General features: G+C 32.9%; 5 protein-coding genes across 9 annotated transcripts; 1 reads left to right on the forward strand and 4 right to left on the reverse strand.

The window, feature by feature from the left end:
• Nucleotides 1-10496: 10496 nt before the first annotated feature.
• LOC100778642 (calmodulin) lies at nucleotides 10497-11299 on the reverse strand. Its single transcript, XM_003521585.5, has one exon. The coding sequence runs from the start codon at nucleotides 11297-11299 to the stop codon at nucleotides 10613-10615; it is 687 nt and encodes a 228-aa protein (XP_003521633.1). The 3' UTR covers nucleotides 10497-10612.
• Nucleotides 10497-22942, reverse strand: LOC100783833 (brefeldin A-inhibited guanine nucleotide-exchange protein 2). Its single transcript, XM_003521595.5, has 11 exons — nucleotides 21436-22942; nucleotides 18906-19223; nucleotides 18338-18683; nucleotides 17831-18253; nucleotides 17447-17736; nucleotides 16775-17048; nucleotides 15752-16251; nucleotides 14872-15193; nucleotides 14386-14767; nucleotides 13528-14204; nucleotides 10497-13163 (listed from the first exon to the last, which is right to left on the reverse strand). The coding sequence occupies exons 1-11, from the start codon at nucleotides 22638-22640 to the stop codon at nucleotides 12552-12554; spliced, it is 5349 nt and encodes a 1782-aa protein (XP_003521643.1). The 5' UTR covers nucleotides 22641-22942; the 3' UTR covers nucleotides 10497-12551.
• Nucleotides 22943-25558: 2616 nt separating this feature from the next.
• On the reverse strand, nucleotides 25559-31435 carry LBD12 (LBD domain-containing transcription factor). The gene is made up of 2 exons (XM_003521896.5): nucleotides 30653-31435; nucleotides 25559-26638 (listed from the first exon to the last, which is right to left on the reverse strand). Exons 1-2 carry the CDS (start codon nucleotides 31010-31012, stop codon nucleotides 26243-26245), a joined length of 756 nt encoding a protein of 251 aa, XP_003521944.1. The 5' UTR covers nucleotides 31013-31435; the 3' UTR covers nucleotides 25559-26242.
• Nucleotides 31436-47632: 16197 nt separating this feature from the next.
• LBD13 (LBD domain-containing transcription factor) lies at nucleotides 47633-52524 on the forward strand. The gene is made up of 2 exons (XM_003521897.5): nucleotides 47633-48041; nucleotides 52037-52524. Exons 1-2 carry the CDS (start codon nucleotides 47730-47732, stop codon nucleotides 52361-52363), a joined length of 639 nt encoding a protein of 212 aa, XP_003521945.2. The 5' UTR covers nucleotides 47633-47729; the 3' UTR covers nucleotides 52364-52524.
• Nucleotides 52525-53311: 787 nt separating this feature from the next.
• LOC102667707 (uncharacterized) lies at nucleotides 53312-60131 on the reverse strand. Of its 5 annotated transcripts, none has more exons than XM_041014343.1 (3): nucleotides 57446-60131; nucleotides 55938-56004; nucleotides 53312-53938 (listed from the first exon to the last, which is right to left on the reverse strand). In XM_041014343.1, the coding sequence occupies exon 1, from the start codon at nucleotides 60014-60016 to the stop codon at nucleotides 58121-58123; it is 1896 nt and encodes a 631-aa protein (XP_040870277.1). In that variant the 5' UTR covers nucleotides 60017-60131; the 3' UTR covers nucleotides 53312-53938; nucleotides 55938-56004; nucleotides 57446-58120. The 5 variants fall into 5 exon arrangements, with proteins under 5 accessions (XP_040870277.1, XP_040870274.1, XP_040870273.1 ...); XM_041014340.1 differs by having other exon boundaries at nucleotides 53312-54919; XM_041014339.1 differs by having other exon boundaries at nucleotides 53312-56004.
• Between the last annotated feature and the right edge of the window lie 817 nt (nucleotides 60132-60948).

Below are 60948 nucleotides of genomic sequence, written 5' to 3' on the forward strand. Positions count from 1 at the left end.
AGAGGCACAAGTTCAATCCCTACTTGGACCAATAATTTTAAATTAAATTGTAAATTATATTTTTGAAAGAAAAAAAATCCTATGGGCCACATATGGATTTATGAGTCATACGGAAGTTGGTGTTGCTAGTTTCCCTGAGTTGATCTGTATGTTTAATTTCAACATACAGCTTGATCTGTATAAACCTTGATCCGTATGGTATACAAATTTTTGAAATTTGTAAAAATTATTTAAAGTTTTAATTCTTTTTAATTATAAATATGTTTGTATGTAAATTTGTAAATAAAAATTATTTGTTTATATGTGTATTTGAAATAATTCGTATGTAGATTGATAAAGGGTTTTTGGTTTTTAATATATATGGTTATGAATTGTAGTATTTATAAAATGGTATGCAGTAAAAGATTACGTTGAGTTTTGTATGATATTATATGTATAGTGCGGTTAGGTGTTGTATGTTTGTCATGTGGAAATTTTTAATTTATTATTAAGATGGACGAAGATCAATGGATATATGATAGTATAATGTATGATATTATATGTATAGTGCGGTTAGGTGTTGTATGTTTGTCATGTGGAAATTTTTAATTTATTGTTAAGATGGACGAAGATCAATGGATGTATGACAGTATAATGTCTGAAGAAGTTGATATGAATGATGAAAATAAATAAGAATGTAGTGTGAATGAACAACATGTTGATTGTTCGGATGGGTTCAATACTTCTCAGGTAATAATCTTTATTATTGTTATTAAATTGATAAAATGAATGTCCCTTTGAAGACTAAAATTGTGTGGGTTGCATTGTAGGTGTTTGCTACCCGAGATGATATTTTGCAATGTGCCCAATCAGTTGCTCATGAAAACGGATTTGTGACGGTGATTATGAAGTCAGACACAAACACTGGTATTAGAGGAAAGACTTCATTTGTGTTAATTGGTTGTAAGAGGAGTGGTCAATATAGGTCTAGGAAGAAAGATTTTGTTAGAAGAGATACTGGGAGTAGGAAATGTGGGTGTCCCTTCAAGCTTCATGGAAAATCAGTGGTTGGAGGGTAAGGTTGGATGGTGAAGTTAATGTGTGGGAGTCATAATCATGAATTGGCCAAGTCATTAGTTGGACATCCATATTCTAGGCAATTGACTATGGATGAAAAGACAATTATTGTTAATATGACAAAGTCAATGGTCAAACCAAGAAACATTCTGCTAACGTTGAAGGAGCACAATGTCAATAGTTGTACAACAATCAAACAAATATACAATGCAAGAAGTGCATATTGTTCTTCCATTAGAGGAAGTGATACTGAAATGCAACATCTAATGAAGCTTCTCGAACGGGATCAATATATTCATTGGCATAGATTAAAGGATGAAGATGTGGTACGTGATATCTTTTGGTGTCACCCTGATGCAGTGAAGTTATACAATGCATGTAATTTGATGTTTTTGATAGATAATACCTACAAAATAAACAGGTACAGACTCCCACTACTTGACTTTGTTGGTGTGACACCAACGGGGATGACATTCTTTGCTGGTTTTGCATATCTGGAGGGTGAACGTGTTAATAATGTGGTATAGGCTTTAGAACAGTTTGAGGTTTTTTTCTAAGACGTGATGTCTTTCCTGGAGTTATTGTGATTGACAGAGACTTAACATTGATGAATGCAGTAAAAATCGTATTCCCTGAGTGTACAAAAACTTGTTGTGTAGGTTTCACATCAACAAGAATGTCAAGGCAAAATACAAATCCCTAATTGGTCAAAAAAATGTTTGGTAGTATGTGATGGATGCCTGGGGAAGTTTGGTTGATTGTCTTTCGGAACATCAGTTCGATAATTGCCTTAAGAAGTTTGAAATTGTTTATTCACCCTAGCCAATGTTTGTTGATTATGTTAACGAAACATGGATAATTCTCCACAAGGAAAAATTTGTTACAGCCTGGACGAATAAGGTGATGCACTTAGGAAACACAACAACAAACAGGTATGAAAATGTTCAAGTTTTTCTATTAGGGTTGATGAATTAATGGATTTTAATAATTGTATTTGTTTTTTGTGCATTTCAAATGTAGGATTGAATTTGCTCATTGGGCTTTAAAAAAAGTATTACATAACAGCCTTGGAGACTTATGTAGTGTTTGGGATGCCATGAACAGCATGATCACGCTGTAACACACTAAAATTAAAGCATCCTTTGAAACAAGTACACATGTGGTTGGACATGTTTTTAAAGTTACCTTATACAAGAGGTTTCTTGGCATGGTTTCAAGGTATCCTTTAAATCAGATTACTGTTGAGTATGAGCGTGTACATTATGCTGGCAAGAATCCTTCTCGTTGTGATTGTGTCATGAGAACTACGCACGATCTTCCTTATGCATGTGAGCTATCTAAATATGTTCTTGGTAGCATCCCACTAGATTCAATCCATATGTTTTGGAGGAGACTAAGTTTTTCAGACCAAGCGTTATTTGAGCCCCAAGTGACCATAAAGGAAGAGATGGAAATCATATCTAAGCGATTTAAGGAACTTGATGTTTGTGGTAAAGTAACTCTAAAGAGTAAACTTCAGGAAATTGCATATCCTAATCAAAACTCTATGTGCCCTCCTCCAGAAAAGGTCAACACTAAAGGTGCATAGAAGAAACCCATGAACAAAAACCAAAGATCAACAAAGTGTGATCCATCTTACTGGAAGTATGTTGATGCTTTATATTTTGTGCAAAATAGTAATTCTTCAGTGAAGTGTAGTACATCATCTTCTGACCAACCCATTCCAAGAAGGATCATGCTGATGTTCGATCAATTACATTCATTTATACACAATTTCATTGACAACATTGTGGATGTCAAAGCTGATAGTAACTGTGGATATCATGCGATTGCTACTTTATTAGGTATGGGTGAAGATTCTTAGTCCTTGGTGCGCAACCATTTGGTTAAAGAACTTGGCAAATGGTCAGATGACTATATCAAGCTCTTTGGTGGCACAAACAGATTCGAGGAATTAAGGAGGTCCCTACTTGTTGATGGGTTATCCATGTTATGTAATTTATGTTTTGTTTTTTAAGAATTAATTTTAAATAAATGTGATATGTATATTTGTTTGATTCAGGTTACTATGGATAAGTGGATGGATATAACTGAGATGGGATGTATCATTGCATCAAGGTATAATGTAATCCTTGTATCGTTGTCGCTACAACAAAGCATGACGTTCTTTCCTCTTAGAAGTTAACCACCAACAAATTCTTTTGTGCATCGCATAATATATATCGGTCATGGCTATGACAATCATTTTGTTTAGGTAGATTCAAGATAGTCCTATTTTTAAATTTATGCAATCATTTGTATTATAATAACGTAAAATTGTTTGTGCATGTACAATAGGTTTATTTAAAACACTATTGTCCTTTACTGCCTCTAGCATTGTTATGGTCTAGGAATTGTCGTCCTCAAGCAAAGCAGTGGACAACTTCATATATTAGTAGAATGCATCAGTACAGAAACTTGATGATGTTGAAAAGAGACTATGTTGACATAACTGTCTAGCCTCTAATGACTTTGTAATGTCCTACATTAATATATAATTGTTAGGCTGCATATTCACGTAATTGTCAATAGCTTTGTTACGTTAAACTTAATTGTTTAAGGTGTAGAACTTAAGAATTTACTGTGACGTCATTATTAGGGTTACCTAATACATTTAACGGTTACATAATTAAAAATAATTTGTTAACGTTAACCCTAATATTTAGAGGCATAAACATAGACTAAAAATTATAAACCAAAATAAGTTAACATTTACAAAATGTTTGGGAAAACCAAAATGTTGTCAAATACAAGAAAATTATAAACATAGTCTAAATATTAAAATATAAAATGCATGACGTCTATGGCTGATCTGTGCGCCGCCTTTGTCGCGACCTAACATAAACATTGCCCTCTGCTGTGACACCTCTAGCGATCCTTAAGCAGTCTTCCATGACCTCGTGTACTTATGTGCCTGCAGTGACTATCCGTAGGTGAGCAAACGCTCCAACCTTTCTGCGATTACTTGGCAAGCCTCCTATGACATTGAAAACAACCGATAAAGTATTACATTATTTCAAAATTAAACTAAATGACATTTAATAGAACATTAATGCAACATTATTTACCGCTGCATGTCTAGGCTACTCCACATCAAAAAGGACATGTGCCGATGCTGCTACTGGTGCCACTAGAACCTTAGGGATATGTGGCTCCACATATGTGTCATCCTACATCACAGGTGGATGTCTAGCCAGATTAGCAGGCTGTGTTGGTGTCATGAATGAATGAGAAATCATGAAGAACCACTGCATGTAATCTGATGCATATTGTCCTGGCATAACACAAATCTGCCCCACTACTGCAAGATAGTAAAAAAAAATGCATCCACTTGTCGTCAAAATCTTCAAATGATAACATTGAACCCGTAGTCTGTGGAGGAAAGGTCTAAACATATCCAAATTGTTGCACCACCTTCTCTGGTCGGTGTCTGACGACAACGGGACCCCATCGTATATGACCTGACAAGCATGAAATCAGATCAAAATCTCGCACTACACGATGGTCACCGTAAGGCATCTAGCAAACATTAGCAATCGTCAGTCCATCTAGACGTTTTCGGTACGTCGATGCTGGTAATGACTTTGAAGAAGCCTTTGTAGCAATCTACCGACAAACACGTGCTGACATCTCATCATAGTCTGGATTAGTCAAAGACTCAGCAACAAAGGGAAAATGATCATATATCCAACACTAGAAAGATTAGATCAAAATAAAACAAATATCAAATTAACTTATTAAAAACATATTAATAACATTTTAAAAACAATTAAATTACAATAATTGACAATAATTACCTATAATAGGGTGATGTAACCAGCAAGCTGTCGATTGTCGCTCTTACAAGCATCATTCAAATTATCATACATATGAACTAGGGCGGCAGCTCCCCATGCATAGCTTCCAAGATGACTCAAGTCTCAGAAAACGTCTAAAAAAACAACATGAACATGTGTTGCACTCTTGTTAGAAAAAAGAATGCATCCTAACAAATGCAACAAATAGGCACGAACTGCAACAGTCCAATGTCCGACCTCCCATTTACTCTGATAAATATCTCGTAGTCACGATATGTGTATGTATGCCCCATGACATTGTGCTGTCTCAACTCTAGCTTCCTCTCCAAAGACTTCAAGTAACTCCACCAACATTAAGACCGCTTTGTCGACATGCAGAGTCTCAAAGCTTTGGAATGCGCCTATAATAGAAAGATGAAGCAGAGAGGTCACATCATCTAGGGTGATGGTCACCTCTCCAACAGGAGGATGGAAACTGCTAGTTTTCTTATGCCACCTCTCCACAAAAGCGAATATAAGTTCCCGATCACAAGTGTCCACTGAACATGCGATCAAAGAACTTAATCCTGTGACAGCGACTAGCCCTTGACTTTCAGGAGCAGGCCTCCCAAATTTCTGAACCTTCCTTCCGTGGAAGAATAGCTTCAATTCAGGACGTTCCTGCAAAAAAAATTAAATGATTCGACAACGTATAAAAATAATAATTTAAATTATGACAAATTTAAATAATAACAAATACTTAGCAAAAAATTTAATTCAAAATTTTAAATAGCTCTCCATTCCATACGTTGACTGCAACATGGTCGCCATAGCCAGTCAACACGATGGGTCATGCGGCCCACCTAGAAATCCCTCAGCATCATCAACAGCTTCTTCAGCATGTGCATGTAAGTCTTCAGTCATGTCAGGAGCATCCTCTTCGAAGGGTCGGCAAGTGTACCGATCCGCACAAATAGTATATAAAACGGTAAGACTGAGTATCGTATCCACAGGAAATTTGTTTCACCTAGACTATGTATATTCAGTATGTAAACACCTTTTAACTTTGAAATGAAGTAAATATTGACTGGTGAAATAAATTTTCTGCAATATTAAACTACTTAGACTAAAGTAAAATACTCAAAGACATAAAATGTGACAAATATCAAGATAAAAGTGTTGGGGAGTTTCCTACTGAATTTCTCTTGTCGTATAAAAGGGTTTTTCTCTATTTAACGTTATCCTAGTGTTCTTACAACAAGAAAATACTCAAACCATGATTCCTCACATGAATGAGCCTAACTCTCTTAGATTTTGTTCTTGATTCCTCAACAAACTCGTTCTAAAAGAGTTGCACTAAGCATGCAATGTAAAATATACTAGATTACTGCATTTTATTCCTAGACACACAGATTTCTAGCTTGCTCTATCAAGTTCTAAGGTTTTAAAGAATTTTCCAACACTAAAAAGCCTAACTAAACACAGAAATGGGTGATCAAGCCACATGCATGTAAAATAAATGTAGATAGGAGCAAAGAACACCAAAAAAGAACATTAAATAGATAGTTAGAACATTACATCAAGAGATTCAGTAGTTTACTCCCCAACAAAGAAGTTCTAGCCTTCCATTACAAGCAAAGCTTCAAAATCACAAGGAAAGAAAATATTTTTGGTGAAAGAAAATGGAAAAAGATGAAGGAGAATGTCTTCTCCAGCCTCTCAGCCCTTCTTCTCTCTATTTTTCACGTGGTAGATAGCTTGCTAGACTGTGGTTGAGGTGGGTGACCTAGAATGTGGTTGTGGTGATGCCCTTTTGGTTTTCCGTCAATCTCAATGTTTTAAAGGCTCTTGGACTTCTCAGCACACGAAGGCTCGCTCAGCGAGCATGTCTCGCTAAGCGAGAGTAAGTGAAAATCCGCTAAGCGAGCTTGGGCGCGCTAAGCGCGAGAAGAGACAATGTCCTCGCTGGGCGGGCTGGCTGCGCGCTGAGCGTGTAGATCTCTGACTTATCCTTTTCTAGGGTTTCCCATCCGCTAAGTGAGCTGGTTGCCTCGCTAAGTGAATGAAGCTCGCTTAGTCAATCTGCCTCGCTAAGCGAGTTCATCAGCAGCTTTTTGCACCTTCTCTTCTTTGGCCTACAAACTGAGTTGAATTCAACATTAGGTCACAAGAAATGGAGTTTTTACTCTACAAAATCACACAAGAAAGAAAATATATACAATTTCCACAAAAAGAACCATAAATTGGAGGCACATTGTTATTTTCTTGCAAACTTTCAATTCAATAATAACTCATGAATAACATCTAACACATCCTTAGCAATAGGGGCAGTTTCTCGTTGCCTACGTACGGATGTTGTAGGTCTTTGCCGCTGGGGAACATCATCTGAATGATGATGATCCTCTCTTCCCAGGGCTCTACCTATAATCCTGCTTAAGGCACGACCTAACTCTCTAGTTCTAACCATAATCTGCAAATTGACACACATGCATTTTTTGGTTGAATTCAATATTTACTATTAAAATAAACATAAACAACTACAAAATTTATAACTACATATAATATATGACTATTTTTCATTGAATAATATACGACTATTTTTCATTGAAATAAAATAACACCATTTATAATTATTTCATAACACCATATATGACTACATAATTAAAACACAAAATTCATAAATAAAATAACAACTACATAATTAAATAATATATGACTATTTTTCATTGAAATAAAATAAACATAAACAACTACAAAATTCATATATTTACTATTAAAATTTATAACTATTTGATAACACCATGCAATCATACATATTATTTTTGAAAACATAAACAATACATATTTTTAAAACAAAACTAACAAATAAACTACCTATATAAAAACATTTTTCAAAACATAAATACCTATTTTTAATTTTTTTTATTTGAATTAAAAAAGGTCATACGGATCAAGTTGATCCGTATGCGTTATACGAATCATATAACAGTTACGGATCATGTTGATCCGTACAAACGCACAAAAGGAAAAATGAAAACGCAACCATTAACGGAAACACGAAGCTTACCTCGATGGTGGAATAGTAAAACGGAGCTGCAGGTCCTCAATGCCGACAACGAACCACCCAATGTGCGGCAAACGAACCTCTAAGGAAAGGAAATGGCGCTAGGAGGAGAAGAAGCTCGAACGGCAGTGCAAAAACAACCAAACGGCACAGGGAAGAGGGAGGTACGAAATGCGTGAACAGTGCTAGGTATACAGGTTTTAAATTTTAAGTGAAGGACATTTTCGCCCATTCACTTAAAATATTGGGTGCACCAGCAATAATGCTGGATGCACCTAGCAACATCCAACAGAAAAGGAGCAATTTGATCCCTAAAACTTGACCCTCTTTTATTACAGAAAGGATGATCTAGAATATCGAAAGGTAGTGTTAATATTACAGCAAGTAAAACGACAAAAAGAAAAACAGTCTGAAAAGTAAATCTAACAACTAAAACTTAGATAAAGCTTCCTGCACCCTATAAAAATCAAGCAACACTCCCTTTTACATTTCAGTTGGACTTTCTGAAATATAAATGGGGTGTTACTTGATTTTATAGGTGTATATTGGCAGAAACACCCCTAAAACTCTTACATTTTGAAAGCCTTTTCCAAATTGGCCCATGGCCTGTCACTCATTCCTTTTGGTCCACTAAATATGATCCGTTATTGCAAATGATGTGTTGAGTTGTAGGCCCAATAAAATTAACTCATCAAGAACGAAATAGCTACATCCATATATTGTTCATATATTGAAGAGTAACATTGATCAACATTTTTAAAACGAATTTATCAATTTGAGTAGTGGATAGGTTTAATTGACGTGTTGTAATTAAAAGTTTAAGTAAAGTTAGGAACAACTCAAGCTCGACTTCACTCAATAAGAATTGATTTGACTTAAAATTTGATTTGAATTTAATACGACTTTTTTTTTAAACTCGAACTCTATTTAATTCAAGTTTACGAACCACTCAGTTCACTAGCTCAATTCTATTTAAATTATAATTATTTTTATTTATTTATTTCATTTAAAATAATAAAAAATATGAAACTAATTTAAAATTTAATTTAATAATATAAAATATATTATTCAATATATATTGAGTCAAACTATACATAACTCAAATAAGTTCAACTCACTTATAATACAAAGCTCAGTTTTTAACATGAATTATGAATGTATAAATAATTTTGATTTATACGAAAGGGATATCAAATAATTTTGTATTAATGTAAATTTTTATATATATGAAATGAACTTTGAATCTATATATAGGTTTTGAGAAAATGTTATTCAATTGAAAGTTATTAAATGGCATAATAATAGGTAAAAATTATACAGGATACTTTGATCTCACCCTTAACAAAAAAAATACTAACGAGTGAATTCTTCACTTTAAATACCCTAAAATAACGTGATCTATTCATGCTTGCCTAAGCTACAGTACATATAATCTATAAAAGATGATAAGTTTCACCATGAAAAGATTTTTTTTTCCATCAAGAATAAGACCGAAGCTTAAATGATTGGCACAGAGCAGGTGAAAAGAAAATGTGAAACAGAATGCACAATATTTGGACAATATGCATTCACAGATCACATTTCACAAAAGAGAAATAAAGACAGCCCATGATAAAAACTCATGCTCATTTCAATGTCGTGGAGCTATTGAAAGCTCCACAAAAGTTCCACGTTTCCTTGGCATATTGTGAAAAGTGTGGTAACCAATATGACTCGTATGTGCTCTATCAAGGCACAAGGATAGCCTAACAAATTGACATATTCTCTTTTTGAGGAATAGACAAAAGAGTCAAGAGAACAGTGCCCATAACTCTCTTTCTTTGTTAAGATCAAATCATCAGAGTGGGAGAGACAGTCTGATACTACATAAGACAAATTCATCAAATGGCTTCCACTTGATCACAAAAAAAATCCCAAGAAAAAGAGTGCACATGAAACCATGATATGAAATCAGAGACACGTGTTCATTCCTGCTTACTTGTGATGCCACCCTATCATTTTCCTTGCTCAAAAGGGCATTATCTATCTCACCACAGAATGTTTGTTTGAAAAGTCATCTCCTAAACAGTTAATATACAATAATTCTCCTCTAAACTATTCAATCAACTTAATCAGAAGGAAATTGTGTCGCTTAATCTCTCATCTCTTTTTTGACACTCCTATGGAGTACTCGTAAGTGAAGTAAAAGAAAAAAAAAAAAAAAGAAGAAAAAGAAACTAATGCTTGCATCCCTCGAGTTTAACATAATTATACACCATAACATAATACAATGCATCTTTCCCTTAATGTACACATTTTCTATTCTTTTATATTATCGTATGAAATAAGGAGTTCAAAAGGAGGGGGTGAATATCATGCATAACTAAATCTTAAGACATGTTTTTTTTTTATTAATTTAGAATATCCCCTAACTAAAACTAGAGAGACTTGATAATTCATTTTCCTTAAAGTATTGAAATTTATTTTAGGTGTTAGTTTTTTTTTCAATAGATGTTTTTACATATACATAGACTTGATAATCAAACCTTTAATCACAATTATCACATACTTAAATACCATCATTATCCGTCAAATATCACACTGTGCTATCTTAAGATATTGTTTGTGTACAGAAAAAAGAAAGAAAAAACAAAAGAAATTAATAATATTGAAATACAGCAAAAACCCATTTCAAGCTCTAATTAGCAAATCCACTTTGCATCATGGATCGAAATTCTTCAAAATCCACAAACCCATCTCCATTCTTATCAACCCCTTTTATCATACGCTTGCACTCTCTAAGACTACAATTATCACACCCTAGATTGATCAGAACTCTCTGCAGTTCCTTGGCTGAAATCAGGCCATTCTTGTCAGTGTCAAAGATAAGAAAAGCATCCATGAGGTAACCACCATCATGCTCCATGCCACTTCCAAATTTCTCTTCTTTTTCTTCTTCCATACCATTCATGACAATCATGAACTCATCCAAGTCCACAAACCCATCTCTATTGAAGTCCAACACTTTCACCATGCCTTCAGCTTCCTTGACAGCAGTGCACTTGTTGTATCCAAGGCTTGAGAGCAATTCACTGAGCTCATTGATTGAGATCTTCCCATCCCCATTAGTGTCAATAAGCTTGAAAACTTGATGAAACTGAGTGGAGAGCTTCATGTGAAGGAAAGAAGAGGTTGACAGGTCAGAACTTGAAGAGAATAATTTTATGTTGGATTGTCTTCTCTTGCAGCATGCACCCATCATCTCCTTGATTCTTGGTTTGTTGAGGAAGAATTTGGTCTTCCTATGAAGAAAGGTGAAGCAAGTAGCGAAAGGTTCCAACATAATTAAGGGAGATTGAGAATAAGAACTTTGTTGAGCACGCATGTAGCTTTATCTATGACATACCATTTACCAAGAGGTCTCAATTGAGAAAAGTGTCTGAGTTGTTATAAATTCTCTGGTACCTTGATTTATACAGATAAAAAAAAATCTATGCCATGCACTTTTGTCACCTTGTAAATTGTAATAATTCTCCAAGTTTTGTTCCGATGTGATCTCAACTCTCGAGGCACTTTGCAAATGGGTGAACCCTTTCTGAGGCAAAACCCTGGCTCTTCGTATTATTCTCTTCTCTTTCTTCTTTGTGTCAGCTGATTATGAAATTCAGTTGGTTAAATCATACACAAACAAATAGATAAGGATGTATTTGAAGAGACTGATTCATTTTGGATTTGATTAAGGTCTTAATTGGTGGCTGGTGTAGAAAAGTCATAAAATATCTCCTATACTATGTGCTACCAATTAACTTTCGCTTTCACAGGCCTACAATTATTGTTATCTATATCTTGTGATCTCCGCAGGACTGCATCGATGAAATTGACAAGGCAATTCTCTTTGGTGACTGTGTATTTGGATTTTGTGTGAACAAAAGACAATCCTCCTTTCTGAGGAACTCGTGTTCCATTACCAATCCTTGTAAAGGCCTTTTTATATAATATCCTACCTTGTAACAAGATTGGATAGCATGACACATTAATAATTTTATACTAGCATTTACTTCACGTATTGGACACTTAACTACGTCAAATTTTAATTTCTTTAATTACTTTTTTATCCCTGTAGTTGTAATTAACTTGTACATAAAATTAATTTTAAATTAGTTTAACTTATGGAAGAAACTTATTTCATATTTCCTTATTTTCTACTCCTATAAAGTTTATCCAAACATAAACTAGTAGACCCTAAGTAAGACTAACCCTTTACAACCAGAAAAATAAATACCACAGAACAAGAAAATCCCGATAGACTAATCTTTACAGGACATAATGCTGCAAAACTAATTCTTTTAAAAAGAAAATTGAGTAATAGATAAAAATACAACATTGAGCCTCATGGTTATACATATCAATTCTGACCGGAAAAGCTAGCTTCTAAAATACAAAACTTAGGAAGGTGTAGCTATAAGACAAAATCACTACCAACTTTTCATACACTCCGTCATAGTATATTATTGACAAGTAATCCAAGGCAAAGGAGAGAGGAGAAAATTATGAACAAAAAGATTTAAGCAAAAAAAAAAAAAAAAAAAAAAAAATCCTACATCTCAAAATGCAGGGTTAATCTTTTACCCAAATTATCAACATGACTGTAGCAAAACAGGACCAACTGATAAACTAAGCATATCGCTGAGAGCAACCTGGAGATCCTTTGACCCATGTTCACAACGTACCAAGCTGGAGATGAGAGGGAAGAAATGAGACAGGTTCTTCTCAAAAGAAGTATCTCCCAAACTACAAATAGCCTGAATAGTAGCCACAATGAGAGGCGATCGTGCTGCCAATTCTCTCCTCTTCCCAGTGCCTAAGGGAATTGACCAATGTTGCTGTCTACCATGAGAAGATTCAGATTTTTGTCCAAAACCTGCAACTTCAATATAAAACTCCAAAACCTCCTGACAAAGCCGAATGAGATGCAATTCAACCTCATCCGCCTCGTAACTAGGAGGCTTGTCAATGACAAGGTTTTGTAAAAATGTAAGGCAGGTCTGGTACGATTCATTCTCAAGGCGTAACAGTGGAGGGTCTTGCATTTGGGTCACAGAACCAAATTCTTGAAGCTTTGATCGTAATATAGTATTGCCGTTAATCTGGTGCGCGTGTACTGCTACATCGTGCAAAGCATCAAACAGGACTAGCGTGGCTTTTGCTGAAAGGTGAGTTCGATACATGTTATAGATCTCCATCACCGCCTGCAAATTTCAGGAAGAGAGTTTAACATCACTTTTCAACATCACGTGCACCTATTTTGACTGGGAAGCATAAGAGTGAACACCAATGCAAGAATACACGTTGAAATGAGGTGCTGAATAGGAAAAGCACGTCTGCTCCCATCAAGGGCATATTTTTACTATTATCCACCATTTGAGTAGTGCTAAAATAATAAGAATCTAACATAACAATAATAATAAAGGATCTTAATCAAGCAGAGTGTTTAACTTTCCGAATAAACTAAATGCCACAGGCGACAGGCCACAGCTACATTTCTGGGTTCCTTCATAATTTCTTTCTATAGGACATTCTAACATATTTTGGAGGAACAGAATATAAAATTACCTGAATCAATAAAAGCTGAACAGCAGCTCGGCATTTTGCATCAGTTAAATGAGCATAAAGACGACGAATCCTCATGGTTTCTAAATTATCTGGGGAGCCAGACTCGGCAGGATCTCTATCATCTTCAGCTGTTGAAGCATGCTCGTAATTTCTAGTGAAGTTCTCACTTTCAACAAACAAAAATTTAGGAAGTGTTGCATTTGCTGCTTCTTTTACTGAGAAAACCACTTCCAACCACTTTTCATCAGAAAACAGCTCCCCAGCATTACTCATCAAACGAATAAAGGCAGCAATACCAATGCCAGCAAGGCTTTGATGAGGACGCTTTATAAAGCTAACCAGGAGCATCAGCACCTTTCTTAAAAGTGGATTGACAGTGTCATAAAAGTTAACAAAAAGATCTACAACCAACTGGAGAGCCAATGTGCATGTCTCGTAAAGCCAAGCATCTTGATCAAGCTCACCATCAGCCTCTACTTCATTGACCGGTGAACTACTCCCTGAAGGATCAATAGAATGTCGAACATAATCGAATATAGGAAATAGGATAGACTCAAATACTCTTTCCCATAAAGGTAGTGAAAAGAGATGCCCATGGTTACGTAAGGTTTCAAACAGGACTTCCAACGCACTCTTCCTAATCTCAGGTCTTGGGTCGAAGCTAAGCTCAGATAAACCTGCAGAAAGTTGACAAATAAGTACATGTACATTTGCAACACACTAAGCTTCTTAAGACATGGAGCAAGATGGTAGCAAAAGAAACACTAATCATTTGAAAAAGTTAAGAAACATAAATTCACAACTTTTTCCTGAATATTCAATATTCATGTCTAGATAAAGTTTATATAATCTCTTCACCTGCCAATAAAGGAAACCAGAAATAGAGATGATCATCCTTGTCAGTCACCTCTCCATTATCTTTTTTCCCCTCCTTTCTTGTTTGAGGTGAAGATGAAGAAATCTTTCCAGTAACTTCCTTATCCTTATTTCTTGATGATGAGCCAAGGTCTCCTGCAGCTAGTTTTGTAGCACAGAACCGAAGAAAAGCAATGGCATTTAGGCTAATCTCTTTATTGAATCTACTATTGGTGAATGCAATTAGGCAATTCACACAGTCTGTGAAGGTTGTGGTTTCAGTCTCAGTGATGTATGGAAAGTAATCTCGAATAATCTTCTCCATAATTTCAAAAGCCAAGAGTACAATGTTTTTGTGGTCATCATAAGCTGCTGCTGTGAATACCTGAAATCAGGTCTATGAGCAATAAGTAGAGGAGGAGAAAAAAATCCACAAACATTAGCATTAATTGAAGCTCTCTATAGACAATAGGAGTTTATCAGCTCTACCATGAACATACTCTTCCATCCTGATTTGACATTGTTGACACGAGACAGAACCATTTGAGAGACACATCTGATAATTAGTTCTCTAATTTCAACAGCACTACTCTTTCGCATAACAATAACAAAAGGCTTCATAAATTCATTTTGAAAATTATAATTGGCCAGCTCTTCCCGCTCCAGAAATTTCATTGACAACTGACGCAAGGAATCCATTGCAAAAATTGCAATTGAAAGGTTTGCCAAACAGCCAATAGTTACAAAGAAATCAGAGAGAACATGCCAGATGCTTGACCACACAAGCCTGATGCGGTTCATATTATAGTGCCTGTTACATAATAATCGTGTCAGACAATAGGTAGCAGCATATAAACATCAATCAATGATGCAACATAATCATATGCTTGATGCTCTGCCCAAACATTTGTTTTACAAATGAATTACACTTCCCCACCTTGATCCTTGGGCACACTTGTAATGTTCTTCTCTTCAATAAAATTAAGCACTTTATCCCTTGTCTTACCATTTGAACCAAAACTGGGGAGTTAAAAGAAACAGGTGACCTCTTCACATGCCAACATCATGATATTTTACCGGAGTTGAACAGAAAAAAGAGTTCAATTCAACAATTTCCTCAGACTACAAAGAAGTGAGCACGAGAGTTGGGAATTTAGAAAGGGCAAGGGCAATCAACCAAAAAGGAGAAAAACAGTGTGTCAAAATGTTCAATTTATAAACAAGGTAAATATTGTCAAGTGCTATTAAGTGTGTGTCTTTTGTAATAATCCCCAACCAATGAACCCCAAGAACCATGAGGAAAAAGAAAAAGTCAGAGGGAAGGCAAAAAGAGGTAGCTTGTTTGAAGTAGTAGGTGAGTAATACATACGCAATCTCAACCATCTTTGTAAGGCTGAAAACACGTGGATCAGATGGAGACCTCAATTCCTCCATGGAGACCTTGCATAGAGCCTTAACAAAATCTATTATGGCCTCACTGTTCAACTTCTGACTCCGAGTGAATATGCGATTCATTTCAGAGCTTCCAACTTGTTCCAACATATTTAAATTAGAGACTAGATTGTTCACCTGCTCTGATGTGACACCAGAACCATTACTGCCAATTCCAGCACTATCATATGAACCCCGCATCAAAGTAGCAGCTGCATACTGCATCCTCCCAGGTCCCTTCTTCAAAACCGGAAGAATGGTTGATTTTGCTGGCTTTGTTTTTTCTAAATCATTCTGAGGAAAGGAAAAGAATGTGGCATCTGGTGGAGCCCCCTCCCCAAGAAGATGTAGATGCTCAAACCGGGAAACACAAGTCAAGATACGTTCCCAAGCTTCTTGTAAGTAATTTCCATCCTCATCAGCAATAACAACTATTGCCTAGTAATAAACAGATGACACGTTCAGTCATATAATATAATCAACAAAAACTGAATATTGAGTTCAGGTACCAGGAACACATTACCCAATACTTAAAATAGATCCAACAAATAATTACTATCATATGCCTTCAGATATTGTTCCAAGAATCATTTTCAGCAAATGTAGCAAAACTCCACAAAAACACGACATTAATTTTGTAATTATCATATTTGTAGAAGAAGGGAAGTCCAAACTAATTTTGTTTATATTTGTATGCATGTAGCAATGAAAGCACTTGTAGAGAGTATAGCTTTGGATAGGATAAAAACATCCATTAAAGGAAAAAAGTATATGTGAACTTGAAATGATAAAGCATGCCATGGGAATGCAATAATACACAAAAAATGAAGCATTTTGAAAGGAGGCATTAACACTATGAGTAGGAAGTAACATAACACAGAATAAGAATTGCTAATTGATAATCACTTCAGCTTATATGCTGTTCATAAGCCAGGTAGAAGAGAAGTTAAATTATACTAACCTTAATTGCATCAACATTTTTCTGCTTAATATCTGCTGGTGAATGTAGTGAGGTAAACTTTGCTAATGAAGTCACAAAAGCATCTCTATGAGTCTTCATCGACATTACAGAAGTAACGTGAATAGCATAGCGGAAGCCTTCAAGACACAGGGATATTACAACCTCATCATCACTTTGATCAAGAGGAACACTGAAGGCTGCCAACATCGGTGCCCAACACACCTCAATCATGAATCTCAGGATTACAACATCTGTTGCTGCATAATAGATTGACCTGCAAATGGCAAGCAAATGAATATCAAGAAAATAAAAAATCTAGGAACTATTTTTCTTTATTTTTTAACAAATCACTTAAAAACTGCAAACGGACATGGATATTAAAGAAATCTAGGAACTATTTTTCTATAATTGGCATTAAAATATTAAAGAAAAAGAAAGGGGGGGGGGGACTAGTGTGAAATTTTTAGATCAGCACACATCACACTTCAAACGGGACATGGATCATGTACAAAGCAGATAAATAATAGTAGATATGGTAGGATCTATAAACAGGATGAAGTCAACAGAAGATTCTTCTTGCCAAAAACAACATCAGGTAAAATGTTTTGCTCAACCTGAGAAAAGAATTTGGAAAGGAAATTATCACTTCTAGAGAATGGAAAAAATACATACTCCGTTTTGCGAGCTTTTTCTTTGAACTGTTCTTGCATATGACGGATAAGATCATCACTGGTCTCCATATTCTCTTCCCCACGTTTACGGATCACAATATTCAATATACTATCCAAGCCTAAAAGTCTATTAGGGTTCACAGTCTGTTTTTGTTGAGGAGCCGCATCATTTTCTTTCATTTTGATCTCATTTCTAGATATTCTCTCAAACAAGGACCTCAAGTATTCCTCTGGCAAATCTTTTCCATCATCAATGCCACGATTGTTTCTTATGAAATCATCAGCAGACATCTGCATAACTCAACAACCAAAAAGAAAATAAGCCATCATGTCTGACATAATTATTTGTACATCAATTTACAGAACTATAGGATTGTGAGCACACCTTATTCTTCACCATAGGATTGTGAGCATCTGTATTGAGCATTATAACAGAATAGGCAAGGACATATGCTGTGTCAGCACTAGAAAAGGCCTTTGGATTACATTTGCAATAACGTTCAGCAAACTTTTCCATGATCCTATCAATTTTCTGCGCCTCACCAGGCAGTCTGAATCCTTGAAGAAAGACCCTGATTGCCTCATCAAACTCCATCCCTTGAAAGTTAAAAGAATCCACATAGGCATGCATTACCTTCAAGGATAACTCTTCCCTTTCTCCCAGATAATCACCAATCAAAGTCTTGTTCAACCCAGATGCATCTTTAAGAAAAGCAGCTATTTCCTCTGGTGAATCACCCACCTTGTTGGCATTGATGAGAAACTCAATTCCTTTCTTAGGCTTCCTATTAAAAAGTGATATACCTTCCTGCCATACACTAGCATTAGATTCATTGGTAAAAAGCTAGAGCAAAGATATACTTTATTCTCAAAACCTTGTTCATTTGTTTACCTGGAGTTCCAGTTTATAAGCCCGGCGTTGCTCAATAGTTGAAACATCAGATGCATCATTGGAGACTTCCAATTGGGAGTCAGATCCATCAACAGGGTCTTCTCCATTCCCATTTACCATGGTAAAACCTCCACTTTCAGGGCTATTATCTGTTGCTTCAACTTTCTTAGCTGAATGAGGCTCAGCAATGCGCAATTGTTTGTTCATCCAGTCTCCCATTGATTTTAGAACGGAAACCAAGCTTTTCATGGCCTCAAGTTTTAGTGTTGCTTCTTGAGGTGGCAAAAGTGTGGTCGTTACACCAGGAGGGACACCTTGAGCAGTTTTAAGAAGTCCATTGACCATCCTAGGAGGAATATAACAATTAGAAATAACTATAAAGAGTATATTAAGTGACGATCAAGATAACCTCAGCCACACTAGCATGAATGGTGTATGAAAAACACTCCAACAAAATGAAGATGCTATTAAACTTGAGATCCATATTCTAAACATGAAATTGCACATATTATTTATACAGTAAATCAAATAAAATATCTATAAACAATTAAATAAAATAATAGCACACCTCTCAAATATATTTGATGAATTGACATCACAGTCATAGTTGATAAATATGTCAACCAATATCTGTGAATCAACACAAAGCTTATCCAGAAATCGAAGCACTATAATCTTCTGCTGAAAATTAGGTTGAGAAACATTCTCTAGGACCCTGAGAACAATCATAGGGAAAAAAACTCCAATTTCTGCCTTCAATCCAGCTCTAAATCTTGACACCAGACTGATGAAAATGGAGCATGACAGCTGAAACACAATCAAAAGAGTTGAAGCACTGTTCTTCAACAAGGATAAACATAAGTACTGCTTGATGGCGCCTAAAAACCTGCTCATCCACAACCAAATTTAACCATCAGGACTATTTTTGTCATCTGGAAAAATTATGAAGTAAAAAAAAAATATAGTGTCAAGTGGTGTATAGAACAAAGAAAATGTTAATTTGCATTAATGATGAGGGACAAAAGGTCATATGTTAAATTCAAGAGATAAACACAAAATAAATAAATAAAATTAAAGTAATAGTCCATACAAAAAAAATATAATAGCAGAAGATGAGGCACATTCAATTCATAAACAGCGGGTTAACATAATTTAATCAATTTACTCTTCTTGCTCCTGCTGAATCAGTTATGGAGGACAGAAGCCAGAAGGGGTATTCAAACTTGTGACTGGCACAACTAAAAATGTTAAACTAAATTATTAAAAATAATACAAGATCAAAATTAATATTTTGTGCATCCAATTATTTATTTAATTTTAGAGGTAGCTTCAAATAGGAATACCTTGCTAAGGCATAGGACTTTCATGACCATGTTAGCCTAGGAATAATTCTTAAGATGCCAGAAATTCAAAAAATAAGTCATGCATAGCATAATTTATTGTGAAGGGAAACAAAGTTGTGTAACTTTGTTGTTATAATTTGCAAGAAACTGTTAGGTACAGAAGAAACAAAAATAACCAGAAGCTAGTATGCAGAGTAGGTATTTCAAGTGGATCCTAAATTTCTAATAGAAAATGCTCTTCCTACTTTATATGTTAAATAACCACAAATACCCAGGAAAGACAAACAAATCATGATTAACAGATATATTAACTGCTTATCTACAGTAGATGGGAGCGGGGGGGATTACATTGTCAGTGACAGTGCATGCTAATTGCATCTACCTTAAAGTTCTGAAAATTCCAGATTGCAGGTTCCCAAAGGCACAATGGGCAGGGAAAGGAACAACAAAATAAAAACAATTTCATCTATATCCAGGAATAGCATAAAATTGATAAGTCAAGATTAGAACAAGCTTTTACTACAAGAATGACATTGGTATTCACTCCCATCAAGATTGAAAAACTCCAAGAGTGAATACTGGAAGGAATTCTTCTTTAATCCTAATATAATGGAAAAAGAAAGCCAAAAATTGAACAAATATTTTCAACATGGAAAAGGGACCTTGAGTATTGTAGTTGCATTGGGATTCAGGTATCAGATTATAACCTCTAAAGTAAGGAGGGGAAGATGCAGAAAAGATCAAGATGTCAACAGCATCAAAGAGCACACTGCACATACAACGACCAAATTATTTTAAATTTTAAAATGGGCAATGGCCACTGCCCTTATAATGACTATATCAATCAGCTTTATTTTATAAGTTGGGTATCCACCAAACATAATATTTTTCAGACCTAAATTAGCTCTCAGAGGTGATGTTCCAGTCTAGTAGAAACCATATAATATCCTGCTCAAAGGAATTGCTGAGACTAGACTGGTTGTAAAGATAAAAATATTCTAGGACTTGTGATGCTAATCTAACAATCCCCAACAAGAAATTCCCAGACACATCATTATGACATTGACATGTTTCTCTTTAGATTATCTAATAGATAACTTTATGTGTGTGTGCGTAATTCAATTTATTATTATTTCTGCATCTGTTAACACCAACATAGTTAAATTCATTCTTACTCTGGCAAAAATGGTTTTTATAGGAAGATTTACTTTACAAAATCTGCCACTAGATGGAAAGTAACTTCCAGCATATCAAGCCTGAAATGTTTTACATTGATCCAAGATTTCTTTTTACTCTGTCACCTTGTATTAATATTAAGGCATAAACTGATTCCAAAGAAAGTGACATATTCATGATGCCTAGGTATATCTCAATGATCAGATTGGCTAAAATCATTATCTACAAGGACAGGATGTAACATGTAAGTAAGCTAATTCTTACATCAGAACTGCTTAATAGTATGAATTGATTATGTATGAAATACGTACACAAAATCACTACCGCATGTATCTTGATATACCTTACTTAAATCTACTTTGGGTGAGTATAAGTATTGTTATAGTGCATGTTTGGAAAGCCGGTGAGCAGCCTCCAAAATTACGTTCATGTGTAAAACTAAACATGTTTAACTTAGAAACTAACATCTTCTTGTCATCTAACAGCAAAACTAAAATAACACAAATCTTCTCCCTAACTGGCAACAATACTAAAGTGTAAACTTCAACCTAAAGAGGAAGATAAGTAAAAATGTGATACCTCACACTAGTCCTGAACACAGCACCAGCATTCTCCAGCAAAATCTTCAGTAACTCCAGAGCCACAATCTTCCCCTTCATCAGCTGCGGGTCCCCCAAGGCTTCCTTCGGCGGCGTCTTCATTGAAAGCTTACAGAGCGCCCTAAACACCAAGAAAGCATCCCTCCTCAACTTGTTCCCAATCTGAACCTCGAAATCATCGTCCCTCTCCACCACTTCCCCATCCACAAGCTCCCCCTTCCTTCCTTCCAACGCCGTCTTATACATACTAATCTCCCAATACTTCGCATCCAACATGTCCTTATCAGTGGAATCCAACAAATCAGTAGGGTTCGTAGTCTCAACCGTGGTAGTCTCAAACGCACCGTCGTGTCCACCTAATAAACTAACCTTCCCACTCGGCGTCGTAGGGTTCAAAACGCCGTCAATGTCCTGCATTATCTTCGTTATGAAACCCTGCACGTACTGCGTCATCGAAATGTCCACGTCGGATTTCTCCACTGGCTCCATCAATTCCGCCACCACAATTGGCTGAATCGGAACGGTGGAGGAATCGGCTTCCATTCTCCGGAACACGATCACCAAAATCTGAATCAACGACGCCTTCGCCGTTGTTTGATTCACAATGTTTTTGCTGACCAAATATATGTCGTAGCACGTTCGCACTATTAGGAGCAACGAATCGCCGTGGATTCGCAGAGAAATCGACGTCACAGCGGAGAGTAAGGTTTTGAGGACGAGCAATTCCATCGCATCGTCGCCGAAATCGTGGCATTTGCAAACCGATTCGATTAGGCTGGAGAGGAGCTTGGCCTCCGGCGCCGCGGCGCCGGAGGCCGGGTCCGCCTCGCCGCGGAGGTAGCCGTGCGCGATGAGCTTCTGGATGGCGTCGACGGCGGGATCGGCGATCTTGAGGACGCCGGAGACGGCGGCATTGATGAGCGGCGCGAGGATGGACTCCGACTCCGCGAGCGAGAATTCCACCGGACCGCCATCCTGGAGCGGGCCGGGGACGGCGGTTTCCGGTTCGGTATCCGAAGGAGATCCCGGCGGCGGCGGCGCTTGCTGGTGGCTGAGGCTCTCGATCACCGATTTGCACTCGTGCGCGAGCTTCGCGTGCTTCCGCCACGACGCGTTCTTGACGATCTTCTCGAGCGCGGGAACCACGACCTGACTCAGCCGGGAATCGGCTTCCGAAGAAGCCATTCCCGAGTTCGGAGCGAGTTGCGACTCGGCGACGCCACGGAGAGTGAGATCTTCGGGGGGAAATTAAATGCAGCCGCGTCTACGCTAGTATCGTGGTGCCATGTGCTGCGAGAGCGTGTTGACTCGGTGAATGTTTCGCTGAGTTGAGAAAGGGAAGAGAACGAGTTAGTGAGCAAGGTTTTGAGACCGAGAAGGATCTGAATTGCAGAGAAGGTTGCTGGAGTTTTGAGTTTTCTGAGATCGCGTTTTCGGGTTTTGGCACGTTGCTCTCACTTTGAACGTGAATTGACGCAAGAGCCCCTGCATTAGTTGTGCAGTCACAACGTTGCTGGATGTAATAACGTAGGGTAGTTACGGGTTTTTAAAGTGTTGCCGATCGCCGGAGAAGTGGACAAGCTTTTTAATTATTGTTCTTCTTTTCTTTTTTTCATAAGGATAATATTTTATATTAGACTTTCATATTCATTACTTAAAAAAAAATCATTACACTCTCTGTCTAAAAAGATTTATTATTATCAATCAATTGAAAATATAATTTTTAAGAACATGATTATAAAAAGTAATTAATTTTTCTCTAGAAAAATTAAAATAATAATTATTTTGAGAAATTTTTTTTCTTACATTATAATTATTACATACGAAGGAAGTAATAAATTTATTGGTTAATGGTATTTTAATTTCTAATGTATTTTTAATAGGATTTTCAATATTTAATTATTAATTATTTAATTGACATTGATTAATATCTAAATAAGTTATTTTGACAGTTGTATTTATTTTGTGGGGTACAGATTAAACATGAAAGTTTTGGTTCTTATTGGTGATGATTGTCTCAATCCATTGTGTTAAAACTTGAGGGTCACAACATGGCACTTTTATTTTATTTTGTCATTAAAGCAGACATTTGTGGGCTACTCTATCATTTTTCATAATTATTTCCTTCATGGTACGTAGAGACTGAAGAATATCAATAAAAAAAATGTTTAAGTGGTCCACACCACACTTTGTGGGAATAATCACTATATAGTGTGTAAAAAAAAAACAGTCACTATATAGTCATTAAACTAAAATTGGGTTTATCTATATTGTTTTATGACTTCTGACTATTTGACAGTGGACATTATGGAAGGGTTTGACTTTTAGCCAAAACTAATTTGATACTTTGATCAAACTAAAATTTTGAAAAAGAATATTACTAATATATTTTATAACAAAGTCTTTCAAGATATTATTATTAAATTCAAATCAGTTTTTATGATTAAAAAATTGGATTACCATCAAACACATACATCAATTAATGTCATTTTATTTAATTATTTTAATTTAACTAGTGATTTATAGAAAGATCAACAAACAGAGTCAATCCAGTTTGGGCCTAGAAAACCCAATCTAACCTAAACAGCGGGTAGGAATTTGCAGACACAAATCCATCCAAGTATACTTTCGATTAGTTCAGGTTGCAGGTTAGGCAATTATGGGCCCAAGTGGGCAAAAATATATTTACATGGTACAAATCAAATTTTCAACCTTTTTTTTTAAAAAAAAATATATGCTTTTCAATCCAATTATTCCAGGGGTGTTGCTAGGTGCATCCAGCATTTTTTAAAAATGTTAAAACTGCCCTTGTGCTTTCTTCACATTTGTGATAGGTGTGCGTGAGGGTGGTTCATAAATCGTACGAATCAAGTTGATTCATAAGGTTAATATGGATCAAGTTGATCTGTATGTTGATATTAAGCGCATACGGATCAACTTGATTCATAAAAGACTTACGGATCAAGGATATTTCAGTCTTTTTCTCTTAAGTTCTGGATGCCCCTAGTAACACCCTTATTCCAGCTTCTATACCTTTTTACATAGCTTTGTTTGGCCCATTTCAAATTTTGTTTATCCGAATCCAAATAAGGGATAAAACGGTAAAAACAAATTTAAGTTTAAGCAATATAACTATTGTATAGTTGAAAGAAAAACAAATTCAGAACATTAGAAAATTAAATGCAAATATAATATCATCATGCATTTACTATAACATCAAAGTTAGTAAGTTTTAGTTTTACATAGCCAGATCTAAAAGTGTCCTTATTGGGCTAAAAAGTAAAGACAATACTTTCATAGTTTCAGCACTTTGCAATGAGATATAACAAGCTACAAAGAGTTATTGGAATGTAGAAGCTAAGGACAGCAAGTCTTCCACATCATATGGCTTGAGTTCCATATCCATCAAGACATGCACAATTCCTGCAAGTCCAAAAGTAGCATCCCAGTTCAACAAAACATATGTAAAGGGTATTACCATAAGGAATCTCAATGCTAAATTTAAAATAAATAAAAAAACTAAATAAAGCTTAATTTGAATCTGAAGTTTATTAATCTATTATGTTATCAAATTATGACTTATTATGCTTATAAAATTTTATTTTAATTTTTTATATTGTGATTTATATTATATTTCTTTTTTATATGTTTTTATGCATATATATTACTCCTTTCATTCTATTATAATTGTTAGCTTAGGTTATTTTAAAGTTACACAAACCAAGAAAAATAAATAAATAGATAAAAAAATAACAATTTTATAAAATTAACCTTATTATCATTAATTATTTTTTTATAGTCCATATCATTAATTATAAGAAATATAAGTGGAAACATATAATTAATAATATATATTAAAAACTAAAAATAACAATAATATTTTTTTACATAACGATCATTACAGGATGAAAGGTTTAGGTAAGACTGTAGGATCTTATTATCCCAGTTATAATTTTCAAGTTATGATTTTTAATCTCTCTTTCGATCTCAGGTAGGATCTCGATTTTAACAAATATCATTTATGAACGCATAGCGTGCCGCTAAAAAAACATTGAGTTTTGTTTGCTTTTATTTTAGATGTGTGATGAATGGCTTGACTTGGTCATTGGCTTAAAGAATCTTTGAAAATTCATTAAAGAATTAGACAATTTTTTTCTTTGTTTACTGTAGTGATGAATCGTTAAAAAAAAAAAGAAATAGATTAAAATTATAGTTTTGTTAAAAAAAAATGAAAAAAAAATAAATAAAAACATAATGCACCCTAAATCAAAATGCATTATAGCATTTCTTTTACCAATAAAAACGTCTTATAGCATTTCTCAGAATTTTCTATAAATAAATTAAAAAAAAAGCATTTCTCTGAATTAATATATAATTATATACCTTGGGTGCCGTGAATCATCCAAGCAATCGAGTGCCTTGTACGTAGCATTTCCCTTTAACCTTTTAATTATCACAATTTGTGATTTGAAAATAAATGAATCTCACATACCTGAGATGATAAATTAACTTCCTTTCTCATTTAATCATATTGCAATTTCGCCACGCTCAAATTGGTCAAAATAATTAGTCGAATTCATAAACCAAGTATTAGATCACTAGCATTTAAAACACAATGAATAAAGTAATTAAAGAGGAAAGAGAAAGAAAAAAAAAAGAAAGATATAAAGAACCATTATATTAATTACTTTCTCATATGAAACATTGAAATTTTAATGTCTCTTGAATTCCTAGTATTCCACAAATCAACCGAAGACAAAGATTAGTTGATTGATTAGGTCAAAGATTCATTTGGAAATCGGGTGAGAGTAGGAGGGATTAGAGCATGCAACAACTGGGGCAGATCCATGTCTATGCAAAAGCTCACGAGCCAATGCTTGAAGATCACCACCACTAGCACTAGTAGCCGATGGGCCACTAGGCCCACTACCCACATATTGACGTGACTCTATGGGCCTTGGCTGCACGGCCCATGAAGGACTTTGTGCCATTGGATCAAAAAGTGAAGAGAGGTCATATGTGGCTGGAACTGTAGATGGGAGCTCAGCTATTGAGATCACTGGAGGTGCCATGGTGGTTGCTTGTGGAGAAGAAGGTGGTGGTGGTGGTGGTGGTGGTTGGGGTAACTCTAGGGTTGCAAGGTGGCCTTGTAAGTAGGAGAGTTCTGCTTGTAAACTCACCACCTGTCCAACAAAGAATTGAAGCAAGAAAATTCATGAGCAAGATAAGTAAGAATGCATTGTTAAAAAAGGTATTAAAAACTTCTTTTTTTTTATCTTATGTGCTAGGTGCATAAATTAGAGCATCTATCATGTCATGCCTAATTGTTTCAATGAGTTATTTGTCTAAGATTTGTAATTCCTACAATATCAAATAGCTTTAAGAACTTTAAACAAAAATTTACTCAAATATTAAAGTTATTAAAGTAAGTACTTAACTTGAGTCATATGAAATTTTGGATTTAAAAAATTTGTTTTTCTTTTGCAATAATCAATTAAACAACAATTATTTTTATAAACAACACATTATCAAGTTATCAGCTGCAATAAAAAAATTGTTAAACAATATTATTTAACTTGAAACAACTCATTTAAGCACTCATGTTAATGTTAGAGATATTCTAAACATAAATGGAAAACAACACCTACTTAAATATTTTTAATTACCTAAAAATAAGTATTAAAATAATTTTATATTTTAATATAACAAATTTTTCTTTGAAAAATTTTATTTTTAATTTCTTAACTTGCATATTTCATATGTCTGTTCGAGAAAGACAAATTCATTTGCTTGACTGATGATAATGAGAAAGTTAATTTTTTGCAGTGATAATTAATATATAAAAGAGTTGATATAACAACTTTAAATCCTTGAATCTTTAGTCTTATTTTTGTTCTTATGATACATATATAGAACTAATGAGGTAATTTATATGGGGCGTTTAGGGATTGGTAGAATTATAGTTTAAGAGGCGTTTGCTTAATATGAAGAGAGAAATCCAAGATGAATAATTACTAAAGTTATGTTTAACAAATTATTTTAGTTAATTTTTTTTATTAATTGAAAAATCCATTTGGCTAGCTGTTTGGTAAGTAAGATTGTTTTAGTAATTTCTAGTATTTTTTTTAAACGCTAATTTTTAGTTTTAAATTTTTTATATTTTTTTTTATTTTTATCTTTGATATATTTATTTATTTAATTTGTTATATTTTTTAAATAAATCATAATTTTATTATTTTTTTTTGTCAGTTTATATTTTTTCGTTACTTCAACATTTAATTTTATCAAATATTTTTAATTTAATAAAATAATTTTTCAACTTTCAGTTACTACCTAATTTTTCAACTTTCAACTAATTTTTTAATTTTTAGCTAATTTTTCAATTAATTTTATCAAAGATATACAACGCTATAAAATGGGAAGGTGGATATAATTAAGTAAAACTTAGGGCAGGGGTGTGTTCTCTGCACATTCCCGCGATCATATTTTTAATAGGACCTTGAACAGCAAAAAAAAATGTTGAGTTTGATGAAAGTGAATGAACTTAATAAGAATGACAAGTATGAAAGCGTGACATCAAAACAACTTCTCGAGGTTATAAAACAAGAGTTTAATTTGTAGGAGTTGTCATTTGGGGGAAATAAACAAATTTATATGATTAGATCACTTGAAGGAGAAAAAAAATGTTAGTTTGAAAATGATACAAATCTTCAACATATATTTTGAAAATGACCTTTGTTTAAAAATCAGAATTTCTGACAATGACCCATTATGAGGGCATAGGGATTAGCTAATTAGCATTTGTATAATTAAAAAAAAAATATCTTACTAATATCTAAGATAGGAAGATGAATTGACTATTAGTTAAACAATCACATGGCACTATATAACTATATATAAAAGTTGTACATAGCCATGTGTGTTCATAACAATTCTTTTAAAACTGTTTATGATCTTTTGTCTTATTGGAACTTATATATACTCAAATAATTTTGAACAATAGGTATGTGAATTGTGAACGTATAGGAATGGCAAGGAAAGCTAAGGAGCAAATGCATATATATAATCACCATTGATGTTACCTTATAGCTTATTCATTGTTTCGATCTTCATATAAAGCAATATACAAGGGGGGGAAAACACAAGACCTAAGTTTATTAAGTAATATATAAACTATTAAAAAAGAAAGTCCACAATTTAAGGAAGATTGCTGGCTTGATTTGATGGTGTAGTCTCTTTCCCACAGATCACCTCTAATTTTTTTTTTCAAAAATAAAATAAAAGAAGAAGTGTGGGATTGCACAGTGATTTTTCTTTACTAATGAATCAGTCTCGTTAGGTTTTTTAATATTAAGAAGATAGGGACAGAAAAACGTATCATGGTGATTTTTCTAAGAAGGATAATAATAGGGACAGAGAAACGTACCCGCACCTATGAAATGCTAGCCAAAACCCAAGAAACTAACCGACCAATTCCCCTAAAACCAGCGAAAACGAAGAAGTTAATGGTTGAAGAATTTGAAGCCATGGATTTTTATTAGACTCTATAGTATACCCATTTGTGTGTAACCGCCGACCACATCATTTGTTAATCAATTAAGCGTTGTGGATTTCAGCAAAAAGGCATAGAAATTGCCCCCTATGTAACTATGTTCCATGGCTCCTTGCATACCCTACCTTGTTTCCTCTTTCCCCAAAGGCCCCAACCCCAACTTTTGTTCCTCTTTCAGAGGGCACGATGCACTCCTAGAATGTATGTAAAGGCATGGTTGTTGTAGAATAAATATGTTTAATAGACAGTTAATATGTTATTAAGAGAGAAAGTGAAAAAAAAAATGAAAGATTAATAAGATTTGTGATTTGATAGAAAAAGAAAAATTAAAAAAAAAATAAGAAATGTTAAAGTGTTTAAAATAAAAGATAATTTGTATATCATTAATCTTTATTGAATGAAGATAATGCCCCCTTTAAAAAATTTAGGTTTAATTAAAAAATTATATATACTTCGTATTCATAATTAAAATGAATGGATTTTATATAACCTCCTTGTGTGTGTTGGAAAAAGATTGATTTCAAAAATCAAAATAATCATTTTTTAAGAAAATAAGCTGAATGAAATACTTATTTTCATCATAAACTCTAACTATATAAATGGGTCAGTAATTGAAAAATTAAAATAATAATATAGATTTTTTTACACTTTATTTAATCATGAATTATTATATAAACAAAAATTATTGAATTTATAATAATTATTTTAAAAATTATATATAAGATAATTTCTAAGAGTTTAATTTTTATATATTGTTGTGTAAAACAATTATTCTTACAATCAATAGAAATCATGTTGGTTGACATTCAATATGTTTATATTATAACCAGTTTATGTATAAGAACTCTTTACACTCCCATACTGTATACACTATTATAAACAATTTATGCTATATCAAATTAAGTTAGATAAAAATTATGGAGGTCTAAATTAGACTGGGTGTGCAAATATTATAAATGTTTTAATATTGTGTTCAATATTCTTACCAATCAAAAAATATATATAATTATTATTATTGCTGCTGCTGTAAATAGAATTTTATGGTGGAAGTTTGGGGTAGTTTCCAAAAGATTTTAAACTTGTTGCCGCTGTTGTAAACAGAGAAGTTTTTCACATTTTTTTTATTGGTACCACTGTAGGAGTTACAAAGTGAGTAGCCCCTCGTCAATGCTTGGCTAAAAAACAAAACAAAAGCGGGGGTTACACTAATAAACATATACTATATGTGTTTTCTTTTTTCAGTTAATGGCAAGTACAATGTATATAAGTTAAATTTAATATTTAATATATATAAAAGTAGAAACCCATCCACCATCTACAATCTACGACCTTCTAATTCTAAATACCTAGAAATCATATTCTCAAGTCAAGAAAAGAAGAAAAAGGTGGAGTCTAAAACAGCTGACTACATTCTTAGATTCAGCTGGCTAAAGCTACTATAGCTGGCAAAAGCTTAGGGAGAAGATACTCACACAATATACGACACCCAAAGAAGCAAACAAATAATATTAATTAACAAATATGCAAAGAACACCCTTCATCCTTATCTCTATTGAAGAAACATGTATATGATCATTAACTAGCTATTAATAAATAATAATCGATCAACCCATCAATTAATTTAATGAATTATTATCAATATTACCTGTTGCTGAAGAGCAAAGATATGAGCAACACAACCATACACGGGATCTCTAAGCCTTGCTTGAGCTTCATAGCAAATTGTGACCACCGCATCAAGCCTCTTATACACCGGAATGTTGAGGAGCAACTTGGAAACGTTACTGGCACCAAAAACCTTGTGCACAGCGGCAAAGTGCGTGGCACCTTGCTCCGAATCAAAGTACGGAGCAAAGATGCAACCGGGCACGCACTTTCGCCTCAAAAATTTGCATGCACCACAAGGACTACCACCACCATTGTTACCGCCACTACCACCGGCACCGTTATTGTTTCCACCACTACTGCTTCCACCACTTATGCTACAACTAGAGTTTATACTCATCTTTAAAAGGGTTATACTTCTATAGCGTTTTTTTTTTCTTTGGTTTGTGGTTAGTGTAAGATCATGAGTTTCCAAGGTGTTGAGAGGGAAGTGATTAGGTTAAATCACCATGGAAGAAGGAGAAGGAGGAAAAGAAGAAGAGAAGGAATGAAGGCTGGTGTGTGTGTTTGTATTGTAGGAATTTAGGGTTTGGTGGGTGTTAGTATTTTTAATGATGAATTTAAAAAAGGATATATAGAAGAAGTCTTTAAAGCCACGCGAGGGAGCAAAGGGTTAACCCCCACATATTTAGTTGTTTGCGTGAAGCAAACATGCGATAAGCCCCTCTTACTATTATCCTCAACACAAACTTCTCTTTCCTTTTGTTTTTTCCTTTTTTGCCTTCCTTGATCATCTCGTGAATTTATCCAACAAAACAAAACTCATCTGCTATTCATTCTTTTTTTTCTCTCTCTAAACAACACACACTATAAATATATTTATCATCAATAACAAGTCATTGATCCGAATAACATTGGATTCGATCTTTTTAAACAAAATTTCAAGTTCGAATAATTTGGATAAAAAAAGATGATTGAAAGGAGAGATCTCAATAAAAATAATCAACTAAATTTTTGACCAAGATTAATCATTAATAAAACTAGTGGATATTTCTTACCATTGTATGATTATCAAAAAATTTACTCATGATCATGTGATGCTTGTATGGGAAGGAAGGAAGGTTTTGATGTGGAGTTAAGAAGGGTGATGTAAATGTTGAAAGAGGTTTTTGTTGTTGCAGATCCTAAAAGGAATTGGATAAAATAAGAAAAAGAAAAAGAAAAAAAAAACTGTGAAAACGTGTCGAGGAGAGGGTCTATATTTGCCTCTGCGTGTTTTGAGCTGCGTGGAGGACAAAAGACGCCAACTTATCTATCTCTACTTTCTTTTCTTGCTTACTTGCTTTCTTTCAATCACCAAGGTTGAAAATGACACACCCTTTTGTCTTCCTCTTGGTTACAAAATGCCAAAACGCTTTGGCCTATGACTCTGAAATGAAAGAGTTATGAACACTTGTGGCAAAGAAAATGACGTGAATCCCTCAGGGGTCTCTTAAATTGGGTATTTAAATTTGTGTTTTTTACTATATTGGGTGTCGGTAAGGAAAGGAAAGAGTGGCTTTTGAACAATGTGTGTATGTGTGTGTTTGAGAAGAAACGCACACTAGCTATATTGTATTTATGTGACCTTGCTATACAGCTCAAGTACACTCAGATACTAGAGGCGTTTTGGGTATATGGTAATATAAAATTCAAATTCAGTATGTTTTAATTTGATTAGTTTGCATGGTTTTCAGTTAATTGACATAATTATATTAAGTCAAATAAAATTGAGTTTATTTTTCGTTTCTCATTACCACATGCACACCTTAAATATGAACATTTTTTAATATAAAAATTCAAACCTTGATTTGTCAAGATGTTGTGAGAGATTAGCTCTTACTCAATTCATTGCCGTGATTTTTAGTTGAGTTGGAAATTTTACAAAATAATAATAATTTTTTAGTTTTTAAAATTTAATTTTAGTTTTTAGTTTCATCATAAATTTAATTTGAAATTTTTCCAACCTAACTATTAAGATTAATTCAAGAATTTTTTGTGTAGTAATAATAATGATAACAATAATAATGAAGATATTCATGTTGGTGGTGCCATAATGGAGGTTGACGATCCTGTTGATAACGATGATAATAACGATGATGGTGAGAAGAATAGTATAGTGGTGATAACAAGAAATAAAAAAGACTAGAATATTGTTTTTTTATAATAAAAGCTAATTTTTTGTTTTTTTATTATGAAAATTGTTTTAAAATTGAATAAAAAAATATTTCAACCCCATATTTGTCAAACAAGTTTGGGTTTGAAAGTTGCATGTGAAAATAAAAAATTTGCAACCACCTTAAATAGGGCCAAAATTTGGATATGATTGAATTAATTTTAAAACGTAAAGTAGTATATTTTAAAAAAAATAATTCTGACATGCTCTTCTTTTCTATAAATTTTTAAATTTTATGTTACTATTATTCCGTGATGACTCTTCATTAAAAAAATAAACAACAATTAAAATTATTCTAAATATTATTATTGTAAGCATATTAAAGAAGTTATATAAAATAATTTACATATATATTTAGAAGCAATTAATAATCACACGCACAAAAAAAAATATTAGATGAGAAAGTCAAAATATATAGAAGAAAACAGACAAAAGAAGAGTTTGAATAGAAATGAATTGATCAACTAAATTAATTTATCGTATAATCAAATTTATCATATCAATATCAACCGAATCTCATGATGACTTTTACTCAACGTACTTTCCACTCATTTAACTTATAGTAAACAATTGATATATACGGTAATACGGGTATAATTATGCGTAAGGTTGGCTTTCCATATTTCTTATTCGTAATATTTTACCTAAATTATTCATTCACTATTCTTATTTAATTTTAATTAAGTTAACTCTAATATCTTGTCATTCTTTTTCATTTATTTTTTGATAGATTAATTTAGCTAATTTGTCATTTTTTTAAAAAATTTAAATAAGTTAACCACGATTCAATTTTTTATTCTATTAATAAAAGAAGGTAATTTCATTGTTGAAATTAATGCTCTAAAACAACTTACATTATTATTATTATAAAACTAACATCTATAAAAAGTATTTTAATTATATGAATGACTTGAGTTTGATAGAAGTAATTTTTCCATTGAATAATTAATTTTCACTAAAAGAAGGTAAAAATCAATAAGATAAAAATGAGAATAATTAATTTACAATATAACATTTTTAAAGAAAAAAATAAAATTGTAGGAAATGTAAATTAAAATATATACATAATAATTAAAGCATAATATATATATATATATATATATATATATAATTGTTACCTTTATATAAAAAATGTTATGGATAATAATAACAGAGACGAAGAAACAAAAGGAATCACACACGATTTTTGGAATCGTCATTTCAAGGCAATTGGGGTGTAAGAAAAATAATTAAACTCATGGAGGACCCACTTAGATGTGATGGCGCCACGTGTGATGGATGATTGTGAACGTAACGGCTGAGTAAAAGTTCAAACTTCAAAGTTCAGCGCTTTCTCCTCTCAAACGGGACGGGACCCATTCGCCGTTTCTCTACAAAGGAAAGAAAAGTAATAAAAACGAAAATAGTCCATATATTAATAATTCGGTGGTATTTGTTAATTGTAGCCATTTTTTTATGAAAATATTGAAAGAACCAAACTAAAATTAAAAGAAAGATACTAGTAATAAACAACAGCGTTGGTTGAGAGAGAGAGAGAAAAAAAAAAAAAAGAACAACTAATTCTCAACATAACGGATATATCTATAATTGGTTGAGGGGTTAAAAGAAAATATATTTGATTATAAGTTTTTTTTTTAACAAAAACTAACAATTAGCATTTCTTAATAAAATAAATTGATTCCCAGCTCTTACTTACTTCATTTTGTTAAACGTAATCTAGAAACAAGTCATTTTTCAGTATTCTTTTAATGTTTTTTTTAACTGTTCTTATAGAATTCTACTCAAATTAACTTTTTTTTTAAAGGAAAAATACATATTTTATTTGTATATTCATTTAAATTTAAATTTGAATGTTTTAGTGTTTTTATTAATCAAATTAAATTGAACTTCATCTTTTTTCATGTAGATTTTTTCATACTTTATTTTTATTTGAAACTTTATCTAAGAAAAGCTACATTTGTAATATTTATTTTTATTCTTTTATATCTTCAACATTTCTTAAATAATCATGACCAAATTAATTTAAAATGAATATTTTTCTAATTACGTATTACAAGTTTAGCTTTGAGTTTATGTGACCCAAACTCATGCTGAAAAAGACTGTTCAATAAACAATGATGAATTGTGGCACTTGTGCCAACTTACATTTGTTGTTGGAAAGATCTACAGACTCTCATGAGATGTAGACACTCAATTAAAGATAGAAAGAAACGAGATATATGAGTTTTTAATTTTTGTGTCTGAATCACATCTATATTTTTTAGGTTAAAATATAACTTTTATCTTTTTTATTTTCTTAAATCTGCATTTTTAGTTTTTTTATTTTTTAATTAAAATATTTTATCTTTCACTTTTAAAAAATTTATAATTTATCATTAATTTTTTAATTAAGACATTTTATTTTTTATTTTTAAAAAATAAACAATTTTAGATTTTATGTTTAATTTTAAACATTAATTTATGTATTTTATAAATATTGATCGACAACTATTTGTTTATTACACACATAATAACTGTTTTTCAAAAGTTATTTAATTGCTAACAAGTTTAATTTATTATAAAAATAGGAATAAAATGTCTTAATTAGAAAATAGAAAAAAATAAAATTGTAAATTTTTTAAAAGTGAAAAATAAAATGATTTAATTAAAAAGTAAGGAGACTGAAATTATTATTTTTTTAAAAGGAAAACAAAAATTATATTTTAATTTATTTTTTATGAAAAATAATTTTATTTGAGTTAGATAAAATTATTAATAACAACAACAAAGACGAGATATATGAGATGGGTATGTTAAATATGAATAAAGATACATAAAAGCAACAAATGAAGAATGTGAATTTTGTGTTTAAACCATTTGTATCAAAAAATTATAACTCTTGTTGTAGGCATTGTGGAGCTTGAGCCATGTTGAGAAATGGTGTAGATTTTCACTTTTAAGAAAGTGTCAGCATTATTAAATGCAATTGGGTCGTATAGCCTTCAAAATTTCATGAAAGAAGATTTGTCAACGCTAAAACTCACATCAAAATATTCCTTTGGTGTCAGAAAAATAAAAGAAATGAACAAATGTCCGTAACAGTATTGACCGCGCCGTCCGGTGTGCCACTACTGTGGAGACTGAAGAAGAAGCAATGCCAGAGGCTTTAATTAATCTCGCGCATGAAATCAATGTAACTATTGTGAAAGATATGGCTATATGGGTTTGATCTTGGATCCACTAACTAGACCAATTTCATTTCAACTAAAACTTTGGACATTGAATTGAATTCACTAATTCAACAAATTTGAAAGGGAGGAAAAATTTTGCACTACAGTTCTTTCTTTTTTTGCTGGAAGGAAGATATTTTGACAGTAAAAAATGATAAGATTAATATCGGAGACATAAAGATTATTAAAATAGATTTTGTTTCTCCAACAATTTCTTTTATATGCACCACTAGAGAAAATTACAGGATTCAGACTATTATTTAAAAAAGAGCAAGTAAATAGTTTTGTCAAGTGATTAAAATTAAGATACTATTAATACAAGTAATTACTACTTAACTATTGTCCATTTGATTATTAACTTACTACAATGTAATTAAACTAAAGTTTAATGATATTTTTGGTCCATTAAGTTTACTTATTTTGTTTTGGTACATTAAGTTTAAAATATTTAATTTTGGTTATTGAAAATTTTCATTTTGATATTTTTTCTCATTTTACTTTAAGAACATTAAACTTTATTGGAGTTTTAAATTTGAAAGCAATTGGTTTAAAATAGTGGCATCTAAAAATCGTTGCTATCTTATTTTGTATTATAAACCACTAATAATATCATCTCCTTCCATCTATATCTTAGCAAAATCTCAATGTTAAAAACTTACCCAAGGTTGTGATTGTTATGTTTCTCCTTTTCCTTCGATTGCTTTACATTACCAAAAAAAAAAGATCTCAACAATGGTTCTTGACAGGTGTGGCTGTCGTAGCGATTGAGGAAGAAGGGTAGAAGAGGTCTCTTTGCACCCAAACCATCATTGAAAAGGGCTTTAGATTTTGTTTTTGTGGGTGAGGAACATGAAAATGGTTACTAAGGAGAGAGAGGAAGTTAGGGATCTCAAGACCAACAAAGAAATCAACAACAGATGGCAAATGTAGATCCAATGAAGCACTTGGTGTTGAAGCTTCAAATCTAGATCTAAAGAAGGCTTGCCCAAGGTCACTGCGCAACTCAAATGTGATCTACCTGCTTCCTGACCTTAGAGCACTCGAAGTTTGAACAAGTTTGTCTTGTCCACCATCGAGCAAACTCGCTTCACCATCATAATTAAGTACGACAACTCATTCTCCACTCACTTCTATTCCGACGACCCCATCTTCACCACGCCAAGAAAATAATAATCGAAGATTGTGTGATGTTGAGAGAGAAAAACAAGTCAACAAAGTCTACGCTAAGTCTGGTAGAATTTGAGTCGAAAAATGGAAGAGTGTTTATGTTGTTGTTCATTTGACATTTTTTCTTGTTCTGTCACACATGTTTTTATGATTTTGTTTGTCCTAACTCCATGCATCAACAACACACAAGTAACTTCTCTCTGATGGTGTTTAATGAAAATGATGGTGATTTTGGGTTTTGAGGGTGATAAAGATAATGGTGATTAGTGTTTGCAGGAGGGGAAAGGAATGATAAACATTAGGAATTAGAGTGGTTTATTTTTTTAAAATAAAATAAAAATAGTGGTAATTTTTAATTGTTACTATTTTAAATTAATTATTTTCAAATTTAAAACAATAACGGAGTTTAACGTTCTTACCAAAAATGAAAAAAAAATACAAAAATAAAAAATTTCAAAACATAAAGAATTGAAATTGAACATTTTAAATTTAATGTACCAAAATGAGATAAATATAAAACTTAATGGATCAAAAATAACATTAAGCATTAAATTAAACAAGAGAAAATTGATTTTGAGAAGAGATATTCAATGACAATTTAAAAGGAATAAAGGCGAAGATCAAAGAATGAAAGAAAATATATCAATATCAAAATAATTTTCAGGACTAAGATTCAGACAATGACAATTAATATAATAGTCTAATTCTTGACCTCGCGAACCATTCAAATTTTTAATTAATACGAAATTTACAAAATTATTTTTCACGGTTTGACATCAAATAATTATTGTAGTTAAAATCTTATACTATCATGTTACTACCCACATGGCCACACGCATATGCTTGTCGAATGAAAAACTTCTTTTGGTCATCATCAAGTACAGTTTAATGTTTTTCTTCTATTCCTATGTGTCTTTTTTCAGTTTTTCCACCTGCCTGCTCTCCACTTTTCTTTCTTTCTTTTCTATGATAATTAAGAAACTACATTTCTTCTTGTCCATTCCAGCAATTAACAAATTATGCACAGCTTTATCCGGACATATAATCAATCCTTCAAAGTACATTGCCCCCTATTAATCTATCAATTTATTAACTTCAGTAAAGCTTAAACATTTAAACACAAACTAATCAATATTAAATATCGATCTGAAAAGTCATTGTCAATATATATATGTATCCAACCAAGCAAAATTGACAAGGATTTGCAAATAATAATTATAAATTAATGAATGAATAAATGAACCTACTTGTGCACTGTAGCACATGCATGATACAAGATCCACAATTTAATTCTTTGAATTGACCATAAACTTGTCTAGGAAATGTCCTCTGATTAGGCCTGCCTAAGCTTCTGCTTACAGCAAAAGTGCACCCATGAAGGTTGATATTCTATTCTAATTAAGGACCCCACTAGTTCCCCCACTCGTGCGGTCAACACCTGGGGATGATTAAATAATTAATACAATCAATTTAATTATGACTAATTACAGAATTTCAGTTTGAATATTTGTGTTTTGAACCACAGGATGTCACCTGAACAAGCGGCAAATTATCGCTTAAGTACAATTATTTATCTAAGAAACCGTAGGCTAAGAAAAATAAAAGGTGATATTAAAAGACTTGAAATTAAAAGGGGTCAAAGAAAGAGCCTGGACCAGATCAATCATGACATCAAAGAATCACTACTTTTTAAATTTATCACTTTCGTAATTCATTATAGTCAAAGTATCTATGCATCTAGTGGCTATAGGCCCCTTATGATCCTATCACCCCCTCTTGTGATCGCTAGTAGTTATGCTTCTATTGCATGCAAGAGCCATTTTCCCCTCATGGGGTATCTTATTCTTGTCTATGAAGTTTCTGTGTTTGTTATTTTTACATAAACTTATTAAGTGGAGATCAAACAATCATATATGTATGCACATGGCACCTTTCCCATAACGGCGAATACTTTTTAAAGATGCAAGAAAGTGGCAATACCGGTTTGACCAAAAGTACCACTCGTGAACTAGTGAAGAAGGCAGTTTTCAAATTAACGGGGAAAGAATTTGACTCTTCTTTTATGCACACAGGATTTTCTTGAGCCTAGCTAAAGTAATCAGCATGCTTAAAGATCATTAGGTTTATGAACCTTTTACAAAGAATTAAAGTAAGTGATATTCTACCACAATTACATTAGTTTTAATTTTTATGTGTAATTTTTAAAATAAAATATCTTTGGTAAAAATGAAGTTAAAGTGATTTCTAAGTTGATTTTAAAACACTTTCTCATTCATTTTTTTTTTAAAAAATTATGAATTTAAATTTTAGTTTTGAAAAAGTACACCCTCTTTATATTTAATGGTGATTCTTTTCTTACCACCACAATCACCAACACTATTCTTGTCATCACCACCAATATCATCGACACCATCATCATCATCATCATGACCACCATTATCATCACTCCACTATTTCCATTGCAACTATCACCAACATTGATGTCAAACCATTATTATTGTCCGAATTACTGTCATTACCAACTCTGTCACTACTATACCACCAACAACAATACTAGTGTCATTACTATTATTACCATCACTGATATCATTATCATCATCATCGTCAATCATCACTTTTTACATTATCACCATCGCACAATTACGGTCATTCTTCCCACCATCACCAACACATAAACACATCCTTAAACTAATTTTAATAAGATAGAAAACTTTTAAAATGAATTTATTTTGAAATTAAAAATAAGAAAAACATCTAAAATCAAAATTTGAGAACTTACAATGATTTTTTTATTTGTTTTCTTAAAAAATTAAACTTAGAACTAAAAATCATCCCAAATTAAACCTTAAGTGATATCTTGAGTTTGAATTTTATAAATAAATAAAAAATATAATAAAAAAATTCACTAAAAGTAATCATTAAATTCTCCCATAATTATTAATAAAATTAATAAATATTTTATATCTGAAACATAATAGCCAAAATAAATAAATAAAATAACTCACCTGAAAAAATACTAGCAGTAACCAAAAACATAAGTAATATATATCTCGATGGCAAGCGTGCAACGGTGACACTTAAGGTGGCTTATATAAATCGTTCAGGTTTTCTTCCTAATAAACAACTAATGACTTTGATTTTACTTACAAGTGTAAGCAGATGACACTTAATCTATAAATTAAATCCAACCCAATTAAATTTTTTGAATTAGATTGAATTATTAGATTGGATTAATTTTATTTTAATAAGCTCAATTAAAATTAAATTGGAGAACAGATTTGGAGTTTTGAAACCAGCTAAAACTCAATCCAATTCAACCTGAATATATAGTAAACAAAAATATAACAAAATACTAATCATATATTAAAAAATAATTACTAATATAAAAAGTTCTAAAGTAAGGACTCATATCAATTATGTTCATCTTTTCTTTATTATATATAGTTTAAGACTTATTTGTTTTTATGACTAGTGATGACTGTTGATTTAAGTATTTTGAGTTGTAAAATAATGTTATGTTTTATGTTTTATGAATATGCAAGTTGTTAAATAAGTTATGTGTTTCATATTTTATCATTATGAACGACATACTTAAATTGATTACAAATTTATGATTTATGGTTTCTCTTCAAAGAATAATTGTAAAATTGGTTTTAAAAATATCTCTTACTATTCTTGAATATGATCAATTTTTTTATTTTTTTTCAAGACTTAAAAATGTGAGAGTTTTTTAATGTACCAACCCGATGACCTACCTAATTCAATTAAAGTTGAGTTGGGTTGAATTGAGTTGAAAAAAAATAAAATATAAATCTAATTCAATCCAATCCGATTAGATTTAATTGAATTGGGTTAAAAAATAGTCAAAAAAATAATTCTGACATGCTCTTCTTTTAAAACGTATTTTTAAAAAATAATTCCGACATGCTCTTCTTTTCTATAAATTTTTAAATTTTATGTTACTATTATTCCGTGATGACTCTTCATTAAAAAAATAAACAACAATTAAAATTATTCTAAATATTATTATTGTAAGCATATTAAAGAAGTTATATAAAATAATTTACATATATATTTAGAAGCAATTAATAATCACACGCACAAAAAAAAAATATTAGATGAGAAAGTCAAAATATATAGAAGAAAACAGATAAAAGAAGAGTTTGAATAGAAATGAATTGATCAACTAAATTAATTTATCGTATAATCAAATTTATCATATCAATATCAACCGAATCTCATGATGACTTTTACTCAACGTACTTTCCACTCATTTAACTTATAGTAAACAATTGATATATACGGTAATACGGGTATAATTATGCGTAAGGTTAGCTTTCCATATTTCTTATTCGTAATATTTTACCTAAATTATTCATTCACTATTCTTATTTAATTTTAATTAAGTTAACTCTAATATCTTGTCATTCTTTTTCATTTATTTTTTGATAGATTAATTTAGCTAATTTGTCATTTTTAAAAAAAAATTAAATAAGTTGACCACGAATCAATTTTTTATTCTAAAGTAAGGACTCATATCAATTATGTTCATCTTTTCTTTATTATATATAGTTTAAGACTTATTTGTTTTTATGACTAGTGATGACTGTTGATTTAAGTATTTTGAGTTGTAAAATAATGTTATGTTTTATGTTTTATGAATATGCAAGTTGTTAAATAGGTTATGTGTTTCATATTTTATCATTATGAACGACATACTTAAATTGATTACAGATTTATAATTTATGGTTTCTCTTCAAAGAATAATTGTAAAATTGGTTTTTAAAAATATTCCTTACTATTCTTGAATATGATTAATTTTTTTATTTTTTTTCAAGACTTAAAAATGTGAGAGTTTTTTAATGTACCAACCCGATGACCAACCTAATTCAATTAAAGTTGAGTTGGGTTGGATTGAGTTGAAAAAAAATAAAATATAAATCTAATTCAATCCAATCCGATTAGATTTAATTGAATTGGGTTAAAAAATAGTCAAAATTTAATGTAAACCGGATCACTTACATTCCTAGATTTACTCCCTTCCGTCTCAAATATAAACAACAAAAAATCTATATATTTTGATATCAAATATAATAAAAAAATCTCAACTAATATAATTTTACTATAATGATATTATTTTTAAAATACCCTTCATTTTAATAAAAATTCTATTTAAAATATATATTTTTTATTTTTTATATCAAGTTCCAAATGAAGAACAATTTAAAAAAACTTATTTTTTAAATGGAGTTAACAAAATTAAATACTATATGTTAATTATTTTTTTAATTGATAGTTCACTAGTTTTCTTAATTAATGTGAAGTTAGGTTTTTTTTTTCTTTACTTATAATGGAGACTGAGAGAAGTATTGTTCAAGAGACAATGAAAGTGTGGTTCAAAGAAGTGTTGTGGATGAAATAAGTGCTTGTTAAAGTACTTCATTAAAATGAGTTTACAATATTGGGTTCTTTTGGGGTAGAAATTGGAGTTGAGAATCAATTATACCCAAGTTTATTTAAATTATACATTTTTCATATTTGTATTTGGTATTTTTTAAAAATATATATGAACATAAAAATAATGTTGTTACTGCAAAATCAAATGCTACATCAGACAGTAGTCTCCTGTAACACAGTTATGTTCAAAGTAGAAAGTTAAAAAGTCATTGTCAAAGTAAATGGAACATGCATGTAAGTTCTATAGCAACTTCATAATACTTTTTTGAATTCCAAAATACTACTATCTTTCAATTCAACATGAATTGAATGACTGGATATCCTGCCTTCTTTGTCCAAGTGTTCATCATTAAGTTGACCTGAAAATCATGATCCACACCATTAATATGTCTCTTAAAGGTTGGATTATGGACTAATATCATACTACATTGATGAATCAAAACACCAAATTCTGACTCGTCAACTGTAGGATAAGAAACCTTGTCTGCTACCAACTTGTTGTCCACTTCAAAATTAAAGTTTTTTAAACCTATTGAACAAACTGCAACGCTGACAATAGAGCCCAAGCCTCCCCTTCGTAAACCTTCACGCACGGCTCTCTACACACTGTTCTTGCACTTACCATTCTCCCATAATTATTGGGAATACATATTTTTGGTAACCATATTATTAAAAAATATCTATTGATTTTATTGATGATTAATTTTTGTCAAGAACTTAACTAATTTTTTTAGTAGAGTTCTCTCATTCTAATCACGTTTTTTTATACACAAGAATTTGTTATCAGGAGAACTTGACTAATTTTTGTCTGAGACATTGTTTAAGAAACAATGCAATTTTCGTGCTCAAGTAATTTTTTTTAATAGCTTGTTTATCCCAGAAAAAAACAAATTAAAAAAGACAATACTTCAAGTATAAACATGCTATAAAAAGAATAATGTAAGAGATCATTGTGCACCTTTTAAAAAAAATAAAGGATGAAATTGTAACCTAAATTAAAAATAAGGGACCAAGGAAATAAGTTAGCCTAATTTTACAATATACATATTTTCGGGATGTTTCAAATAAGAATATTTTTAATAACGAGAAATGAGAATAATGCATTAAAAAAATGAGAATAATAAAATCTCAGGCCTTGAATTACAATTAAAATATCCAGTTAATCACATAGATAGAGATAGAGAGAGTTGGGAGGAAAGTGTCTAAAAGACTGTGACTAACATTTCTCTTTATAAAAGTAGAAGAGAAGAAGAAAAGGACTGCAAAATGAAAATACCCATCTAATTGGAAATAACCAGCTATCATCATGTAATTGTATCCATCCAAGTCCAACAAAACAAAAATGGGCCAATCCTAATGGAACATTCAGCAAGATTATAAGGAAGGTAGACAAATAAAATAAAGATCAACACCTACAGAATAAGTTCAAAACTAATGGCTTAATGGCCCAAATACCCAACCAACAAACAAAATGTCTAGATATGTCTGAGCAAAATATTCACACATCTCTCTCTATATAAAATGTTCTTATTTAGTATGCACTTATAAAATGAACGAAAAACCAATCTCGATCGGTAACCTCTAATATATTAGGTTTCCGCGAGTGGATGAGTTGATGCCTTTTTTCTTTGGATAGAATGAAAGTTTTGGGAATAGGAAAGATAAACCTGCTCAAAGTTGTCACAAGTTCTATTGATAAAACTTCATGTAATTGAGAAACATTAAGCTGTGTTTAATTTAGAGGGTAAAAATAGAAAGGATTATAATAAAAAATGCAAAAATTTATTTTTAATATTATTTCCATTTTCAAAAAGCAAATACAACCTTATGGAAATCAAGCCCAACTTGTGAATCCACTTGTTTGATTATACTACTTGACCAAATCCTAGTAAGTGAGATACTTTTAAATCCACTGAAATGATTGAATCTACGTACGATGATTGACAGTCTTTTAACAACTGCAAATTAGACATTTCATCAATTAACAAATTTGAAAGAAAAATCATACAAAATACCGATTAAACAACTGATACAGTTTTTAATTAGTACTAAGTTTTCTTTTACAAATGCTGTAAAAAAAACAGCTTTCTTTTATAAATAATATACCATGTTTTTTTTAATATAAATATATAAAATTACAGTAAAATATATTTTCAGACAAATTCTAGTCTGTTATAAATCTAGAAATCAATGCCTAATTAACCGTCAAAATTGATATATAAGGTATGGATTGAAATTTTTCCGCTACAAGAAACTAACCACAAAAAAAATAACAAAACATATATATACATCACTATATCAATCAATGATTTCTCACGAATTCAAAATTCACAGTGAAAGTAAACAGCAACTCGAGTAAGATTTATCTGCACTATCAAGATTCAAATTTTAAGAAAAAACTCGGACTTAACTTCCAACATGGTTGAAAATTAATTTCACTATCACAGTTAGAAAGAATTTTGGCCAATAGAAGTATATAAACATATAATACTATTTTTTTCCTTGGAAATAAAGTTTTTCATAGTTAAAAGCTATAAGATTAATTCTTGAGACGTATAAAGATTATCTAAATAATTTTTTTTTCAACAAAATTTTCTTCATATGTAATACTAGAAAATCAAATTTCTATCATTCATCATGTATACTTAAGAAATTCAATTATTTATTAATTTTGGAAGATGTTGTTGATGAACAATAATACTAGACTCAAATATATATATATATATATATATATATATATATATATATATATATTTTATATTTAAACATGTCACACGTCAAGAATTATTCCAAAAGGTGAAAGACAGAACACTGGCATTGTCGAGAGGGAAAACAATCTCGTACTAGACAAAGAAAAAAAATGAGGGCATGAATCCTGTACGAGGTGAAAGAAAGTGTAACACTTTATTACCAGGAAGCACAGGGCACCAATAGTAATTTCCATTTCATGGTGTCACTTCTGTGCTTTGTGCATTTGGAGGAAGAGGAACAAGAAATTAAGTTAAAGAAAAAATAATGAGAGGTGTGACAGGTGAGAGACAATGAGAGGGTCTAGAAATTCTAGGATGGATATGTACTATAGATTGAAATTTGACTTTTTTCTTATTTTTTTAATATTGTTCGTGTGCTGTTTCATGAAAATATTACTTTATATCAGTTATATTAATATTTAATGATAATATTTAATTTTAAAAATTATTAAAATTATATAATTTTAAAGAGACCGTATAAAGATAACAAAGTGAGACATCAGAGAAATTAAATTTATGTAAATCGCTATTGAATTGAAGGAATTAGGATGCTTAATTTGTCCCACGTGCTGTAGGAAGCTGGTCTGGCACGTGGGCGGTTGGAAGCTGATTATGCTGTCACCTACTAAACTCTTCATCTCACTCTCAAGTCTCACCCTTCAATTCATATCACCGTGTTGTGAGCATTGTGTTTGCTTCACGCAAGCCCTCTTCTTTCCCCTTACTACATTCCCTTCTTAAACTTATTTGCTTGCGTGGCTTTAAAGTTTCAAACTTTGAACCAAATTCAGCTCCCACAACACAACGCCCTACATATATTTTTTTACTAACTAAAATAGTAATCACTCGCTTAATCATACTTAAGATTTTCCAACTTTCTTCAAGAGTACATTCTACTGGGATCAACCAGATCCTTTTCCACAAATTTAATATATATATATATATATATATATATATATATATATATATATTTGGATGCACAACACACTATATAGTAACTTAATACTATTACATAACCAAAAACAGTGTTCTCATAAAATTCTAGAAGTGATGAATCATGGTACCCATTTCCCTATAAACAATCATATATAGAGGAAAGAGATTGAAAAAATATAAATAAATACAATAGATGACATAATGATGATAAAAAAGTGAAAGATAAAAGAAATGAAAGTAAATATATGCATTAAATGAGTCTAAATATTATTACTCTGTAAAAATATAAAAAGTTTCTATTTTTTTAATTTACTGTTTTACATGTTTTTATATCCTTTTTTGTATTAGAATTTGAGTTTTATTTTAGTAGCACTAAGTTTTATATAATTCTTTAATATGAGTGAAACTTCAACTTTAAATTAAGAGAAGTGTTACTATATTTTCTATCATACATTTTTTTTAGAGATTATAGATATTCTTTATAGATAACAACCATGCATGCATGAGTCGGACAAAATTACTATACATTGTGAAAGTTTTTATCATAAGAAGGCAATTATGTGACACAATCTTACAATAATTGATTCACCTGCTTCAGCTAGATAACATCATCATAGATATCCTTCACGAGAAATAATCATATTCGAATAAAGTATTTAATGTGATTATATATATAGAATTATCTATATTAATTGATTCGCGTGCTGCTTGATGATTGTAACACGTTCTTTATTATTGATTAAAATTTGTAAAAAAAAAATTACATGAGATCTCCCACTTTATTTAATAAATTTCACTTCTGATTTTGTAGTTTCATTTAAATTTTAACCAATAAAAAACATTAAAAGAAACCTAGCTATCAAATGAATGTTTTTCTAACACTCTTCAGGAAAGAATAATACTACTACACATATATATATATATATATATATATATATATATATATATATATATATATATATATATATATATATATATATATATATATATATGTATATGTATATAATACTTGAGAAATTGCGTCTTTCATTCATATACTTATGATCTCACGTCTGATTATTATAATTTAAAAGCATTTACTTTTCACGGAAATTTCATGGTACTAAACAGGATTACTGAAATCAAAGTCTTCACTATAATAAGCAAAATTAATTAAGATTGAACCACCAAGCTAGTCCATCTCAAGTGAGTAACCCACCACCAAAAGCATTCACACTTATTATTCTCTCCACATCCAATCAAAATCAAGTTAGCAGCAAGTAACATACAAACAAACCTACCTCATTTATATATCATCTCTTTCTTTGGTGTCCCACAAAAAATTTGGTTCAACCCTGAGCAAGGAAAGATTATAGAGAGAGAGATAGAGAGAGAGGGAACAAAATGGATTGTGGTGGTAATAAGAATACTGGTGGAAGTGAAAGGGGTGATGGGCCTTGTGGTGCCTGCAAGTTTCTGAGGAGAAAGTGTGTGAAGGGTTGCATTTTTGCACCATACTTTGACTCAGACCAAGGAACGGCTCATTTTGCTGCGGTGCACAAGGTCTTTGGTGCTAGCAATGCCTCCAAGTTACTCATGAGGATTCCAGCACACAAAAGACTTGATGCTGTTGTTACTCTTTGCTATGAGGCTTTGTCTAGGGCTAGAGACCCCGTTTATGGTTGTGTTGGTCACCTCTTTGCTCTTCAACAACAGGTATGTATATATCTCACTCCAATTCTCTCTTTAATATTCCCTACTTCACTCTATTTATATCTCTTACTTCCTTTTCTTTCTAATAATTGGTCACCAGAGATTTTTATGTGTATAACAAAAGTATAAAAGCAAATCCAACAAGGATTTAATTTGTGTGTATATATCTTCCCTTGGAGGTTTGGTTTATTGCATTTCTGAGTAAACTCCAGATAATGCATTTTCTTTGTCTCCAACAAGGGTTTAATTTTAGACAATATAATAATCTCTTTATTTTTGTTTCAAAAATTTCCTAAAAAATAACTGATAAAAACTTTAATGGAACGCATATATCATAATTAGAACCAAAAGGTTGAGTTTAATGGAAGGAGATAATCTCCGACATTGTAACGAACTAAGGTTAATTAGAATGAGAGTGTGTTGAGTAGAATTGTGTCCAAAGAAGAACATATGTGAAGAACTAAAAAATATCATAAGTTGGAAAGTTAAGATAATTGTTTTATCAAAAGAACTAGTGTAAGTTAATATAGTATCCCTCATTACACCCTCTTAATCGTTCTTTCTCTATTAACCATTCTATATTATCAAAATTGTTTTGTATATATTATAGTTACTTTTCCTTTTGTTTTTAAAAACTATAAATTTTGAATAGGTGATAAACCCAATATATATGTGGGAATAAGTACTAATGCTAACTTGCTTGTTCTTGAATCCTTAGTTCATATCCACCGCGTATTAGATGATTAGATCAATCATTCACAACTACATTATGCTTGAATATTTTAGTTTAATGGAGACAGAAGAAGATGGATAGAAATTAATTAACACATTAACTGCTAGTGATCATGCTAGCATGCGCCATGGTGTGAAATGCTCCTACACTTGTACTTTCTACAGTGTAGTCTCTTGACAAGTATCACTGTTTTGCATTCCTCGTAGGTCAAGATCTTACCATTAAGGATATTGTTATAGTTTGCTTTGACACGTTTGTTAGCTTTTGGATTTTTTTTTCCATGGAAGTCATACACTACTCAATTAGGACGCCCCCTATAAGTGTAGGTAGGTTTTGTGTGATTTCAAGGTAGCCATATATGTGCATAATAGTCAGGTATACTATATACTATTACTAGCTAATTAAGGATGCCATTGTTTGCAGTAAAATGACGTGGAATTTCTATTTTTATATTCTACTTTAATTTAAAACTTTCTTTTCAATTCATTTTATTTCCATTTCGTTCTGTTATATCAAACGGATCCTAGTAACATGTTATACTATGGTATTTGAAAACCTAGCTACCCAAAGAGGTCTAGTACATGATTAGATTTAGCATAAGAATTTGGGTACCTGAAATCCATGTGTTGTGAAAATTAGGTCTCAATGAATAAAATTTTGTGAAATTCATGTTAATTAATTATTAACTAGTATTTTTTTTATAAAGAGAGGTGTGGTGATGGCAGCCGCCAACTGGGTGTAGCTGACTATGGAGGGTTGTTTGATGCTTGCCGGAGCTACCAAGCAACGCAATTAGCAGCTCGAGAAATATTCAAATATTTTTAAGTCTTGACTTTCAAACTCTTGCTACACATAAAGTTTACGGTACACATTTGTATATTAGCAAATGGTAATCAATATTCACAACGTATTAAAATTAAGTAATTAAAAATAGTGGAGATGTTCCTTCACGTGAATATTCCTATATATAGTTCGTTTATATTTGATTTTGTGTAGTTAAAAAAAATGATTTTGTGAGAAAATTTTAGTCCAATGCAATATTGTTTAACTATAATTAATAATTAATATCTGGTTTTGTACTTAAAATTTGGTGATGTTAGTAACTTTTTTAAAGTGATGACTACTGAATACGGGGTCACAGTCTCATGTATAGAAAAAAATTAAAATCCACACGCTTGTATTCAATGTTATTATATTCAGCACATTAATCAACTCAGTTACCATAGTGAACTATTTGTCCATCCATTGAGTTATTAGTTGAGTTGTTGGAAACAAGTTTTATCTACAATGTTTTTTAGTTTTTACAGCAATTTTACCTCCAATGTTATTAAGAGTTTGAATCTTAGAGATTGTAATTAAGAGGGGGGGATTAATTAGTCTCATAACTGTGTTTATAAAAAGACATAAAGAAGACTTGAAAAACTACTTTACTAATTCTTCTCACGTAATACACTCGCTTTTGCATGTATCTGTTTGTGTGTGCTGGCAAACTTATACACTTGATTTTATTTAATTTTAAAAAAATGATAAAATTCATCAATCTACACTCAGTACTATGTGCAGTGTAACTAGTGATTTACATATATTTTGGATATCATATTATTACACGTAAGTTAAAATAAAGTTGTGTATGATAAAGTAATAATTAGTTTTTGAATTGTATATGAAACTTTATGAACTTAATCTACTTAGTTAAAATTAAGGATGTAAAGTTGTAGATTTATTTATTAAAATGGTTACTGTAACACTATTTTCCAATGTTTTACTTTGACAAGTCTAAAGTACTATAGTAAGGTTATTATTTATTATTGATCGTCGTACTAGATAGATAAAGATGCATAATCTTATGCGTGAAACAATAGCAACAGCCTTTTTCCTTATCTTAGAGAATGCATTAAGAATAACCTAAATTCTAAGATGCAATAATTGACTGGTAGAACCTCTCCACACATTCATCCATGAAGACTGTGATTAACCACGGACAAAATAGTAAGTTAACACTTGCACGCATTACACCAGAAATATAATGTTATTATTCCCATTAATTCGTGGCCATTATTGGGAAGAAATACACCAATTAATTCCTCAACTTAATTAGGTAGAATTCCACTCCCTATGTGATTAGTTACAAAATACCAATTAAGTATCCCCTTTCTAGATTCTGTGTAGCCTCTAGAAGAGAAAGGAAAAGTTGTTTGGATAAGATTTTGGACTTTTTTTAGTTGCAATTAAACAAGCAAAGTAAATGTTACGGTCAAAATAAAATAATATTGAAGCTTAAGTTTATCCTTTTAACTCTGAATGAGAATATTCTTCACATGCATGTATAATTGGGAGTATCTCAAATTGTATTAAAATGCCGGCACATGATTCGGGTAAGTGACCATAATCTTTATCTCTTCATCTCTGACATTCTTTTACTATTTGTCTGTTCTATGATTGGGTAAAAAGCACTTTTTATCAGTTAATCACTTAAAAAAATCGCTCTATTAATATATATGCAGAAATTATTAAGTTATAATATCTATATCTCTGACATATATAGTAAGTGTCACTATGATATATAAATAATTTTCACTATGGTGCACCTGATATGTACTGTTGCCCTTTATTATAAACGGGTTAGAATTTCATTGCCCCTCCATATACTAGAATAGTAACAGAAGAAAGAAACAGTAGTGAGAGATGGAGTTACTAGGCTATATGTATACTCTATGGTCACAAATTAATTGCATATTGTAATACTCGTTAGATTTATGGGCAAAAGTTAAAAGATAAACATTTATTAAGCAAGCCACTTGTTGAAATACTCATTGTATTTGCTTTTAGGGTGTCAATCAATGTAATTGTCAATCACAGAGAATTTGATGGTTACGTATTATGTTATTATCATGATAAGCACATTCGTTTTGTACTCTAGAGGTTAGCTTTATGAATACTTTCTAACTAAATATATTGCACAAGACGGGTACCAACAATACTTTTCAATACACTATTTTTAAACATGAGTCTGGTTAAAATTTAATAAAAACTACAAAAATATGAGTGAAAAGTGTTAAATAAGAAATGGAATCCACAAGATTTTTGTGATTTCAAACAAACTTCAACCGATAATAGAGTGTGTTTTCTAGCGTCTCATTGCTTAAACAAACAAGAGAGATAACAAACTATCAAATCTTAAAACATTGCATCTAGGTTGTTTTATATGCCATAATGTGGTAGAAAGCACACAATGATTTACTAGATGTTAATTTGAATGATGCAGGTCATGAACTTGCAGGCTGAGTTAACCTATGTCCAGGCCCATCTCGCAACGATGCAGCGATTGCCAGTGAAAGTGGCTCCTCTTCCTCCACATCCTCAAAGCTCTTCACCACCACCAACCCTTCATTCCTCAGATCACATGGCACCAAATGCTGACTTGCAAAGTGCCCCTATGATGCACTTTGGTCCTCTTCAACCACATTCAGCATCATTGCCGCTAGGCAGCATCGTTTTCGATCAATCGAATCGACAACTCGACGATAGGGAACTCCGAGTTCTGGCTCGAGAATTTGTGAGCAAATACTTGCCCGGAGTTAGATTCCAGTAATCTAACTCTCCCTGAGGATAACATAACTTTGCTTTAATTTTCATTTTCTTGTGTTTTGGTGCCAATGCTTTTGTTAATCATACCTAGCTTAATTTGCTGAGAATGTTGCTAACTGTACAACTGGAAGAAAGTACTTTCAAATATGGAAGAATTATGTAACATGACCAGTGGCTACTCCCTCTTTCTTTGGCTAAGAATTTTCCCACTTTTTTTTCTCTCAGTTACTGAATATATACCATGGACAAAATAGTTATTCTAATCAAATAGAACGTTTGCATATGATGCAATATTGTATCAGGTTTAAATAATGAATATCTAGTTATCCATAGATTCTGAAACATCTAAATGGCAGAAAGTAATTAGCTACCATCAATGTCGATTGTCGAGCATCTGGTTCAAATTATCAAAATTGTTTTGTATACATGTATGTACGGACTTTTTTCAATTTAAATCACGTAAACTATTACAAGTCCGAAAATGAAGACATCCGTACGAAACCAAATCCATGTCCAGAACACGAAAACTTTCTAAATAATAATTATGTGCCAGTTTTGATTGATTGAACATAAAATGAAAGAATTGTTAACACTTGTTTTATTCTTTAACCAGTGGTTTTTTAACACTTGTTAACACTTATTTCATTCTTTAACCAGTGGTTTTTTAACACTTGTTAACATTAACATAAAATGCACTTATCATCTTTGGATAAGAATCGTTTTGCCTTATGAAAAGTATGAGCCATAGAGGTTTAAAAGCAGCAGCATCAAGTTCTGCTACGTTCATTTGAGAATCAACTTACAAAAAACGTAGATTGTTTAAAAGAATTTTAGTCAACGACAAAGATTACAAATAGTAAATGAATTTTTAACTGATAGTAGCCATCCAATCGGTATGTGACCAAGAGCTTGGTGCCAACCATGAAGACACATAAACAAGCCAGACCAATAATGAAACAAGAAGCCAAAATGAATCACATTTTATTTAATAATCCACAAGAAGATAATTTTAAATACTCCACCCACCCACTGCCGAAATATTTCAGGAATTGCTGAAGCAACAGCACTCAAAGTTCCATGCAACTTTCTGATCATCTCTGCTGTTTTCTTAAACTCAATTCATCACAAACTTCTAAGTGTGTGTTTGTTTTTCGTTTTGGACCCCCCTCGAAGGGACGTTAAAAGCAAAGCTAGAAATCCTTGCTTCTCACAAAATGCTGCCTTAGCTGCCTTAGAATGTGTGCCAACTGAATGCATCACATACACAAACATAGCCTAAAGAATTAGTGTTACTACGTCCAAGTAAAAAAGAAAACTCAGCTTGACACAATGTCCTGGGAACAATTCATTTCTAAACCGCTGCAATAAGTGTTTTTCCCCACAAAGCACTCACTTATCAGGCAACAATGACAAAAAGGCAAAGGCTTGTAAACAGAAAGACAGATTAATTACCAAACAAAACCAAGAATTATCTACCAACATAGTCTCAGTTTTCTCGAACTTCATCAAAGATCGAGTCTTCATGGCTTAAGCACTGAGCTGAGCCCATAGAAATGCAAAATAGCCATCTTCTGCGGTTCTATTTATGAGAATATTAGAGACCAAGTTCATAAATATCAACAATGATTTAACAACTAAAATTCAATGATATTCAGAATAAGTAAATCACTAGAAAGAGATAAACTATGTCAAAATGACTAGAAGACTTCTTTCTAGAACTGTGAATCATTTGTATTTGCACCATTAAATACTGTATAAAGATATTATTTGCACCATTACGAACATAGAATTATTTGCATCATTATAACACGTTAACATAAGAATGGTTTATTTAAGACATTAATAAATAACTCATTCTCCTATAAGAAATAGTACCAATGTCACATCTGATCATATGCACGAGACTAATAAGAGAAAGACACTGCTCACATAACTAGGTGATGTGAACCACTAATTAGGATTATTATATCTCTTTATTTAAGTCTTGAATTATTTTAGTTTATTTTGTTTCTTTATATTTCCCTATCTTCATAAGATATAAATATTAGAATCCCTGGTTTCGGATCTATTATTATTTTATATTAGGATGATTGCTAGTTGTCATTATATTAATTAATAATTAGGGATCTCTTTGTAAGCCTTCTTTAAAGGGCAGACCAGATTGAAATATTATCAATGAGATATTATTTTCAGAAAAACTTGTGATAGTTTAGGAGGGGCTCCATCAAGAAAGAGTTTTCTACTTCTCACTTTCACTTTTAGGTCGCAAGAAGGAGTCTTCCGTGTCTAGGCCCGTGACTCAGTCCTACACGAAGATTCATAACAATAGGATCCATGTCTTTATGCCTTCATAGACTTCAGTAATAAAACATACACAGAAGAACAAAAGACAAGAAAATTCTGAACATTAGCAAAGCAAAACAACAATACAGCCAAGGGTTACAGACGAACAATTCCCTAATCCCAATAAAACAAATCAAAGAGAAAAGAGCCAATTTTGGTCTCAGGTCTAATGTTCCTTCGTTCTTGTCAAAGCAGGTAAAGAATCAAAGTCATGGACCTACATGATGACAAAAAGGAAAAGATGGTTGTGACTGTTTGCTTCTCCTTTTTTCTCTCATAATCATTTGCCAAATCAAAGCATGGCTGCATCTGTTTGTTTCCCAGCAATCAAAGGGTGTAACTGATGGTATTTACATGTTTTGTGATGCTTAAAAATATCAGGTTGTACACATGACATGTATATCAACCAACACATAGTCTCTTGCATTCTTCTATACTTATCTAAATTCCAAATCCAGTTTTCTGTATATGTATAACTTAACACCTCAAAGTTATGAAGTCTACTGTTGCTAGACATTAGACAGCATATGCCATTATGTTCCAACAGTTGGAAGTTGTAGCATATTCCAGAGCATAGCTTGGCATACTAGAGTCAAATCACATCAAAATTCTTTAATTATTGACTCAATGTTATGAAATCTTAGATCATATTTACTATTATAGATATTGCAAAGAACCAAAAGGAAAGTTAACATCACAAATGAAGAATATGATCAAATTTCATAAATATTAAAAAATATGTATAAAAACAATATATACTTCTATACTTATCTAAAATTTCAAAACCTGTTTCCTATATGTGTAAAAATTATACTAACACCTCAAAGCTATAAAGTCTATTGTTGCGAGACATTAGACAACATATGATGTTATGTTCTAACAGTTGAAAGTTACAGAATATTCCAGAGCACAACTTGGCATAATATTGTCAGATCAAATCAAATAAAAAAAAAATTATTCTTGACTCAACCAATGAAATCTTAAAGCATAATTACTATTATAAAGACTGAAGAATCAAAAGGAGAGTTAAAGCCACAAAAGAATATGATCAATTTCATAAAGATTAAAAGTATGCAAGAGAATGTACCATCATAGAGATTCAGGACTTCAAAATGGATCATATCTAGCATAGTAAACACAACGAAAAACAAGGCATAGATTCTATGGTGTGCTTTCATCTCAAAACTGCAAGCCTGATAACGGAATGTGGAAGCATGCCTAATTTAAGGACATACCATGATTCTGGTCCTTGCAGCGTCCGGCATCTCCCTCCAGATCAGTCTCCCTCAGAACCAAAGGGAACTTGTGAAAGACGGACGTAAAATTATAATTAGGCACTAAAAAAGGTAACTAACTCTAGCAATGAAACAAAAAATAAACGTCATCTTTATGTAACCTATATGCATGTTACAAAGGCATTAAAAGATGTAAAACTCCATGAGCATCATATAGTTACAGGTAAATTTAAAATGCATTGAACCTAACACTCTTCGCCCACAAATTTAAAATAGACAGCTAGAAGTGAGTCAAGTGACACTTTAATCTGGCAAGGAAAGATCCTATTTCAGGAGTATATATAAGAGAACTGCTTCAAAAATAAAACGTAATGAACAGGACAAGCTCCATAAAATAATATTAGGCTACAGCCCATGAACTCATTCGACCATGAAATTAGTTGATGAAAAAGATGTATTCACATCTTCCATTCTACACAAAGATATTAGAGCATCCATTGGAATTCCAACAAGGCATGCAATAAACTGGTAATATTTTCATACAGATTAGATACAACAATGCAACCAAATTTTTGTACACAGTTGATAGGAACCAGATTTAATAGAAACTCAGAATAATACTATTGATTGGGAGAAAAAAAACAGAAATATTACAGGAAAGACCCCTGTAATCCCAGAGCAAATGCTCCTCAGAGAAGAGATAATACTCTCTATGCCCAACCCATAAGGTTTCTAACAGAAAGATACTGAATGATCATTATAATCACTCCCATATTCTAACTGACTGCCACATCAGCAGCTCTTCTCTAACTTCCCTATTCAGCTCAGTTGTTGGGCTTAGGCCCAAGGCCAGTAGGGTCCTAACAACCTCTATGATGTTCTTCACCGAACTGCCTAAAATGTTAGAAGTCTAACTGGATTTACAACCAGTTCTTCAGGAAGGATGGTGCAACATATAAGTATAACAAAACCAAAATATCTGGAAAATTTATTCAACAAGTAGTACAACTCGTAAATATTAACTCGATTGCAAAAATAGAAAATTGTGACCTTTGGCACGAACTATTGGAATCCCATGTGCCTTGAATGCCTCGTAACTTGGAGAAGGCAGAGATGTGTTCTAAGAGCATCGTCATAGGTTCTTAGTACATTAATTGATCCATCAAAACTATCAGTTGAATCAAAATTATGAGGGATGGATTCAGATTTGTAGCACAGTTCAATCTCAAGTGTGGTACCCCATTCACCCAACTAAAGAATAATGATGTCTACACCCACCCGAGGAAGACATGTACTTTCCATTTTATGCTTTACATGCAGAATAAATGACATCTTCCTCAAAACTATTGTTTAATTTCTTAGCCAATCATGTACCCAAGCATCATATATTATAACATTTGTCATCAGAACCACAGTATAAAGATATGAAGATTGAAGAGGGTGCTGCAATACAAGAATCCATAAATATCATAATTTTGAAGTTCCAGAGTAGGGGAAAACAGCCATACCTTAAGGGATGTGTTATGGGCTTATGGCATCAAAAACCATCACTCTTCAATTCAGTTCAAAAGAGATTGCCAGGACATGCGGGGCCAAGATGAAATAAACAATTGGGCTGTGCTACTGATGATAGATTGGGTTGTCTCACCCCAATGGCATAAAAGTTGATAATCTTCAAATTGAACCAGAAGTGAGAAGCCAAATGATCTTTGGCATATAAGAAATGAGTAAATATGTAAAGCAAATGGCCAGGGAGTACAGCACACACAGGTCATTATGAGAAAATTTCAAACACACAATAGTTCAATATGGAAATAAATCACCAGTAGTAGCTCCTCATAATACATACAAAAATCTCTTAAAAGTTCAAAAGCAGATTACTGGAAACACTGATGTGCTCATGTGCATTATACGGACCAAGAAAGCCGAAGGCCATGAACAAGGTTATCAGATATAGTCAAACTCATAACAAAGTTATGTGCAAGAAGCATACTGGTTATACTTTACAGAACCACAGGCAATAATAATAAATACACCTAAAAGGCATCATGTGAGCGGCTCCAATCTTCTGTATACAGAAATGTACAATCCCTCTTCTATTGGTTGGAAGGGGTTGGTAAATAGCCTTGACGGATTTTGATCTCTAAGTTAGAGTAGATTAACTTGAATGTTCATAGATGGCACTATAAAATCTCTCCGTGACGGAATCCACTATCTCCACAATCAGTACCAGTATCCAAAGCACAAGGAGAATCATACCATTTAGGGTTGTCCTGGTAGAAACTGTCGACCTGCATACAGCCAAGACCTACTACATCCGACACTATACCCTCGTCGTGTCTGATCAATCTGACAGGCTTGGTTAGTTTAATATCCTCGCAATCAAGAATGCTTTTCTCATCAAAGTCGCTGCACTTCAACCACTTCTCAGGCTTACAGGTGTCACTCATCAGATCATCTTTCTGAGTCCTGCACTCTGTCGTCATCTGATCACCCCACGAAACAACCTCTCCCAGAGTCCGGCCAAAACTATCCTCATCATCCTCAATCAGCTCCGTGTCCTTGCCATCCCCATAAATCCTCTCGTGATGATTACTCCAGTTAGCCAAATCATTGTCCCCAACCAACACATCATCCTCCACCACCTTATCAGTAATCAACTCAATCGCCCCCGGCTTCAACCCCACTTCCCCTATACTCCTAACCTTATTCAAAACCTCGAACAACTCCCTGGAGACAGCCGCTAAGATCTCCCTTGGCATCTTCCCAACCTTCCCTTCCAACATCCCCACCTCAGTCCTCAACTCCTGCACCTGCTGCATCACCGAAAACTGCAAATCCCCACCACCACCACCATCCTCCTTCCCCAACAACCCCCCAAACCCACCCTCACCATCCATCTCCTCACTCACCCCATACACATTACTCTCCTGAACCATCAAAAACCCACCACCCTTATGCCCTACAACCCTATGCATAATCCTCGCATTCCCGTCCAACGGCCCTGGCTCATGCCCTGAATGCACAGCATATAACTTAAAAACCGCCACCCCTTCCTCCTGGTACACAAAACTCTTATCCTTCTCATTGTAATTCGCAATCGGCACAATAGCCCTAATCCTAAACCCACATCCACATCTTTTAGAAGCATAAGGCTCCCTCTTCAAAACCTTAGATTTCTTAGCAGCAGGCTCTCCAGCCCTATGGCAAGCATAGTCCTTAACCTCAGCCATAAAAGGCTTATACCTAATATACTTCTGCCTAATGCAAAGCACAACCTTGTGCTTTGCGGCGAGCTGCTGGAGCCGGTCAGGGACTTCCCCGGCCGGCACCTCGAAGCTCTCGGTGTACTCGAACCGTCGCCGCTTGCCACGCGAAATGGCGGCGGAGGGCTCTCCGGAGCCCTCAGTGGCGGAGGAGGAGCAGACGGGGCAGGCGGCGACGCAGACTCGGATGAAGCTCTCAGGGATGCCGTAGAATTTGGCCCCGACGGTCCAGTGGTGCTTGATGCGGTCGAGGGTGTCCTTGAGGTTGAGGTGGCTGAGGTCGGTGTCGGCGTGGTGGGACATGACGATGTGCTGCCACTGGTTGAGGTGAGGGACGAACTGGTGAGGGTTGTTTTTGAAGCAGAGGAAGTGGGTGTTGGTGGAAACGTCGTGGTGCGTAGTGAGCTTGTCCTGGATGCGTTTCCAGGCGGTGAGGTAGGCGGTGTCCTCATTGCGGTCCTTCCAGACGGTGCGCCAGGAGGAGAGGACGGAGGAGGGGGTGGCGGAGCGGATGTCGGAGGGGGAGGGGAGGCGGCGGAGGAGGAGGGAGCGGAGCATAAGGGCGTGGGAGGAAGGGGTGAAGGTGTAGAACTGGGAGGAGATGTGGGGGTCGGGGGAGATGAAGAGGGGGTTGGAATTGGAATTTGGGGGTGTGGAAGGGGAAGAGTGGGAGGAGGAGGGGGAGGAGGGGAAGAGGAGAGAGAAGGAGGAGGAGGTGGTGTTGCTGGGGAGAGGGGGGTTGTGAGGGGATAGATCGGGGGGGTGCGGGAGGAAAACCTCGTCTTCCTCTTCTTGTTTGTTGGAATTATTCATGCTGAAGATGAAGATGAAGAGGGTGGGTGTGTGGATGGGGAAAGTGAGGAAAGTGAGGAAAGTGAGCAGTGATGACTTTATCTCTCTCTCTCTCTCTCTGTTTCTGTTTGTTGCTGAGGTTTTGTTTTGTGTTGTCTTGTGCTTTTTTCTCTATCACTCTGATGACGTTTGGGCTTGGGTTTGGGAGATTGGGGGTGGGTTCGGGAGCATTGCTACGTGCAACCCAGCAAAATTGCTGGTATACTCAGTAATTGCACAATTTTCCCATTTTGCCCTTCTGATAAAAAATAGAGGTTGACTAATCCCTTATGAGGCTTACAGATTGGGCGGATTAGCTAATCCGTATGAGACTTATGGACTAGCCCAATCCGTAAGTGTTTTTTTTCAAAAACATGTTTTACGAATTAATTTGAAATTAATGGTTCAAGCAAGAGTCAAACCTGTGACTTTTGCGTTATTAGCATGACAATCTAACCAGTTGAACTAATAGGTCAATTATGTTATAAAATAAATAATGTTGTTATATATAACACTAAAATTTCTAATGTATATTTAATGTGCATGTAAATTTAAATAATAAATTTTGTGACAATTAATTTTGATATAACTCGTACAGGTTAGCAACCAAATGATCCAACATGCACCAAAAAAATTGAACTAAAAAGAAGAAGAAGAAGAAGAAGAATAAGCAAGGGTGATAACACATGCGTACCAACAAGGTGAGTTTACGTCCAATTAGAGATAAAAGAAAAATATAAGAGTGTTAAAATATTTTTTGGTTGAAAATAGTGTCATGTCTTTTATGGAGTTAAGAGGAAGAAGATGAAGATATTTTAGACATAAGTTTTCATTAAAAGTCATGTGACCAACATGTATCCACTTTCTGTTAAATTATTAAATGATGTTTAGGAGGGAGGGGGTCTGGGTGTAAT

The sequence above is a fragment of the Glycine max genome, chromosome 3, assembly GCF_000004515.6.
Source record: "Glycine max cultivar Williams 82 chromosome 3, Glycine_max_v4.0, whole genome shotgun sequence".
NCBI lineage: Eukaryota > Viridiplantae > Streptophyta > Magnoliopsida > Fabales > Fabaceae > Glycine > Glycine max.

What these genes read in the sequence shown, in the direction of transcription:
- LOC100778642 (XM_003521585.5), bottom strand. Translation starts at nt 11,299, where the DNA reads ATGCGTGCTCAACAAAGTTCTTATTCTCAATCTCCCTTAATTATGTTG.
- LOC100783833 (XM_003521595.5), bottom strand. Translation starts at nt 22,640, where the DNA reads ATGGCTTCTTCGGAAGCCGATTCCCGGCTGAGTCAGGTCGTGGTTCCC. An exon ending in ATCCTATGGTGAAGAATAAG is followed by an intron (nt 17,737 to 17,830) that starts GTGTGCTCACAA and finishes TGAGTTATGCAG; the next exon opens with ATGTCTGCTGATGATTTCAT. An exon ending in ACAAAGATGGTTGAGATTGC is followed by an intron (nt 15,194 to 15,751) that starts GTATGTATTACT and finishes ATTATGTAACAG; the next exon opens with GCACTATAATATGAACCGCA.
- LBD12 (XM_003521896.5), bottom strand. Translation starts at nt 31,012, where the DNA reads ATGAGTATAAACTCTAGTTGTAGCATAAGTGGTGGAAGCAGTAGTGGT. An exon ending in TCTTTGCTCTTCAGCAACAG is followed by an intron (nt 26,639 to 30,652) that starts GTAATATTGATA and finishes TTTGTTGGACAG; the next exon opens with GTGGTGAGTTTACAAGCAGA.
- LBD13 (XM_003521897.5), top strand. Translation starts at nt 47,730, where the DNA reads ATGGATTGTGGTGGTAATAAGAATACTGGTGGAAGTGAAAGGGGTGAT. An exon ending in TCTTTGCTCTTCAACAACAG is followed by an intron (nt 48,042 to 52,036) that starts GTATGTATATAT and finishes TGAATGATGCAG; the next exon opens with GTCATGAACTTGCAGGCTGA.
- LOC102667707 (XM_041014343.1), bottom strand. Translation starts at nt 60,016, where the DNA reads ATGAATAATTCCAACAAACAAGAAGAGGAAGACGAGGTTTTCCTCCCG.